This window comes from Bacillus rossius, chromosome 12, assembly GCF_032445375.1.
Source record: "Bacillus rossius redtenbacheri isolate Brsri chromosome 12, Brsri_v3, whole genome shotgun sequence".
Classification (NCBI taxonomy): domain Eukaryota; kingdom Metazoa; phylum Arthropoda; class Insecta; order Phasmatodea; family Bacillidae; genus Bacillus; species Bacillus rossius.
This window is the reverse complement of record NC_086339.1, coordinates 17,664,597-17,736,685: the sequence shown is the minus strand read 5'-3', so window position 1 is coordinate 17,736,685 and position 72,089 is coordinate 17,664,597. Positions and strand designations below refer to the sequence as shown.

The following is a 72,089-nucleotide window of genomic DNA, read 5'->3' as shown; positions in this document are numbered from 1 at the left end:
TTCTAAACAGTCAGAAATCATATACAGCGAAACCCCTTATTTACGTTACCGTTATTTACGTCTTCCCGTTATTTGCACTATATTCTTCAGGTCCCGTTTAGTTCCCTGACCGTGCCCGACCCCTCTGCTCCGTCTGGGTGGCTCCCCCCCCCCCCCCCCCCCCCCCCGTCGTGGCGCTACGACACAGTTCTCACTCCTGCGGCGGCTATCGCTTTCGGTGCCACCCTCCAGCTTGCCTTCTTCTGTGAACGTTTGCGTCAAGAATAATTCAGAATGTCAGACTTATGTCTCCCCTGGATTCTTTATTTAAAAAAAACTTGCATTAACCTAATTAAAAAAATCATATATCTCAAATAAAGGTGGAAAAAAAGTACTATATTTCATACAGGCAACTAAAACTGAATTAATAAAACTCTGTACAAAATTTTTTGATATCTGCCAAAAATATTTTTAACTAGTGTACAATCTGAAATAAAAAATTGGGAAAATAAAATTCCGAAAGAATTTTTGTTTTTAAATAAACATGGTTGTTCAGTACTAGCAAACTATGCAGTGGTATAGTGTGCAATGCTAATAAAAGTTTTCACAATTTCAAAAAAAAAAATTAAGTTATTTTGTTAAATTTTTAAGATAATTTATTTTTACTCTTACATATTATAGTTTGATACAAGGTTATGATGCTTGAAATTTGTTCTTTCAGTCATATAGTATTACAGAGTACATTTCTGAACAGTCAGAAATCATATACATTGCAAGCAAATGTATTTAAAATAAAGGAAAGTTGCTGCCTGTATAGCGTACGAATGTCGACACTGACAGTCTAAATCACGGTTCACGAAAATCTTCCTGAAAGTGTTAAATAGTTAAAAGTGTGTGCATTATTAGTAGTGTGTGAAATGTCTATTTTAAAAATTCATTTGCAAGTGTCCTCAAATTCACTGGATTCTGAATGACGTGAATGTTTGATCCTTGTGAAAGAAGGCCTCGACCGTCTGTCCCGACTTGCAGTGCCGGAAGAGTCGAGCTACAGCGTGCGCCCGGGCACAGCGTTCAGGACGAAGGGGGCGGTGGCCATCGCGTTCATGCTGTTCGGGACATCGTTCCTGTTCATCACCGCCCACCTCACCGCCCACGTCGACAAGGTGAAGGAGCGAATCCACGACATCCGGCGGATAGTCAAGTCCCTGGACCTGCCCAAACTGCTGCCAGTGAGACACAAGAACAAAGGTGCGTGCTTCGCATGGACTACCTTACCTGTGGCGAGAGTCTGGGATTTGCGGCAAGGCCTCCGTAGCAAGCTTTCAGTTCGCATTTCTTTGATTTATAAAGTTATATCTAGACTTGCATAGTAACTCATTACAACGTTCCTAAAAACAGTTCTCGTTTTTTGGTATTTAAAATGAATTATAGTATAGTCTTGCTTGACCGACATAAACAATCTGGCAGAACATCTGATGAGGGAAAGTGTCGGATAGTAGGGAGGTGTTAATCAAAAGCCTTTTAAACGTCAAGCAATGTTACAATTTAACCATTACAAACCTAATAATCATGTTTTACAACAAAACAGAAAAAAAGGTTAACGGAAAAAAATACAAAATTGTATGTACATAATAGAGTACCTACTTAAAAACTTCAGTCCTTTAACGATTTAAAGAAATTTTTGAATGTAGTCTGCTTTCCTGTCAAGTGTTGTTTCTTTCTTTTTTTTTTTTTTTTACCAAGTCTCACCATCTTTGCAGGATCATTATGTTGATTCCTGTAGCTTCTTTTTATTTTTAAATGTATTCAATTGCAGTTTCTAGAGGCTTAGCTCTGTGGTGATACGTCGGATAATATGGAATGTTGGATAAGCGAAGATAGGATGGATAAGACACTACTGTATGTAGTCTATGTTATATAATGTCGCTTAAGAAGCAACACTGCTATACCACCTATATGACATAAAGCAAATTTTTCAGGTGAGCTTAATAACTTTATGCGCCATGCTGGAACTGAATGATAGCCGGTGTTGGAAAAAAGACCATAGCAGCACATACTGTTAGATTTTCAGGGAATTCACTTCGTGAGAAGACGGTAAATGGAGAAACAAAAAACAAATTTTAAAAAATCGCTTAGGCGGTGTTGTTTTTCAAGCGATGATAATAAGTACTTATGTATTACTTCTTCAAAGGCCAAAAAATTGTTTTAAGGAACAATTTATTAATGTTGTTGAGCTCACATGCTCTCATTCTCACATGATTTTATGCTTGGTTTGTGCTGTGTTCTTGAGCTCACATGCTCTCATGCTCAGTTCGTGCGGTGTTGTTGAGCTCACATGCTCTCATGCTCGGTTTGTGCGGTGTTGTTGAGCTCACATGCTCTCATGCTCGGTTTGTGCGGTGTTGTTGAGCTTACATGCTCTCATGCTCGGTTTGCGCGGTGGTGTTGAGCTCACATGCTCTCATGCTTGGTTTGTGCAGTGTTGTTGAGCTTACATGCTCTCATGCTAGGTTTGTGCAGTGTTGTTGAGCTTACATGCTCTCATGCTTGGTTTGTGCAGTGTTGTTGAGCTCACATGCTCTCATGCTTGGTTTGTGCGGTGTTGTTGAGCTAACATGCTCTCATGCTTGGTTTGTGTGGTGTTGTTGAGCTCACATGCTCTCATGCTCGGTTTGTGCGGTGTTGTTGAGCTCGCATGTTCTTATGTGTCCCAGACGTGACGCAGAACTTTGACTACGTGTTCTGGTGCGGCGACCTGAACTTCCGCCTGACGCAGCCCCGCGAGGAGGTCATGCAGTGGGTGTCGAAGCAGCAGTTCCCAATGGTGCGGCCCCACCTGCTGTGCTCCGACCAGCTGCGTGCCAGCCGCGCCCAGGGTGGGTCCCCGAGAGTCGCACCCACTGAGAGTCTCTTCCATGCGTATTCCCGCTCAGACAAGTTTTAAGGTTTATATTTTTAGGCAGATTTATAGGCCTGTGCGAATGTTAGTTCTTTAGTTCGAATTAAATATCAATATACTGTACTTAACCGGAAATATTGCGACTCTGAATACAGTGTGACCACAAAGATTTTGATTATGAGTTGGTGAAAAATACTTTGAGGTAAAAATCACAATTTAAACACACTTAAATTAAAAATTATTTTAATTAGTAAATTTATACCATATTTACTAACAACAGTTTAGGTAGGGGTGGCCGAAACCAAAATTTAGACAATGAGGCTAACTCAGAAACTACATTCTGAAGGTGTAGCCACTTCACAACCTCAGAGTACCTAATATTACGAATTAATAGTTGGTCATGCTACACCTTAAAGGCGCTTGCTGCGACATCGCAGGTTATTAAGGCTTGCAAGTGAATCACCAGATGTCAGGCAGACAATAACGTGACAGCAATTTACATAGTAAAAATTAAGTACACGCGTGCATGTGCCATACTAAAGTAGGTGAAGGAAGAAGATAGGAAACAAGGTAAGGGAGAGAGAGAGAGAGATAGTGTGTGTACGCTTGTGCGTGTGTGTGCGAAAGGAGGGAAGAAGGAGAGATGCTTGTTGATAGGGGCACCATTGCACCATGAGCCATGACATATTCTCTGATGTTGCCTAGTTCATTCTTTATTCTGTCTATTTCTGCTATAGTCATACTTATGAATATCGTTAGTCAAAATATCCATCAGATAACGGTAAAAAGGTACTACTTTGGTAAAATTAGTATTAAGAAATATCTGAGCATAATATTTGTTGAAAAATACACTATCCTTTGAATAAAATAGATTCATAAAAATAAAAAATAAAAACAGAATCTCCTGTTTTAAAAACAAAATTGACTTTAAAAAAAAAACATAAAATATTGTCCCTAGCTAAAAATGTGACACTAAAGCAGTCATTCTCAAATTTTTTGAAATCAATGCACATTTATTATTCTTCAAATAATTGTAGGTGCACAATATACAAATTTATGCGTAATATTTTTCAATAATTAAGTCAAATATTACATAAGAAAAATGAAACATACCTTAAATTTATTCATTCTTGTGTTTATGAGAAACATGAGCCTGTAGAGTTGTTATAATAGGTAACACATAACAATTAGTATATGTAATAAAAAGACTAGTTTATTTGTAACATAATAGTATAATAGAGTAACTACATTATATTTATTTCATATCTCCACAGTTGGACACTATGCCTGTGCGAATACTAGTTTTTTGATGCGAAGCCAATATCGAATTGGAATTGAATGTTAAAAATATTTGCGAAGTCTATTTGCGAATATTATTCTCAGTGAAGTATTACACTTGTTATATATAACTCATTATTGAAGTAAAAAAAATTTATGTTCATAATATTTGAACTGATTAAGTGATTAACCATTAGAGCCTTATGTAAAACATCATTCAATAAAACATGTAAAATAACCATGCATAATATTAATATTGAGTATTTACAAAAGTAAACGGATTATCACATTTGGATTTTTGTAAGTAACCAACCTTATTCAAGCAAAACATACACAACAAAAAAACTAAATGGTTTCAAGAGTGAATCTTAGACTTCTGATATTTTAAAGCGAATCATCACATCGAATCTAAAGCTTCAAATAAAATGAATAGCAAATTTCCTGGCGAAGTCAAATTGAATATTAAAAAGAGCTTTGATTGATTCACTTAGTCGAAGCTGCGCACAGGCCTATCGGACAAACGTTTTTTCTGGAATACCAGAGGGTGCACCCGGATACTTGTAGGGTGCACGCTTTGATAACCACTGCACTGAAGAAAGCGAGGTGCAGTGTTTTGTACGACAGTGCTCGATCCCTCTTTCCGCAGGATCGGTGTTCAGGGACTTCGAGGAGGGGCCCATCACGTTCCCGCCCACGTACAAGTACGACCCAGGCACCCAGGACTACGACACGTCGCACAAGCAGCGGACGCCGTCGTACACGGACCGCATCCTGTTCAAGAGTGGGCGCGGGCGCCGGGAGAGCCACGCCCCGGGGGCCAGCCCCGCGCTGGAGTGCCTCGTCTACACGTCCGTGCCATCCATCTGCACGTCGGACCACAAGCCCGTGTGGGGACTGTACCGCTGCGCGGTGCGCCCCGGCATCGACACGTAGGTCTCCGTGCACCGGATCCTTGAAAGATGCAATTCCCCCACCCCCCCAGTTGCCCTAAACTATTGACTAGTTAGTCATGGTTCTCAGCAGTTCCACTGTTTCTCAGAAAATTAACTGGCTCCAAGAATCATAAAAATGATCCCGGTAACACCATAGTATCTTGTACCTTAACAGCTAAACCTTTCCTGTTGAAGATATAATAGATTCTTTGTGAAACGCCGTTGTGTTTTGCTGGTGAACAAGCAGATGTCTTTCAAACTTCACTTCAAGCCAATGAATAGATGCTTATCAGCACCCTATGTGACAAGAAAAATGTAAAGGTTCTTAAATCTTTGAAAAATTGCTGCTAGAGGTGACAGTCTCCCCTTCTCTTCCTCCAACCTCTTGCCCTAGTCCGCCCAGATGGCAAGATAGCATCGGCAAGAAGTGTCTGAACTAAAAAAAAAAATAGAGTTCCTTTTTTTGTTCTTTTTTTCACTACCAATAGCAATAGATACAGCAAGTAGGATTCATCTACAAAATACTTAAATGAAAAAGATTTTCACACGTATGAAGTCCAGAAGATTTATTGAGAAATTTGGATTGGTTTAATGCAACATATTACATGCATGTACATTGATATACGTGTACATATGAGATTTTAATTATATAATCTGTGATTATGATTTAAAATTATAAAAAAAAAAATACTCTAGTTAATGTACTGTGTTTTCTCGCATAATCGTCGCACATTTTATTCTAAAATCAAGTTTGAAAAGTAGGGGTGCGACGATTATGCGGAAAAAAAAATTTGTTAGGTAAAGTTATTCATAAAAAAAACCGTCCATGGAAAATACGTTTATTTAAACAAAAAAAAATATGGAGTTTACAAGAGCACACCAAACAATTTATATTAATAATTCATTAAACAAAAACCTTTCTTCAAATTTAAATAGAAAACCCAAACTGTAATGCGAATGCAGGCCACTTGAATCTGCGACGTGAACTAACGCGTAACTATTTCCGTAGTACACATTTACCACGAAAGAGTGCGGACAGTCAAATGTAGTTAACTTGGCACTCGACAGAGAGCGCGCGCTACATGCAATCGACGAGATATCGATATTCTACTACGTGCGCGCGCTCTATACAGGAAGCAACATAACCAAACATGAATGATGCCAACTAGCGCTGGCTACATGTTCATAAGCGGTACACTGTGACGACACAGATGATCAGATAAAGATAATAACGTTTGAAAACGTCTTTAAAGGAAAATTTACACATCAGATAACTGTATTTCTGTTAATTAAATAAGTAAGTGGTAATTTCCGAATAAATATTAGATTTCTACTTTAAAATACATCATTTTATACGGAAAATATATCTACACCGGTACACCGCGGCGATGCAGACAATCAGATAAAGATAATAACGTTTAAAAACGTCTTTAAAAGAAAATTTACTGGTCAGACAACTTTGTATTTCCGTTAATTAAATAAGTAAGTGGTAATTTTCGAATAAATATTATATTTCTACTTTAAAATACATCGTTTTATACGGAAAAGATACCTACACAAACCGCTTTGCATCTAATAGCGGGACCAAAAGCATCATTCAATGTTTAAGCGATAACTTTTTTATCCCAATTTTGACGGCCAAAAATATAGGTGCGACGATTACCCGCATGCAACGATTATGCGATAAAAGAGGGTACCTATGATAGTGAGTTTGTTGTAAAAAAAATATTTTCAAACTTAAAAATTTTTTACGGTTTAAAAAAATACAGTGCCAGGTTTTTTTTATTTTCATGCAATTTTCATCACTCTGTTATTGTTCTGTAAATATTTCTCTCGTATTCATTTTACTATATTTTACCTGAATTTTTTGTGAACACCTGTACGTATGAGAAAAAAAAGAAATTTCAACTGTATGTTTGAAAGTTTTTCAATATTTGCTAATGTAGCTTGATATTCAATTTAAATAAGAAATACAGGATTTGCAGAAACCTATGTAAGGGCTCTGTGTGAAGCTGAGCAACATGCCTTCACCTGATGATCGGTTCGTCTCCAGGATCCCGCTGGCGGCCGGCTTGTTCAACCGCGAGGTCTACTTGGAAGGCATCAGGCGCAGGGCTGCGGCACTGGACAAGAGGCACTCTACTTCAGGGGCGTGCTCTCTGCAGTGAGCTTAGGTCCCTTCGACACCGGTCTGTATTCGCTCCCGGAGCTTGTGATGTTACCACTTAAGGGGGATGGGATAAAGGGAAACCTGAAGACACAGTCTTGGCTTCAAAAGTTTTTTTTATATCCTAATTGGACTTAGCTATGCAAAAAGGAACCAACCCACATCAAACCTATTCTGAATATTTTGAAGTTAAAGTTAATTATAAATTGTAATTCTCGTATTGATAACATAATGTGGGTGTAATTTTAATGGTCTAGTATAAATACTGATATAATAATAGCAACAACGGTACGATCAACCTTGTACTATTTTAATTTATTTTCAAAAAAAAATATAACAAAATTGTGGGTTAGTTCCTTTTTGCATAACTACGTCTAATTATCGTAGAGACTCGATTGACCAAGCATCCTCGGATTAGCAAAATCTCAGATGACACGAATATAATAAGTGAATGATCTTGGTTTTCAGTTGGCCCGGTGGTATCTTTTTTTTTTTTGGGTGATGTTTCCCCTGATTTTCTTCAGTCACTCTTGTGATTCGTCCAACCAGTAAACGGCATCTTAAAGGTTAATTTTCTTTAGGCTTTCAACAACAGTTAGATCATTATCTAGGTTGTTCTCAAGCAAATCATTCAATAGTCTTTATGAGGCCTGCACAAATACTAGTTTTTTGAAGGGAAGCTCATATCAAATCAAATGTTTAAAATATTTGCGAAGTCAAATCAGATTACGAATATGCGAACGTGACTTAAACTTATTTTTTTAAACGCAAACAGAGCGTCTTCTTTTGATTTTTTAAGTAACCAACTTTATTCAAAGAATATATACAACACAAAAAAAAAAACTAAATATTTTCATGAGCAAATCTCAAGCTTCCAATGTTTTAAAGCTTTGCAACAAATGTAAAGCTTCACATCAGACGCGAAGCTTTGCATCACAACGGAAGTTTCAAATAAGACGAATAGCAAATTTCCTGGTGAAGTCAAATTGAATATCAAAAAAGAGCTTCGATTGATTCAATTAGTCGAAGCTTTGCGCAAGCCTAGTCTTTACTGGTAAGGGTGCATTTTGTCTGCTTGGTTAATAGAAGCTCGCTGAATTGAGACTACTGTATTTGCAAATTACACTCTTTTTGAGGTGAGGTACCTTAATTTAATGGAATGCCTAAAGTTGATAATGATTGGCAACAAAAATTTTTTTTTTTCCTTGTTAAAACGTTAGGTTTCAATTAGGGATGGGTTGAGTACACATTTTTATCGATTCCGATACCGGTACCGATTCCTAAATTTCGATTCTCGATTCCGAGTCATTCCAGTTTTCGATTCCTGGTAATTCTGGTCACATAATTAAAACTACTTAAGAATTGAATGCATTACATAATGATAATAACATGTATAAAGGATAATTATAAACTTAGGATTAAATGTTGAGGGTTTTTTTTTCAATTTCCAGTGAAGAAGCATCTTCACATAAAGTTTGTTTGCTAGTAAGTACTAGGCTGTGCACAAAGAAGTTCAACATTTAGACAGGGTTCTTTAACAGACGATAACGCCGATAACATAACATCTTTGTTCAAAATGGGTTCAAGGTAGCACTACTTTTTTCTGTGGTACCTTTTGACTTAGTTGGTGACAGTGCTGTAAACAAAAGTTTGTTTTTCTTCAAAGACTATTTTTTCTGGTAGTAATGTGTGCCGGGATTTCAAATGCTTCATTAAATTGGTTGTAGATTTGTAAGTACCGCTCCGTGAAATTTGCGCACTACCATGATTACAAATTGCATATTTGTCATTTTCACTATTGATGCGAAAATGTTCCCAAACTTTAGACATGTTGATACAATATCAGACCATTCGCATCGTAATTTGAAACGACAGTCGGCGAACATTTTTTTTACTAACAAACTAGCAAAACACTTGAAAATAGTTTTAGCAAAACAATATTTGTGCCATATATATAATATATAGCATAAATGCGAAACAATTCACAGTAACCTCAATAGCACGACGGTGAATTACGCCGTAATTCACCGTCGTGCTATTGAGGTTACTGTGAATTGTTTTGCATTTATGCTATATATTTGGCACAAATATTGTTTTGCTAAAATTATTTTCCGTAATTCACCGTCGTGCTATTGAGGTTACTGTGAATTGTTGCGCATTTATGCTATTTATTTGGCACAAATATTGTTTTGCTAAAACTATTTTCAAGTGTTTTTCTAGTAATTATTACGGTTTTCCTTTGCAAGAAATAAACACGAGCCTCTGTTGGCGGTATGGCCAGAGAATTCTTTAAAATCGATTGTTGCTTTCATTATACAATTTGTCCCGTACGCAACGAATCGATACGTTTCGACTTGACTTTATATTTTATGGCCACCAGAGATTTTGTGGAGGCCATCATCCTTGAATGGCTCACAACCAGAGACAATCTATACGGGGAGACCGGTAAGTCATAGATAATACACGGTTCCGACTTTAAAGGCGACACGTGCTGCCATCTGTGATTGTACCACAAACTATTTAGACAAAAGGCAAACATCAGCGCTCCCAGTGGCGACTACCGGAACTACGTGAACCACGCTCGGTCGTGGCGGGTTTTTCGAATATACTGTTCTTATATGTAAATATTAACTGATGTTTTTATTTTTAAAATAGGCTATCTAGAGAGGGCAATAAACAAAATAAACGTATATTTAATAGGTTTGACATACAATACCAGCACTACAGCAACATTGAAACAAATAAAACTTGGAATTACTGGTTTGTATAATTTTTCTTTGAGTTTAAATTTTTCTCCTTCTTTATAACCTATTTGTATTTATTGTGTACAAAAGCAGAGAAACAACCAGTCTGTTTTCAAAGCAGGTAACATATTATCATGCAAAAAAATTTTTTAAATGTTTTACCTAAGTACTTGTTTTAATTATACAGCCACCTTAAAATATACATCTTCATTGTATAGTGCAGGGTATTGCTATTATTTTCTTATTATAAGAAAATAATTAATTACAAGTATTACTCATAAATAAAAAGCCATTATAAAATATCAGGAGATAATAATATATGTGAGACTATCAATTTGTAAACTGTTTGATATAATGCAATGATCTGCAAGTAATTAAGTTTTTAATTTAGATTACGTCCCCAATTTCGTGTCCTCTACATATTATGTTACCTTGATGAACATACACTTACCTCATTTTTACTTCATTAAGTAGCCAGGTTGAAAAATAGTGAAACATGTGAAATACTCATTGTAATTAATATTATATAGTGATCCCCAAAAAATTACACAATTTCACCTATTACAGATACCTTAACTTTTATTTTGGTCATACATATGCTCAGAAAAACTACAAGTTCCTACAATTTTCACCCCTCTCCATTTTTTGCGCAACAGAAATGGCTGTTTGAAAATTTACAACAGATTACATAAATATGGCAGAATCTATTAACAAAATAAAACCAAAGTGTGAAAGTTAAAATATTTAAAATTAACCAACTTACATTTAGTAATTAAAATATTTCTTGCCAAATTACTATAATCTGATTAAGTTTGGTCTGTAATATTTTCTAAAACTAATATTTGTCTGTGTTACAACTTAAAAAATTTATTTATGTTTATTTGTCATTGGCTATATATTTAAGAAGGTTTCATTGTATTAGCATATAAATTAATTTACTGTAACCAATCAAAATCTTTTCACTCCTTTACAGTAGAATTTCAGCGAGTAGTTAGCTTGATTACTTTAACAGATTAAATTTTTATAATAAAACCCAACTAACAGCTTATTAACTCAGGAGTCTAATTCCGAGAAATGCATATAATATGATTATGAGCTACGATTAATAAAATTATAACCATAAACCACTTTTTCTACCCTTAAGAGGTGGAATTCTTTAAGTGTGTGTGTATATATATACACACACACACACACACATCCTAGTGTTTAAGTTAATCAAAACACCTAATAAAAATTGTTAAGGTTTGATTGATGCCGGAACAAACAGACGAAAACTCTAAAAAGTATGAACATATTTTTGACTTTAAATTAAATAATTTTACTAGTCATTTCTAACAGTTTATCATCATTTCATCCAATGTATAGACTTTTTACATCAAACAATTCTATTATTTGCTTAGATAGAGATTTAAACAATTTGCTTGTAAGGGGTAAAACAAAAACCAAGTCATTTACTTCCACTAAAATGGTTGATTTTATTTCCATATTATACATAATGCTCTTCCAAAACAAATGCTAGGTATTTAATTATATTTAATTATTTTATTCAAAACTTCAGGTCCTTGCACATTAATAACTTTTAAGTAATTAAGGCATTGAGCATTTTACATGGATCATGAACAGCATTCAAATACATTAGATTTATCATATATACAATACAGAGTTGGTGAGGTTTTGTCTATCAGTTGGTTAAAACTATTCCAGTACTAATGATACTGGTTTCAATGATCATTTAATAGTACAAACAAAAATAATTTTTAATTAGTAAAAAACAGTAACATTTTGTGATTTTCTCTATTAACATTAAAGACCATACACTCGAGTAGTTGTAGGAATTTTCCAGGCTTTGACATGACAGGCAAAATTCAAGGAATTTCAACGAGGTTGAGAAACCTGTAAAACTTTTTTTTTATTAAACATGTATCCCAATTTTATTTAAAAGCATGATATACTGATAAAAACAAACACTTCAGTTAAAGCATGTAACATTTTAGCCATAGCCCCAAAAAAATACAACACACCTGATTACTAAACAAGAAATGGAAATATTTAAACATTAAGTGGGAACAAAAAATGCAGCCACTAAAAAAAAAAAAAAAACCAAAATGTAAATTAAAAAATAAAGGGGGGTTTGTAAAATATCCCTCAAAAATATACATACAAAAACTGACAATTGTAACAATATTGTATGTATATATGTATATGTCTCAGTGACCTCTGACATGTTCTGTATCCCTGGAATACCTCCATATGGGATCGACTGAACGAAATGAAATAAATAAATAAAATAAACGGTTGTAATACATTATGAGTATGCTAAAGTATTGACATTTTGTAACACCATATATTGAGTTATAAAAGTTTTAAGGTTAGAATTCACTAAGAAATTGAGTAGATTAAAAAAAACATTTGACCACAGCCTACAGGCACCTATTTATTCTGGAATAGTTATGAAAACTTCTATAAACCTCTTGAAAATGTAATAGACATATCATATTGTCTAATATTCCATAATGATTGCTAAAACATTTTCTCATATTCCATGTAGAGGAAATGTTTTGAATATTTAAAATTTTATGCATCCAGCTTTTATGAGCTTTGAATAATTTTCCTATTATGCGTAATAAGGTAGTTATGAATTTTTATTGTTGACCTTCAAACACTATTTTTCATCCCTTGCAATAATAAGTAGTAGTAAAAAATTTATCTTTGGAAACAAAATAAAGATGGTTTAAAATGTATTTAATCAATTAATTCCATGGGAACAAAGTAGCTCGCAGTTAATTAATGAACATTATTGCAAAATGCTATTTATGACAAATTATATACAACACACTGTATTACTGGCCATGCATCACCATACCCTGTAGTCCTAATGTGTCTATATCAATGTGGCATGCTCGATGCCTAGAGATGGCCAGGTCTCTGAAAATGAGCATAATTAAGGGGGTCAATATCTCACCTCACACATACCACATAACACACTGACCAGGAGTCTCAGACGGGTTCACGTGCCCATTCATGTGGTGGCACCCACCATAAATAACCTCAATATCAAACCACATTAGGTGTAAGGCCCTCACCCTTGCAGTTTTGGTTATGTCATTTAAAAAAAATGTTATTAGACAAGTTTTCTTATAACTCCTATGAATTATACTACATGCAAACTGAAGTGATAATTGTCATACGGGAGTTATAAACTTTTTTTTTTCAATAAATCTTCCTAATTTATATACCTACATCGGATTTTGCCCATTATCGAACTCTGCCAATATTTTCTAATCCTAAATTTTATGCATCAGCTTGAAAGTGATTGGTGAAAATTTGCAGAAGTTAACATTTCAATAAAAATGTGATAGATACATACATACACACACATTTACATATATATATAAACTTCTGAGATGATTTAGGGTTTGGTGTCAATGAACCATGCAACCAAAAATTTACAAAAATTTACTGGAAGTCACACCATGTTAAGGGCCACTATAGGTAGTCTTTCTTCTAAATCTACCTAATACAATATTTACTTCCTTAATTTGCACAAAAATATCATCACACAATGTATTCGTACACTTTTAAATGGGCTGTCTACACGATAAGAAATAATTAAAAGCCATTATGTTACATCCAACCAATCAATGCTCAAGTGACAATTTTACTACAGAACAATATGATTTAATACAGTATACATTAACTATTATCACTGTATATCAATTTTGCAACAAGTCTCTATCATTACCATAATACTAATGAATAAAAGAATATGTGAAATAATAAGAGAAATCACAGGGGGCAAATACCCATCATAATTTTAGACTTAGGCTGCATATACACATATTTGTGTGAACTGTTTTGTACATTTCTACCTGTGTGACAGAACTGACATTTTCCTACAGTGCTTTTTCATTTTCTTGGATGAAATTAAGTTTCTGTTTACCCTCTTACACCACCACCTCACTAAAATCTCACAGATTCCCTTCATAAGGAAATTTTTGATGATGTCCAAATGTTCCTGACATTTACCTTCCTTCAACCACATAAAGTCACATTTATTTTCAAATTCAATGGATACTGTTTTTAGCAGATCATTGGAGTGCGAAATACTAGCCATAATTCCTTCAAACAGTAATGCACATTGCCTGACTAATTTAACTGTACACTGTGATGGATAAGTTAATCTGCTGGTGGTATCTGAAAACTCTTTGAAACATATTGCTGTGTTACAAAAGTCTTCTTCACTACCCACTAACAGCCTACTGCACTCTTCACACACAACCTTCTTCAACACTTTACGGACTATATAACCAGCCACATATGCATCAGGCAGTACAGATATGTCTCCACACTGAACTGCATTTTCAATATCTGCCACTGCATTAACATAACTGTCATAACAAGGCTTCACAACTACATCACCAGAACTAGCATTTTTATCAGAGGGTTCAAGTCCAAAAAGAAAAGTATGTAAATCACTCAAAACTGTTGCGTGATCTGCCTGACAATTACCAGAGTAACCTTTAAATGCCAAACTGTTGATAACAGCTGTCTTCAATGCTGCTGAGAACTGATATATTGTTGGGTTATAATTAGACCCACAGTAAGATCGAATTGCTCCAAACAAGTTTTCCAAAGCATCCTGGTTAAGGTTCCTAAGCTGCAGGAACCGAAACCCAGCTTCCGACAAAACACGCCACACATGAACTGCAGCATTCATAGATGTAATCCAGCCCCACTGTGAAGGAGGACGAGATACCAAACTACGATGCTTACCAGGCGTTAGTGGTGGAGGCTTTTGTTTCCTTTCTCTGTTTAGTCTTCGATCAGCAGTTGGATCAAAGCAAAACTCCCATTTCTGAACTTTGCTTTTAGCTTCATCTTGCCAGAATTCAATATGTGGGCTGTTGGCAGACAGTGCACACCTCAATGGCTTGCCAGACTGTGGATACTGTTCAGTTCCATTAAAGCTATCAAAGATAGCATCCACATCTGCCACAAATGAAGCTGTAATAGTAGCTTCGATTGGCAAAATATCTGGAAAAAAATATTGGAAAACTTTAAGAACTGACAAGCGAGTCTAAAAAACTTAATATATTACAAAATAAATAAAAGTAATTTAGCTCTGGCATTAATGACAAACTGACAATAAAACATCTACATAATTTAAAGTATAGGTTTATATATATATATATATATATATATATATATATATATATATATATATATATATATATATATATATATATATATATATATTGAGAGAGAGAGAGACAGACACACGCACACATGTACGCACGCACACACACACACACACCATTTATTATATACATAAATGTATAAAAATATCCTAATTAACTTCCGATATGAACAGAAAAATATTTGATGTATAAACAAATAAATTATTATATACATTAATGTTTTGATAGTCATAGGTCTCCCGTGCATTAAATGTAGTGAAGGATGCACTGCAATTATGTATCTACATAATAAAATCAAACTGCATGTACGGAAACCTGAAAACTGTTAAGAAATTATTTGTTGTGTGAAATTATTGTTCATTACTAGGAAGCAACAGGGGGTAAGAGTTCCGTAGGCTATTGTGTATCCAAATAAACCTTGTGATCCTGATGGTATGATCCTCATGGCATGATCCTGTACACCTGATCCTGTGGTACATGATGCCTATTTTTAGCAGTGGGGAGGCACGTAACGCCGATGTGGTTCGCGCTTAGCGCAAATCCTGATGTAATTTATCTTATACATAATTTATTTTTTACAACATGTTTCGCGCTGTCGTGCTTATTGCGTCGACGCTACGCGCCTCCCCACTGCTAAAAAAATAAGCTTTTTGTACCAAAGGATCAGGTGAAAATGATCATGCCATCATGATCAAAGGTATATCTGGATACACCCGGATATGCAAAACAGAACTTTTACCCAACACTGTTCATTTTATTGTCATTTGCCAACTAAAAGAAAAATGTTTTTATTATAAACATAACAAGAAAAAATAGGCAAAAATATAGTACCTCTACTGACAAAGCTGTGCAAAGTTGCTGCCACAGTATGGCTCATTACTTGTGCAGCAGTTGCAACTTTCATCCGGTCACTGGAGGTAGGTGTGCGGTGGGCATCTGTAAGTTTTGGGGCAAGTCTGAAAATGGAGTTGTTCTTATCCTCTTCATACATCCTTTGCAAATGTTCCCAACGGGCCGCTCCACTAACAGTGACATTTCCTCTCACTTTCACACCTCTCACAACATGACTTTCGAACATGTTTCTTGTGCACTTTAAGAGATGTGGTGGATCAAAAAATACTACCATTTTGTGCCCTTCATAATCAAAAACAGGGTCCGGAAACTTTGCTCCGAGTCCTCTAAGAGCAGAAACATTGTTTGTCCCCATGTCGCATACAGTGGCCACTACTTTTAACCCAACAGCTAAACACGCACCCAGCACCTGTTGAATGGCTTGTTTCAGGGCTGGCCCCTTCATTCCACTCCGGGTAAAAAAACATGCAATGGGTTGCTTCCAACGTTTACGTAGACCACGCACCATGAAAACCATTGCCTGGTTTGCCAGCTCTCCTGTTCTACATGCACCGTCATCAACATAACCAAGAATTCTGTCTTCACTAGAGCTATACTGAATATTCTCCTTTAATGACATTTCATCAAACAGTAAACAACAGTATTTGTCATTTTCATTCATTGAGGCTACAATTTCCTGCACCACGTTCAACACTTTCGTATCCACACCACACTTGAAAGGCACAGCATTCAGCATAGATGTCAGCGTTCGTTTGCATGGAAGAACAATCATTTGCTTCAGAAGACGATAAGCTGCAGGACTACGTTTCAAGATTGTGAGGTACATTATTTTTTCTCTTACTGTCCATCGTCTACCTCTAGGGTTTTTCTTTGCACATCGTAACTGGGAAACAAGTAGTTGATATGCAGCTGGAGAAATTCCTTCCCTAAGCTTCAGAAATTGTAAATCGCTCTCTAAACTAACACTCTTGTCAAAGTGACTTAACTGGGTTTTTGCAACGTATTTTTTGCGTAACCTCTTAAGAGCCTTTGTTTTGCTCTGAACTTCTCTGAATAATTTTATTTTCTTAGGTGTCAAATCACTAACTCGAGACACACCAAAATTTCTCAGAAGGGTTGGTCTCAGTTTCTTTTTTTTCTTCTCCACTCCCGGTAGAACTGAAGTAGTCTTAGTTTCAAAATATTCTTTTGACACTGTATCCAAAGGAAGTGCCAGTATTTCAGACAATTCTTCATTCATAGAACTTTCATTGTTATAACCAACATTCAGCTTACATCTGACTTTGGAAGGACATTTTATCAATGTGGATGATGTCTCCTGTACTAGAAAAGTATCTGCAGGTCTTCCAGAAATACCAGGAATTGGCACACCTGTTGAAGAACTGGCATACACACGCTGTACACTGCCTGGGAGTACATGTGGTGATGATGGCGACAACGATGACACACAGTGTTGACTAGGAAAAACCTGCGGTTCTGTAACTTTTGGTTGAACTTTAGCTATGGGGTGAATTACATGCCCAAAAACTGAAGGTACAGCATTTCGGTTCAATTTCTTTCTTTCCGCAGAAACATAATCTGAATAAAGAAAATGTTCAGCACACAAATATTTAGCATGGTAAACACCCAAATCATGAATTTGAGTGATTTCTTGCCCACCCAATTCAATGACTGCATTGAGCCAATTCTTGATTCTGAAAAGAACAAATTAATAATTAATACAATTTTCACTCGATATACTGCAAAGAAAAACCATTAAAATTTTTGATTTATACGTACTAACAAAAATATAGCCTTATCTATTAAACAACATAAGTGTTACATGTAAGCCTATACTTGCTCTATTACTCTGAAAATTTACTGTAATGCAGGAAGTGAAACTAAAAACAGAAAACTGTGTTACATTTTAAAAAAAGGAGGAGAAATGAATGATGTTATAGGAGTAAGCAAAAAAGGTTGGGATTCAGTAGGATTTCATTATTTAGTAACAATGTAGTTGACATGTTGTTGTGTGGTTTTTTTGATGGGAAGTATATAACTTAGTGTAAGACTTCTTGAGATGATTTTATCTCTGTATCCTAAAGTAGATTACACTCCCACCCAGTCTAATATATTCCGCAATAACAGCATTTAACTTTTTGAATTTGAGACTTAAAGATATTTTATTGGAATTGTGACGAATAATACAGTCCCATCCAGCATTGGCAGTGTTGATGTATCACATATTTGCTCTTAAGGTGGACTCTTACAAAAATGTGGTACGAGCTCACCCAGCTGTGACAGGTGCGACATAAAGGATGGTATGCTTAAACTGTTGTACTAAGCACAATATTGCTACATGGCTTTGATTATTATACACTTAATTAAATAGTGGCAGTGTTAATGAAATATACATTGGCTAAGATGAGCTCTTACAAAAATTTGGTACAAGATCACCGGTGGTGACATAGCTGCGACACAAGGATGGTCTGCTTACACTTTATTAAGCACTATATTGCTACATGGCTTTATAATTTTATAAACTAAAAAAAAATAGTGGCAGTGTTAAGGAAATATATGTTGGCTAAGATAGGCTCTTACAAAAATGTGGTATGAGCTCACCCAGTTGTGACATGTGTGATATAAAGGATGGTCTGCTTAAACTTTATTGCTATGTGGATTGTTTAATATTTAATTTAATTTAATTTTTCAACATATAAGCAACAGACTTTCCTAGTAGACTGCCAAACGAACGAAAGCCTATATAACAATTAATCTGATAGTCTCGGTTGCCCTCAAATCGGCATTCTGTACAATTCTGTACTTCGCTATAACCTTCCCCATATAGTACCACTGTCAATGGTAGGAATTTATCTCCGCCGTTTGCAATACATTCAGGAAGGTTTATATTAATAATTTGAAATGTTTCCGAATTTTTAATATATTTTTTTAATGAATAGGGGCTAAACTAGATAATTATCGCTTAGGTAAACAGAGCGAACGGAAAACGCGATAGGTATGGATTTTAAGGTTATTATAGTAACAAGTTATTTGCAAGCACACCAGGGCCACATAACAAAGGGCGTGCCGAATGCGTCTAAGATGTTTCCCATGAATGTACTATACATATTATTATAGTTTTTACTTATTTCACTTGTAAAACTTTTCATAAAACTAGGAATACTCACTGATCAGAAGATCTTGGAAAACGGTGCACAACCACATCTGGATTTACGAATGTGCTATTTCCACACGATTCTACAAAGCATCGGTGAGCGTTTCTAGCCATCTCCAAAATAGTTACATTATTCAGCTCCCGCAATTAAAAAACGACCAAAATCAAAATTGTTATCAAAAAAGTAAGAAATCGGTTAAAGATTCACTCTCCTCACAATATAAACATTTGTCGAACGCACACGAGACACGCCATTACCAACAATAAATTCATTTTCATTTAATTTTTTAAAATGTTCTATAATGTTCGTTTTTATATAACGAAATTAAAAATATATTTTTTAAAATACGAAACATGAATTAACATAATTTAATAATTGTTAAATAAATTATAAACAACTTGTTTACTAAAAATTAAGTTTCTTTAGCGCTATCTATTTTTGTACCAAAAATTAACTCCGGATCACTAGCTCCATCTGTGAATGCCAAGCGTAGTTACATCAAGGAACCTTGTCGGACATTTGAGTTGCTACCCCCTGCTCAGTGCTCACAACTAAAATGGTGACGACACGTGATGTGGTCTCGTTTCATAACCGTCACTTTCTTCACAAAAAACAATGGACTTTTCTTAACTGCAAATAAAATTAATAAGTCTTTTTACAATTTATTTACGTCTAATACATGAGTGAGGAATAATGTTCTTCGATCGTGGAGTTTTAATTAGAGGTTAAACATGCCCGGTAACATTGTTTTTATTTATTTTTATTCGTATAAAATTAATATTTAATAATAATGAGCATTATTAGGAATTTTATGCGCATACGGCAGGTAAGATATATTAAAATAAGTAAGTAAAGTTCAGACAAAAATATATTACTACTGTATTTTCTTAACTTAACCGATTCCTAACCTACCTTGCCCTTTTTTAGTACCCGATACTGAGTACCCAAATTTTTTAATGATCGGTGGTATCGAGGAATCGGAGAATCGAATCGACCCATCCCTAGTTTCAATATTGAACTCATTTTTAAGGATGACTGTAACTGTAGTAGTTTTATTACTAGCCACTCTTTTACGGTCTCTTGAAATCCATTAATGTGTGCTCTTTGCCTCAGTGAAGGCAAATCTTCAGTAATCAACTTCAGAAAATTGTCATGACTCGAAAAACTTGTTGAATCCAAATGACTTTTTCTGGTTTCTGTCTCTCCCCCTTAATGTGTATGATTAATGTGTTGCTAGCATGTAGTGTGTTTCAAAATGACATTATTTTTATGCAATATGGATGGATATTTTTGAAAAAAAAAAGAATATACTATTGCTTTGGAAGAGTATATTAGAATAATGATTGCAATGGTTCACAATTGGGATCCTTTAAATGTGATAGATTACCAATGATTAGCAGAGTAGGACTTATGGTTCGGGTGTATCTGAGATAGGTATTTGATTTAGTTGGAGCGATTTTACATATTTTGTTTTTGAGATAATTAGTGTGCAGTATGTCCTTTTTATTGTTTCTCTACGTCTCCATCGTGATATAATTGTATACTTTGTATTTTAAAGTGAATCATGACTACTCAATGCTGGCAATATAAAAAATGTAGGGTATGAAAGAATAATCAGTATTTATAAATCAAATTTAACTTCAGTGGTAAATTGATTACTGCTTTATTTAATAATGATTAAAATAATGAGATGAGTAGTTAGTTATTTTATTCGTTTTATTTCGTCAATGAAGTCTCCTAGGTTATCAATGAGACATCAAAAGGTGATTTCAATACTTGTGTTTATTGAACTGTTTCTAGAAAATGATCCCTACACACTATTGTGCAGTGGTTTGGGTAATGGTTTATGGGGAAAAAATTGTTTTTATATAAAAATGACAGGTATTTAAATATAGGGTGTACTTTTTTTTATTGATTGATTTAGTTGACTTAAAATAAATCGAGTTATTGACGTCTTTCACTTTCTTAGCCGAATGGCTTATGTGTGAAATGGCACAGTTTTATATAGTTGTTGTTATAATGTTGTTGTCATTCATTGTTTTCCTACTGTTGTTTCTTCAAGTTAATTGTACGCTTATGAATAGTTTCTTAAGTGTTTTGTTGTAGAACTTTACAGAATCACCTTAAAATTATGTCCATTGCTGCTTGATTCCGTGTGAAGTGTAAGGTTTTTGCAGACAAGATTTACCATTTTAAATTAACTTCTAGTCAGTATGTAGTATTTTTTTTAAATGGTTAAGTTTTGATATATTTGTATGTTGCAAACTATACAGTTATTTAAAAATGTTAATTTGTATCAAATAATTTTTTTTTTGACTCAACACTTCAAATTGAATGATTTTTTTGAATTATTCTTTTCCAATGGCTGTATCTGCCAATATTTTCAAAATAATTTATTTCTAAGTTTAACATTGTGATACGTAATACTTAACTTTTTAATCACTAATGTGATAGTCATCTTCCATAAGAAGAAAAGCACAAAAAAAAATTCTAAGTTTCAAGCAAAAGTAAAAAAATCTTTACTGTATTGTGCATAAATTTTTCATGGACTCCTGTGGAGTATAAAAAATAGTAGTTTCACTGTATGATTAAATTTGAATTAAAAAATATGGGATTGATACTTAATTTGAAAATTGATTCAAATAGAAAACAACAGGTGTAGTAGATATCTAAATATTAGTATTCATGTTACGATTTTTGTAGCTGATATTCGTTGTGCTAGAGTTAGGAAATTCTAATGTCCAAGTTCAGATTTTCTTTTTTGTGTTTGGGTATCTATATGTCAAGGAATAAGTTCAACAAAACACTGCAGATAAAACATGTTGAAGTTAGGTGGAGGGGCCTCGACCTAACTCCACCAAGCACGTATAAAAAAACACAAAGAAAATGATCGGGTTCCTAAAATTAGGAATGAAGGCAAGTTCTAAGTAGTGTTGAACAGATGAGTACCAAAAATATAAGCTTCTTTATTACGTGAGTATAAATGCAAATATAATATTTAGTATCAAACACAATAAATACAAGTATGCATATGAAAGCACGCAGGTACATTGAATGGCAAACACAGGTAAATAAGAGTCCTTGATTCGCATACAAGCACTGCGGACCAGTGACGTTAAAGCCGAGAAAGGTACAGTTTTCTTAAATGCCAAATTAATACAAGCCAAAAGAGTACAACACAATAATAATATAAATGATTTGGGTAAGTACAGCCCGCGGCAATAAAGGGGCAGTAAATACATTTAAAACAGAAAGCCGTACAAGGCAAACAACAGCGACGCGTCGCTATAACAAGAAAGATAAAACAATGGTAGCAGAGTGGACGGCATAGTGGCTAGGCTCTTAGTGAACGGCGTAAATCGGGTCGCAGAAGAGAGAACAACAAAACAGGCGAAGTTAAACCAGCTAAAAGCAAAATGCTGACCCGTAACTAATGGCTACGCAGGAGCCAAGAAATACAAAGTTAGTTAACATGCTAAAGGTACTGAGCGCACTCGGCGTGAAAAGCAAAGAAGTAAATAATGACACATCACTGAGCTGAAGGCTCCAAGCAAACGGTACAAATTACGTTAAGGGTCAAACAGGATTACGGTGCGCCCACCACGCGCAAGCAAGAATCTGGAAAATTAATGATCATCGCCCAGTATGTACCACCTGGAGAGCCCAGCCAGCCGAATGACTGTCACGAGGTCGAAAGACTCCACAACAGTGAGCACACAGCCCAAGTGGGCCGGTACTTATACCAAGGCCGCACTACCCGCTAGGGAGCGCTGGTGAAGCGGCGGAGAGGGTAACTAAGGGGAAGGAAGGGGAAGTTGGAGGGGGAAGACCTACTTGGAGAAAGGGGAAGAGGGGAAAGAGGGGAAGGAGCGCTAGGCCGTGCAAGGAAAAGGTGCCGACTGCTTCAATGTAATAATAAAAGAATCAGTATGCATTGTTAAAAGCCCAAAATAATAATACTTATACATTTCCTTGTGACGTTTCTCTGTAGGTTTTACCCATGTCTGTATGGTTTCAGCTAATTACTGGTTTTGTTTACTTGGAAAAAACCATAGGTAGAAACCAAATATTTTATTTAGTACACAACATTTTATGTTTTTAAATAAAAACGAAACTAAAGCTTTATGAAATGTACTCTATCTTTTAATAGCTTAAATGGGGTAACTGAGGTCAATTTTGCTACATTTCAGTGTTATGAGGTGTTATTTACTTCCATTTTGGTGTGTGGCAATGTATTAACTTTCATTTCTGTGTTTGGCGGTGTATTGAGTTAATTTTGCTGTTATTTCGGTTTTATAGATATTCGTCATGTAATATTGCCTCTAACTATAAGTTAACTTATACAGAGAAAAAAAAAGACATTGGCACAATTACGTAAAGGCTTGTATAATGTAAGGTCTTTAATCCAGCAATCTATTGTCGGGCACATTCTGTTATCTGGTACCGATAGAATCGCTCGCGTTCAGATTTTTTGAGTGGATTCCCGCAGTTAATATTGGCTTGCAGGTCGCATTCCTGTGCTGCCGTGTTCTAAATTCACTCAAGAGTTTACTGTTACTGTCAGCTTTCATTCCAGGAGCGTGTGTCCTGTTTTCTAGCGGGTTACATGTCACATTTTCACACTTTTTACTCTTAAAACCACGTTGACATTCGATAATTCATCTTAATCGCTAATTCAGCAAGGCTTTCTTGTAGGAACTCACACACAGAAAGAAATCTGAACTTGCTTTCTTGGGGTGAAAATGTATGGGGTGAAAATTTTACTAAATGATAATGTTCAGGTTATCCAGGAGATATCAAGAATTTTACATTAAACTTAATGTTTTATTAAAGAAATCTAGACTTAAATTATATTTATTTTGTTTTAAATATAAAAGCACTTTTTTTATATATCCTGTTTTCTTTATTCGAACCAGCTAGCTTAGGTTCGTACAAAAGGTTGTGCATATTGTTAGGTTAGGCTTAACTTCACATCATTTACACAGAATTTCTCAAGTATGCTTACAGATTGTTTGTGTTATTATTTTAGAAGCGTAATTTTAGTCCTTTGGTGTCATAAAAACTTTGTATGCTGGTTTTTTTAAATTTAGATACCAATTTCTGACATTTTTTGTTCAAAACTATTTTCTAGTGAGTGTTCTAGAATGAGATTTTTGTATGTAGGTATGCATAACTTTACTGTTTTTCCTTTTTTTTTTTTATCAAATTAATTAATTTTTGTGTTACGTTTGTAACTAAAGAAAAATAATTTTTCCATTCGATTACACCCTTAACAACCCATAAAATGTCTTTCATGAATTCATTGATCTCATCTCAACTAAGTATGGAAAATTTTTATGGTTTTTTTTTCCTTATTCTTATTTAGAAAAAAAATAATTCTTGCAAGTATTAGATTCATTTTTAACAATACGTAATTAAGGTTTGTTGTGCTGGTGGGGATGGGGGAAAGAAACTTTAATACATGGCATAGACAGGTTTGAATTGTATGTCTTCAAAAAATTAAGAATTTTTAATATTTTTCTTCTGTTTACAAATTTTAATTTAAAAAAGAGTGTTTAAAAAATTTATCTTCTTAAGATGAGTTTTTTTTTCTCTCTAATATTTGTCACACAATGTTCTAAAATTTGTTAAGAATGTTCCATTGTGGAATTTGTAGAGGCCATAATACAAGCAGATATAAATTACACTATTAATTATGCTTAGGGTAGTATTTTATACATTTAAAAAATTCACTACTAGTAGAGAAATCTCAAAAATTAATAATTTCTTCCATTTTGTACATTTTCTACTTATAGAAATATGTCTTCTTTTAGAAAAAAAAAAGTCAGGTTCAATAGCACTGACTTGTGTAAATAGTGTAATTGAATTCTTAGACATAATTTGCATATTTCCAAAAAACATCTGCTTTAATTATAGCAATAAAATCGTCATGTTTACAGATGTTGTATGAGCTCTTAGTGAGATTGGTAGTTTGTAGCATTGAATTAATATTTCCTTTGAAATAAAAATTATTTATTACATCATAAATGTAAGCACTTGCTGCACAAACAAAATGTATTGTAACTCACAAGTAGTGCAAGTGTGTAGGCTGGGACTTTGTGAAATATTTTGCTAAAAATGAATGTACTTACTGTAAGGGTTTCTGAGTAGTGTTTTATTATGGTGTTGATGATACTTATATGTGAGTGAATGTTTATAATTATGGGAAAAATTCATATTATTATCATTTTGCTTCATCATGCATGCAAATTATTATCATCATTATTATTTAATAATAATAACAACACATGAGCTACATGTAAGAGATAATACATGGTTTGGGAAAATAATATTTAATTTTTAGAGAGAAAGTCTGCAAATTTTTGGGTTGCAGAAATAATACCTTTGAACTGAATTTCTATGGTTTTCGAGTCTCAGTGCTTCTCAAAAATTTTTTGAACATGTGTATTTGTATAACTAATTTATGTTGCAAGAGACAGTTTTTTTTGGACTATGTGATTATAATGGTAATAATGGTCACTCTACAAGTGCTAGCTGATTTTTTTTTTGGCTATTTATAGTTTGTATACTCCATTTCATGCAAGTATGTACAGTCAATTTTGACAGATTTATTGACTCTCCATCTGCAGGTACGTGTATCAATTTTAATTTTTAAACAAATATATAACTTGACATAACCTTGATTCAGAATGTTCAAATAGAGATTACATATACTCATATTGTTTAGGACTTTTGAATATGTACTTAATAATCTAATCTGTACTGCAATGGAAAACTACTATGGATTAGTAAAATTATTTTTTTTTAAATTGTTGTTAGCTTTGGATTAGGTCTGTGCGAATATCAGTTTTTTAGTTCAAATCAAACGCAAATACCTAATTCTAGAATATGAATAACAAATTCAAATACAGTAGAACTCCAATTATCCGAACTCCGACTATCCGAATCGCCGATTATCCGAATCACAAACAAGTCTTGACTTGACTTGTCTTAACTTGCCGTTGTGCCTACACTGACTTCCCCCCGCGTGTGTAGGCACAACGGCAAGTGAAGACAAGTTCCGGCGCATTGCAGTCACGGCGCACCTGTCATTGTTTGTTTTGATTAGCCAGTGTGCTATTGACCTTGCTCGAGGACGCTACTCTTTCGCTACGGCTTACTTTTGTTTGTGCGTGTACAATACGTATGTACTGTATTGTTTTTATACCATGGCTTCGAAAAGAAAACGTGTTGTGCTATCGTTAGCGGACAAACTGAAAATTATAGAGCAACTCGATAAAGGTGTAACGGGTAAGAAGTTGTCTGAGATTTATGGTGTTGGACAAGCAACAATTTCTGACATTAAAAACAGTAAGTCAACACTTTTAAACTTTGTTTCGGTGCTTGAAAATGAAGATGGAAGTTCCTCCAGGAAAACAATGAAGACAGCAACCAACAAAAATTTGGAAGATGCCGTGTTTAAATGGTTTTTGCAGCAACGTTCTATGGGAAATCCGATTTCAGGTCCAATCCTTTGTGAAAAAGCCAAAATCTTAGCAGAAAAGCTTGGTTATTCATATTTTAAGGCTAGTAACGGCTGGCTAAGGAATTTTAAATTCAGGCATGGTGTACGCGAGTTAGATTTGGCTGGTGAGAAGCTTTCAGCAGACTCTGCAGCTGCTGAAAATTTTATTGAAAAATTTAAAACTGCATCAGAATCCTATGATCCGGAGTTTGTTTATAATGCCGATGAAACTGGCCTTGTTTGGAAAGCATTACCAAAAACCACTTTGGCTTCTAAAAGGGAATCTAGTGCCCCTGGACATAAGGTCAGTAAAGAACGTGTTACAGTGCTTAACTGTGCCAACTCCACTGGAAATCATAAACTGCCACTTCTTTTGATAGGAAAATCAAGAAATCCAAGAGCATTTAAAAACGTAAAAAAACTTCCACTCTTCTACAAAAGTCAACCCAAGGCCTGGATGACTGCAGCTTTGTTTACCGAATGGTATGATGAAGTGTTTATTCCTGAAGTGAAAAAGCACCAAAAATCGGTGGGAAAAGAAGGCAGTAAGGTGCTTTTAATTGTTGATAACGCACCCACTCATCCTACAGCAGAACTGTTGGAAAGAGAGAATGGGCAGTTTAAAACGACGTTTTTGCCTCCCAATGTTACAAGTTTGCTGCAACCCATGGACCAGTCTGTTATTGAAACAATGAAGCGCCATTACAGAAGGCAACTGCTGAGAAAACTGCTGATCGAAGGTGCTGAAGATGAAGAATTGGTTTTGGCAAATCATAGCAAAATAAATTTAAAGGACTGCTGTTACATGGTAGCGGAAGCTTGGAGTTTGGTTACGGCACTGACGCTAAGACGTGCGTGGAATAAACTGAAAGGCCTACCGTCTGAGAAGAACAAAAAAAAAGAATCTGAAGAAAATGAGAAACAAGAATATGGAGAGGATGATGATGATAAAGATGCGTTGTCACTAGAGGAAATAAGAAAAATGATTGTAAAAATTCCTGGTTGTACAGAAGTAAGTGCTGAAGATGTAGGAGAGTGGATGGCTTGTGACACGTCTGACCCTGGTTTTCAAATTCTCAATGACGATGAAATTGTTGTAAGTGTGAGAGAAGATGTTGAAGTGGAAGTGGAAGAAGAACTTTCTGCTGATGTTGAAGTAGACGCTGGACCATCAGCTAGTGAAGCATTTGCCGGCCTCGAGACTGCTTTGAAGTGGATGGAGCGTCAGCCCGAGTGTGACCACTTGCAACTGCTCACCGTCAAGCGAATGCGTGACCTGGCTGCCCGAAAACGGTTGAAGACCGCAAAACAGCTTACATTGACGGAGATGTTTAAAAAACAATGATTTTTATTTCTAAACTTGTACATAAGTACATTTTATTTATATTTAAAACATGTGAAAATTTCATGTTTCTTTCATTTAATTCAATAAAAAAATAGTGCAATATCAAAACGTAGCTTTTATTCTCTCCAATGGCAATTTTTTTTAAAAAAATCCGATTATCCGAATATTTGATTATCCGAATGGGTCCCGGTCCCCATTAATTCGGATAATTGGAGTTCTACTGTAGTAAGAATTAGAATTCCATTAAAAAAGTTTTACACTGTTAGGTTAGGTCCGCTACAATTACTGTAGGTAAAATTTTGTTGAAATATTCAAATTTTGAAAGGAAAATATAAATAATTATTTTACATGGTAATCAAAGTAGGATCTGCAAAAAAAAAGTATTTAAGACTGGTCGATATCACTTGTTCGTCAATAACCTTATACCATTAAGTCTCACTGTATATATTGATAACGTTAAAATTTTTGAATGGCTTCTAAAATCGAGATTTGACTATCAATACAGCTGTACACATTAAGAATTTGGAAAATAATTACAGTTACTTATAGTTATCACGGAATTAATAGTAGATTAGAACAAATAACAGTTTAAAAAAATTAAAAAAACACGCTTTTATAAATAAACAAAACTAAAAAGTAAAAAATAAATAAGAGTTTAAAAAAACTAAAAAACACGCTTTTATAGAATATCCAACTTAAATATAGAAAATAAATTTTAGTAAATTTAATTTAAAAATAGGGTAAAATAAAAAAAAAGTATTTTATTTTTAAAAAAAAAGCGTGGGGTGCTTTCTAATATATTATCAAAATCATAATCCTTACTGTCAGTAAAATAATTATAACTATTGACACCATGCACCCCACTTTTTTTTTTTTTTAAAAATAAAATACATTTTTTTTTATTTTACACTATTTTTAAATTAAATTTATTAAAATTTATTTTTTATATTTTAGTTGGATTTTCTATAAAAACGTGTTTTTTAGTTTTTTTAAACTCTTATTTATTCTGCTCAGTTTAAGTATGCTTGGGTAGAAGAGGCAAAGTTTTTTTCCCCCTTGTGACCTCTTTTTTTTTTTTTTGTGTGTGCTGTGTGTGACAAGATAATTTCCTGAGCTGTCACTGCGCTAGGAGTGTGTGTGTGTGTGGGCCCGTATCCGGTTGTTCACTGCGTATCATACGCACAGAAAAATGTTGTAGGATGTTAGGCTTTAGAAGTCTTTGCTGTGAGTATGCGACCAGATGTTTTCCACGTGATCTGTACAAGTTTTATCTCTTTTCCGCCTCGTTTGGAACGAAACTATTCACAGATCTGGCATGCCGTGTTTCTACCCTCTGACCTGAAAACTGTCAACTTATATCACCCGGCTCAGTGTTTTGATTTTTACTGACACGTATTTATTCTTGTCAGTATGCTGTCAGTTCTAATCTTTTTTTTAATGACCTGTCGGACTCTTGTCTCCATAGAAAAACTTAAGCTGACAACGTGTGTGTTAGTAATGGGTCTGAATCACTGTGTTAAATCTGGCTTTACTATACATATTAGTCTTCTTAAAATTTACTTGTCCAGATGTAGAAAAAGAATTCCACCAAAATTTCCACAGGATTATGTCCCTGTCTGACGATAAAATCATTTGTGATCCCAAAATTTTTCCAGACTTTAGAGATCACGCCCAGTCGTATTCGTAAATGACTGAATATTCGTTTTTTTTCTTTCGAAGTGTTAGTATATTCGAAATTGAATCAAATATTAATAATAAACTATTCATTTTGATATTTGAATATTCACACATACTACTTTGGATTCAAGTGTCAAGTCATTTGTTACAATTTTATATACTTTACAGCAGTTTCCTGGGTTAAGAAATGTGATTTTATTTCATTTTTGTCAATTATGTCTTCCAATCATGCAATTTTGTGTGTCATAATATCAAAAGTGCTGGGTTTGATAACAAAAAAATTTTCAACTCAGCAGTGAAAATAAGGAGTATGTAATCACAAAACTTGTTTTAGTTGACCACATTGTAATGAAATAGGTTCATAGTTAGTAACGGTATATACTAAATGCGCCAAACATAAAACTTTGTAAAAAAAAAAATTCTGTCTCTTACTTGCACAAATATTGCGAGGTTAGAAATTTAATTACATTTGCATCTATGTTTTTCACGTTTCAAGGGACCAGGGGGGGAAAAAATATTTGAATGCATAGAAGTGTAAATGAAGCAAAATAAATTAATGGTTCTTGACACTGAAGGCACATTCATTGTACACAGTCTTGGAAGGGAAGTGAAGAGTAGGACTTGATTCCACTTTGATGAATTGAATTCATAAATGTATAATTTATAAAAGCTTTGTGTACTGAAATACATATAAGTATTTGTTGTAAACTGTTAGAGATAATGTACAGGTGTTTAAACTAATTGAGGCACTGACATTGTGAAGGAGGTAAGTGCCATATTTCACCACATTGCCATTTCCCCTATGAAAAGAAGAAGACATGACTGCTGAAGACGTGAAAGTGGACATGAACCAATTTTATCATAATAGAAAACAAAATAAGTCAGTGGTAGTGTTAATATTCATATAGTTTTTAAATACTGATAATATAATAAATGTTTACCACCATTCTACCTGTGTGTCCGGAATGGCTGGTCTATCCATCTGGCACGGCAGCCAGATCCTACAAATGTCAGTCCCATTCCATACTGTCCATCCATGCAGACCCTGCCTTCAGGGGGAACCTACACATCAATATTCATTTATTCTCCATGTGTGTATTTATACTCCTCAATTGGTTTTTCATTTCCTGAGAAAAAAAAGAAGCATTAATGGCTCTTACCTCCTTTTCATTGTCAACACCTCAATTGTGATTAATTATTAAGCAGTGGCGTATCGTTATAAGAATCAGTAATGCCAAGTTTTTTTTTTCTGCTAAAAATATTTCAAAACTCGTATTTTCAAATTGCAAGTGATGCAAGCTTTGTAAAAAAAAGTGTCCCCCCTACTTGCACAAATATTGCGGGGTTAAAAATTGAAACACATACTGCTCTACACAAATTCCAACTGCAATCACAGATTATCAGATTTTTTGTTGAATTTAGGAAAAAAAAATGTACAAACAAAAATATTTCTGCTCTAACGAGTAATAATAAATCCATATCATTTCAAAAAACTTCAATTACACTACTTGTATGAAGGGTTTATTTTTCTATTTAAATATAAACATTGCTGATATTTATCTATAAAATGATCTCTATGCAAGTCGTACTTTGTGTCTTAAAAATAATAGTTGTTGGAATAAGTTTATCTGTATTAAAATACAATAATTTCAATGAATTTAACTGGATGGTTTCGTAGCAGCAAGTAACAACATAATATTGAAAACTCATGGCATTCTATTTTGGTGAATAATTTATAGCTGAACTCTCGTAGTAAACATTATTGCATGTAATTTTTCCCAATTTTTTTTCTGGCAGTGGTGCAGAAAAAGTTTTAAAGGGTGGGGGTGGACATAAAAGGGTATCGCTGAACTTGCTTTGCTGATACTGGAGTGGGGCTTAATTGTATTACATGAACTTACGACTGGCTGGTACTAGCGGCAGTCCAAGGATGACCAAACAACCGTTCTAGCCGTAAGCTCGTTTATAACATGCATAATCTGCTTGACCATCAAGACTCTTATTCTTAAATTTTTCCTAGAGCAAGAAGAATCCATAGATATTTATTTTATTAAATAATTCATTTAAGGGCATCACTATTTCAAGTAATGCTACACCACTGGAAATGAGGATTTGTCATTGTTAGTTCTGAAAATTTTAATGGATCTTTGATTTGTTGCAATTCTGCTGTTTGACTATGTAAATTGTAATGCAGGGAAATTAAACTATACATACTATAAGAGATTAGCTGTGGGATGGTGGGATGGTAATTGTTCCAGTTTAATATTACAGCAACGGTCGTGATTAAGTGCCGTAATACCTACTTGAGATATTCCTGTGGTATGTTGCGCTGTTAAGATGAAGTTTAACACCAAAGTTGAAACCAAATTATTTTCAAAACTTTTAAATAATGTTAGATTTAAGAGTCAGAGTTATTCCATTATTTGTAGTGAAAGTTACGAATAACTTCTTTGCTATTCTGTTAGAATAAAACACTAGATAGGTAAAGATTTATTGGAATTTTAAGGGGGATTAGGCCCCGCCATCTTGGATTTTTTTTTTCATCTTTTCACTATATAGTTCTAATTTTGTAACTTTTATCCCAATTTTTGGCATGTCAAGGCATAAATAATATCTCCCAGACCTTCTATATCTTCTTGCAACCACATATTTACTAACAGGCTCTAGTCTGTAAAAGTCTGAGGAAATAACGTATTATTTCACGCGGGCGACCACAACTATCACGATGGTCACACCAGTTCAAAAGTGTTGTCTTCAACAAGTAACCAAAGCTAACTCCTATGCCATGTCAAAACCAAAAAAAATTAGTACATAAGCTTTATTTCAAGCGGTATCAAAATATTTGAAATTGCAAGATGGAGAGGCCTAATTCCCATTAAGCATGTGATATTATGCAAGCAACATGTGAATTACTCTCATCTACTATTGAGTGAACAGTAATTCAGTGAAATCGGGACAGGTTGTCATATTGTCGGCTGAAAAATTGTGTAATATCATGAGTTTTTTCATGTAGCCTACAAAAAAGCAATGTTCTAAGTTTTACAATGTAATTTTAAATAAGTTTTGCATTGCATTTGCATGTATTAAAATTTAAAAAAAATATGAATACAGCATTCCTACAATATGTGTGTATATAAATGGTGCTAGAGTATATTATTATTGTTTTGTTATTTTGTATTTGAGTTATGATATATATAAATATTTTTAATAAGTATTTATTTGCAAACAATTTGTTGGGCTATAAATCATCATAATACTTGAAAAATAAAACAGCAAAATATAATGCTCACGGTTTAGTTTTTGTTGATAACATCTTATTGACGCCGTCCCCGCTACCTCCGATTATATAGACGGGATTTTGTTAGGTTCGTGTTCTCAGGGAAGGTTCGGCCTTGTGGCTAGAGGTAGGGGTCAACGCAGTAGGGCCCCCCGAGCTGTTGAGGCCACTCGGGACGCCTGAATAATAACACAAAACCTCTTCAGATAGTTGGTGAATTTAATACAGCACAGCCCAATACATGGTGCTGCCCGTTCTGGCCGTAACGGTTTGCCCGACGCGACTAGTCACACGCGCAGCTCACTTCCTCAGTGGCGGCTCACGATTCTTATGCGCGTGAGGGGCAGACTCGTATACGTGACGCGAAAGTTACAAAAGACACTGACATGGCACACGATATTTTGAAGCACAATACACTACACTAATACCTAGCTCTGGATAAACTGGGCTAGCAACACGTAGGCCCGTGTCTCCGGCGACTCTACGTGGTGACTAGGTGTGTCCCAGGGACTGAATCGTTATTAAGTTGGATGGCACGTGTTGCCTGCTGGCTGCCCCGTGCGGGCCAAAACTAAGTAGCCTGTAGGCTAGGTTGGGCGTGAAGCGCCGACGTAAAAACACATACTCTCCCCACAGTACTTACGTATGACGTAAAACACTCATCTCGGAGCACTGATTGAATTAAGTTAAGTACCTCATGGTAAATTTAGGCCGACCGCGGAACTGTACAAAAGGTTGAAAAGAAATTACACTATGGAAAACTACATGTCGGTGAATGCAAAGGTTGAAGGTTCCGCGTTGCGCGCAGGCTGCCGGCCTGGTTGAGCTCTCGAAGGACACTGCAGGTGTCGCCGCGCACGACCCCCCTCCCCCGCCAGCCCTCCCGCGGAAACGTGTGAATTTCGCGGGAAACTGAACCGGCCAGGTTCGGGACAAATCGCACATTGAAACATGATTTTGCAAAGACTTAATTATTAATTAATAAAAAATAATGTTTAATAAAATCCTGTGGAAAAACATAATTATAACAATTTGTTGTAGTGCGGCGGAAGGATATGCCACACCCGGCCGGATCCTTGCGCCGGGGTAGCACTCGTTGTATGGCGTTCGCCTCGTCGCACGAACTGCACTTAGCTGCGCGCACGGGCGCGTTCGGTGCACACGCTTTTGCGAGACGTTGATGAGGCATAGCGGTCTATGCGACAGAGGAGCATTGGCGGTCGGCGTCAAATGCCCCCCCTTCTCTGAGACCGCTATGTGCATCAACGCCTCGCTTCACACGCTGAGCACTTCACTGACGTTCGCCGCACTGCGAGCCCTACACTACGCGGCGGAGTGGTGGTGTGTTGTGATGTAAACATTCTGCCCTGAATACCTCTCCCACTCAATGAATGATAAGGGGTTACGCCCTGACCCGTGTCCTTTCCCCCCCTGGGACTGGGCAGCGACGTGCGCCTCTTCTAGCTCAATATGGTGACAAGTGGGTGGGGGGGTCAGTGTGGTCGGGGTGTGGCAGGGTGGTGGAATGGATGACGTGGGCGGGGGGAATGATAGGGGTCCGGCCACGAGTGTTGGCACACCTGGATCGCCCCTTACGGGCCGCGCCCGGGTGGAGTAGCTCGACGGGGACCTGGACCACTCGTAATCCACCAGGTAGGCCGGGGGTCGGCGGGCCCTCTGTGGTCGTGTGGTGGGGACTGTGCTGGTAGGGGTCTCCACTGTGCAGAGTGTGGTAGGTTCCCTCGTGTCCGGTTGGGTGGTCGGGCAGCTCGCCTCCACGGCGGGGACAGGAGCGAACTCTACCGGCTCGCTGTCGTCCGCGCAGCACGTCCTGACCGGAGCCCGACGTCTGCGGGTGGGGCGCCTATCCCTACTGTCCGGCTCCTCCTCCCCCTCCTCGGGCTCGTCCACGGATACCCGGAACGTGGCGTCCGCCAGGCTGAGGTCCAGCGGCCACAGTGGCTCGTCGTCCTCCTCCTCACAGACCTCCTCCCCCTCCTCGTCAGGAAACCAGACCAACGGATTCCCCACCTCCTCGGGGACGTGCGGAACTGTGGCCAGCGGCACCGGGGACCTGCTCGGGGTGTCCCGGAGGTCGGGTTGGTTGCACTCATGTGCCTGATCGGGGCTACCCACGTCTGTGTCTCCCGTGTGCATGTCCCCCCGGGTGGTGGGTTCAGGTGCTGCTCCTTCCCGCGGCGTATCTGTAGCTTCCTGGAGTGTGGGGGATGGTGAAGAGGGGGTCGTTGGGCCAACTCTGACCCCGTGCGCGACTACGCGCAGGTCGTCCCGGTGCACTTTAGCGGGCCGCCCCCTTGGCGTCCGGACCGCATAGGATGAGGGGCCCGTCCTCCACAGGACCTCCCGCGGCTCCGACCATCGGGGCGCCAACCCCGCACAAAAGTTACGCGCCCCGGACGACAAGTGGTGCTGCCTGACATATACCAGCTGACCTGGCTGGATGGGGGGTGGGGGGTGACTAGTCATGGGCGTGTGGGCCGCCAGGAATTGGGCCTGCCGTTGTCTGGCGTGCTCCCTCCCCTCCTCATGATTGGGGCACGCCACCGTGCCCATGGCAACATCGGCCACCCTGCTTTCCCCGGGCAAAGCCAAGTTCTTCCCGTACAGAAGCTCGGCAGGGGAATGACCGGTGACAGCGTTGGTGCGGCGCCGGAGGCAATACAACAGCTTCGGCAGGTGGACGTCCCATTTGGAGTGGTCGTCCCCCAACCTCAGCCGCAGCTGCGCCTTGACCTCCTGGTTCCGCCTCTCAGTGGGGTTGGCCTGGGGATGGTAAATGGGGGTGGTGTGGTGGTCGAGACCCCAACGGCGACAGTCAGCTCTCCAGCGCCTCCCGCTGAACTGACAGCCGTTGTCCGTCAACAGCACGCGCGCGAAACCATACCGCGGGAATATCTCGTGGTCCAGCAGGGCGGCTATGGTTCCGGCGCGCACGCTGGACACCGGGAAGGTCTCGACCCACCGGGTGAAAATGTCTGTGATGACGACCAAGAACCTCCTTCCCCGGGTGGTCCGCGGGTAGGGCCCCATTATGTCCAGGGCCAGGGTGTGAAACGGGTCGCGGGGCCGTCGGGGGCGCTGCTGCTCCACCCCATCAGACAGCCTCGTCTTCCTCTGCTGGCACTGCTGGCAGCGCCGCACCAGGTCCCGTACGTCCCGCGTCACCCCCGGCCAATGGAAGGTCTTACGGATGTCTAACTGGGTTTGGTGCGCACCTGGGTGTCCCGCCAGCTCGTGCGTGTGGTGGAAGCCCATGACCTGCTCGCGGGCACCGAGCGGCACATGAAGGCGCCAGGCGTCCATGTCCCCTGGTACCCGGGTCTCCAACACCCCGTCCACGCACCTGTGGTAGGGGTGAACCTGCTCCCCACATGACCGCACCTCGGCCTGTGTGGGGTCGTCTGTCCGCTGGGCCTGTTTCACGAATTCCACTAATCCGCTCAGGGTCTCCACAGGCAAGACGGCGGGATGATCGGGGGCCCTTGGGATGTGGAATAAAGTTGCGGGCGCCTCCCCTGGAGTGACCGGCGGCGCGACTCCCCCTGGCGGCAACAGCCCCTCCCAGTCCTGGTCATCCTGAAACGTGTTGTGTGGGTCGGGATGGCGCGACAACTCGTCGGCGAACTGGTTGTCCCGTCCAGGGACGTGCTCGACCGCGAAGTCGAAGTTCTGGAGCATCAACGCCCACCTCGTGAACTTCGACTTGCGGCCCTGGGCGGAGTCCAGCCAGCGGAGACACTGGCTGTCCGTCCGCAGCGTGAACCGGCGGCCCTCCAGGTGGTGGCGGTAGCGGCGCATAGCCCAAACGACGGCCATGCACTCCTGCTCGTTCACATGGTACCGCCGTTCGGGCTGGCCGAACTTGGCGCTGGCGTACTCCACCACCCGGCGCACGCCTTTGTCCCCCACCTGGTATAGGACGGCCCCCATCCCCTCCTGACTGGCGTCTGTCTGAAGGAACAGGGGAAGGTCAGGCTGCAGACGGGCGAGCTGGTGGCACTCGCGGAACTGCCGTTTCACCGCATCCAGGGCGGCGTCCGCTTCGCTGGTCCACTGAAACCGGAGCTTGGGTGACAGCAAGTCCGTCATCGGGGCGGTGACGCTGGCAAAATGCGGAATGAACGAGCGCAGCCAGTTGAGAAGGCCCATCAACTTCTGCAGCTGCTTGCGGGTTCGAGGGGCGGGTTTGGACTCAATAAGGTTCAGGTGCTTTGGCAGAGGGCGGCAACCCTCCGCGTCCACCATGTGCCCTAGGTACTCCAGTTCAGCCGCGCCCACATGGCATTTCTGGGGGGCACACGTGAGGCCGTGTCTGGCCAGCCGCTCAAGGACCAGGCCGAGGTGCCGGGCGTGGTCCTCCCACGACCGTGACCAGATGATGACGTCATCCAGGTACGCGGCGGCGAACTCGCCCGCGTACCCGTCTAACACACGCACCATCATGGCCTGGAAGGTCGCGGGGGCGTCCATCAGCCCGAACGGCATGGCACAGAACTGGAAACGCCGGCCGTCAGGGGCAGTGAACGCGGTCTTCGGGCGGTGTTCTGGACGTACCGGCACCTGCCAGTACCCGGACTTGAGGTCCAGGGACGTGAAGATGCGGGCGTCGCCCAGCCCTGCCAAAGCGTCTGTTATGTTGATGAGCGGTGGTGGGGCGGGTATGGTTACTGAATTGACTGGTTTGAAATTCACACAAAAACGCATGGAGCCATCTTTCTTGTTCGCCATGACAATCTGGCAGTTGTATGGCGACTTACTGGGTTCGATGACTCCATCGCGTAACATTTCCGTGATCTGGGTCTGGATGACGTGCCTTTCAGTGGGTCCGAACCCGTATGGTTTTACGAACTGGGGTTGGTGAGGTCGGGTGGGGATGGTGTGTTCCGTGGTTGTGGTACGGCGGAGCATATCTGTGGCCGCAAACACCTGTGGCTGTTGAGACAAGACATTGTTTATGAGCTCTACATGGGCAGCGGGCACACCGTTTCTCAAGTCCGCGAGCGTGATGGGTGTCCCCTGCTCGGCGGGTGGCCGATAGCCCAGGCTGTAAACTGTGCGCCGCTCGTGGTGGCCAACGTGCAACCTCCCCTCCCTGACTTCCACAGTGGCGTCCTCCTGCGCCAGCCAAGGCAGACCTAGGATCAGCGTCTCCCGTAGTCCCTCTACTACTAGTGCTGTTGTGTGACTAACATGGTCCCTGATGGAGAGGGTGATGTTCGAGCGGCCGACAATACGCGCTGTCGCCCCCTGCGTCGCTAACTGTACCTCCTCCGCCCCTGAGTCCATGTCCCGTACGCTCGAGCATTGAGCCGACACATACGTGTGGCTGGCGGCCGTGTCGACAAGAGCATGCACCGGCTGTCCATCCATCCTGACGGGAATCCGGAGTAAATGCCCCGCCCCAGGTCCCAACTGCCCTAATTGGAACGACTCACCACACTGCTCCCGGGGCGCTGCCGCTGCCGTCAGGCGGTCCGCAGGTGCTGCCGGTGTCGCCGGGGTCACCTGGTGTCCGGTGCGGCTCGCCGACGACCCGGTGCAGGCCGCTGACGAGTCGGGTGCGCCGCGCCCGTCCGTCCTGACGGGGCGTGCCGGTGTGTCAGCGGACACCGCAGGTGCTGCCGGTGTCGCCGGGGCCACCTGGTGTCCGGTGCGGCTCGCCGACGACCCGGTGCAGGCCGCTGACGAGTCGGGTGCGCCGCGCCCGTCCGTCCTGACGGGGCGTGCCGGTGTGTCAGCGGACACCGCAGGTGCTGCCGGTGTCGCCGGGGCCACCTGGTGTCCGGTGCGGCTCGCCGACGACCCGGTGCAGGCCGCTGACGAGTCGGGTGCACCGCGCCCGTCCGTCCTGACGGGGCGTGCTGGTGCGTACGTGGGTACCGCAGGTGCTGCCGGTGTCGCCGGGGCCACCTGGTGTACGGTACGGCTCGCCGACGACCCGGTGCAGGCCGCTGACGAGTCGGGTGAGCCGCGCCCGTCCGTCCTGACGGGGCGTGCTGGTGCGTACGTGGGTACCACAGGTGCTGCCGGTGTCGCCGGGGCCACCTGGTGTCCGGTGCGGCTCGCCGACGACCCGGTGCAGGCCGCTGACGAGTCGGGTGCGCCGCCCCCGTCCGTCCTGACGGGGCGTGCCGGTGTGTCAGCGGACACCGCAGGTGCTGCCGGTGTCGCCGGGGCCACCTGGTGTCCGGTGCGGCTCGCCGACGACCCGGTGCAGGCCGCTGACGAGTCGGGTGCACCGCGCCCGTCCGTCCTGACGGGGCGTGCCGGTGTGTCAGCGGACACCGCAGGTGCTGCCGGTGTCGCCGGGGCCACCTGGTGTCCGGTGCGGCTCGCCGACGACCCGGTGCAGGCCGCTGACGAGTCGGGTGCGCCGCGCCCGTCCGTCCTGACGGGGCGTGCCGGTGTGTCAGCGGACACCGCAGGTGCTGCCGGTGTCGCCGGGGCCACCTGGTGTCCGGTGCGGCTCGCCGACGACCCGGTGCAGGCCGCTGACGAGTCGGGTGCGCCGCGCCCGTCCGTCCTGACGGGGCGTGCCGGTGTGTCAGCGGACACCGCAGGTGCTGCCGGTGTCGCCGGGGCCACCTGGTGTCCGGTGCGGCTCGCCGACGACCCGGTGCAGGCCGCTGACGAGTCGGGTGCGCCGCGCCCGTCCGTCCTGACGGGGCGTGCCGGTGTGTCAGCGGACACCGCAGGTGCTGCCGGTGTCGCCGGGGCCACCTGGTGTCCGGTGCGGCTCGCCGACGACCCGGTGCAGGCCGCTGACGAGTCGGGTGAGCCGCGCCCGTCCGTCCTGACGGGGCGTGCTGGTGCGTACGTGGGTACCACAGGTGCTGCCGGTGTCGCCGGGGCCACCTGGTGTACGGTGCGGCTCGCCGACGACCCGGGGCGGGCCGCTGACGAGACGGGTGAGCGGCGCCCGTCCGTCCTGACGGGGCGTGCTGGTGCGTACGTGGGTACCGCAGGTGCTGCCGGTGTCGCCGGGGCCACCTGGTGTACGATGCGGCTCGCCGACGACCCGGTGCGGGCCGCTGACGGGCTGTGTGTGCCGCGCCCGTCCGTCCAGACGGGGCGCGCTGGTGCGTACGTGGGGACCGCATATCGAGCCAGCCTGTCCCGGTATCGCTGTAGGAATTTTACGGGGTCTTCGTGCTCCTGCCCTCCGAACTCCGTGTCGCAGGTACAGGTGGCGAAAATCCCTGCCGCGGCATGAGATGTTGGCAACCCTGGCAGAAGGCATGCGTGGCATACCCCTTCCATGTCTATGCTTACCGTTCTGTCACGGCTCATGTTCATGCTCATGTTCGGCGCGTAGCAGCTGCGCCACCTGATCCGTGTGCGAGGCGCGCGGACTTCCGCTCCCACAGCCGTTATCTCGCCTGGCGCGTAACTTGATGCGCGTCTGGCGTGTAACTTGACGCGCGCCTATCGCCAGGTGCCCGCTCCTTTGGCTGTCTGCGCGTCGCGTCGGTTTCCGCGCGATTCCCGACTTCCTACGCGAGCCCTTACTGGTACACTAATTTGAAGTATAAAATTTGAAAAATTTGAGAAAAAAATTTGAAAAATTTGAAACAAAATTTGGAAATTAATTTTTAGAAAATGAAAGCCCCACGTTGGGCGCCAATTTGACGCCGTCCCCGCTACCTCCGATTATATAGACGGGATTTTGTTAGGTTCGTGTTCTCAGGGAAGGTTCGGCCTTGTGGCTAGAGGTAGGGGTCAACGCAGTAGGGCCCCCCGAGCTGTTGAGGCCACTCGGGACGCCTGAATAATAACACAAAACCTCTTCAGATAGTTGGTGAATTTAATACAGCACAGCCCAATACATGGTGCTGCCCGTTCTGGCCGTAACGGTTTGCCCGACGCAACTAGTCACACGCGCAGCTCACTTCCTCAGTGGCGGCTCACGATTCTTATGCGCGTGAGGGGCAGACTCGTATACGTGACGCGAAAGTTACAAAAGACACTGACATGGCACACGATATTTTGAAGCACAATACACTACACTAATACCTAGCTCTGGATAAACTGGGCTAGCAACACGTAGGCCCGTGTCTCCGGCGACTCTACGTGGTGACTAGGTGTGTCCCAGGGACTGAATCGTTATTAAGTTGGATGGCACGTGTTGCCTGCTGGCTGCCCCGTGCGGGCCAAAACTAAGTAGCCTGTAGGCTAGGTTGGGCGTGAAGCGCCGACGTAAAAACACATACTCTCCCCACAGTACTTACGTATGACGTAAAACACTCATCTCGGAGCACTGATTGAATTAAGTTAAGTACCTCATGGTAAATTTAGGCCGACCGCGGAACTGTACAAAAGGTTGAAAAGAAATTACACTATGGAAAACTACATGTCGGTGAATGTAAAGGTTGAAGGTTCCGCGTTGCGCGCAGGCTGCCGGCCTGGTTGAGCTCTCGAAGGACACTGCAGGTGTCGCCGCGCACGACCCCCCTCCCCCGCCAGCCCTCCCGCGGAAACGTGTGAATTTCGCGGGAAACTGAACCGGCCAGGTTCGGGACAAATCGCACATTGAAACATGATTTTGCAAAGACTTAATTATTAATTAATAAAAAATAATGTTTAATAAAATCCTGTGGAAAAACATAATTATAACAATTTGTTGTAGTGCGGCGGAAGGATATGCCACACCCGGCCGGATCCTTGCGCCGGGGTAGCACTCGTTGTATGGCGTTCGCCTCGTCGCACGAACTGCACTTAGCTGCGCGCACGGGCGCGTTCGGTGCACACGCTTTTGCGAGACGTTGATGAGGCATAGCGGTCTATGCGACAGAGGAGCATTGGCGGTCGGCGTCATTATGATAAGCTAAAATAAATGTAAACTTAAAAAAATATATATATTTTCAACTGAAATATTTTCAAGACAGCCATGTTCTGTAAAAATGAAGCAAGTCATTTTTTGCTTGCATACCATCACGAATGTAGCATGGGCTTTTCATAGCCCACCTTTTTGCACAAAGCAATTTTGGTCTGGGTGTACAGTACTTCAAATAGTCATTTCAACAGCTACAGCTGCAAGTAAATTTTTGTGTTCTAGTTCATAAGTTGAGTCAGTTCAATTGTAAATTGAATCCAAGGCACAAAATTAAATGCTTGATTTTGGGCAGCAAAAACACTGGAATATTTGGAACATTTAAGCATTTTGTGGGTATGCAAATGTCAGTTTATAATGTATAATTTTTGAGCTATTGTCTTTACGTAGGCATGTCATTTGAATCTGAATTTTTTTGTCCCGTGTAACAGTATTTGTGAGCTATAACTAAGGCCATGTATTTTTCGCAAAAAAGATTTCCAGACCAGCCGTATGTTAAAATTTTGTAGCTTTGTCCATGTTTCGTGGTTGGCTGGGGTTATTTCTGGTACATGTCCACTGGCAACATAAAAAAAAATCATAGCCATCCATTGCGTAAGCAAACGTGTCCTGAATGGCCCGCCCAAATAGGGCAAGGCGACCGCCAATCACGAGGACGCAATCGCCAACGCTGGCATACCTTATTGCAGTCTAATGGGTGGTCAGATTTTTGGGCGAAAAAGACACACCCACTAGCTATAACGTTCAAGAATGTAGCTACGCAGAGCTAGTTGAGATCTTACGTTGTGTAGTTTAAGGAAATGTTAACTGTTTATAACAAAGCCAAAGATACTTGTAGTTGGAGCGTAATTCATTTTACATGAACATTGACATATCATGCGAAAGTGTTGTGTATTGTGCAAAAGTTGTTTGCACAGGTGGATGCGAGGGTTTCGCACTGACCGAAGTGTCTCGTGCAGTGCACGGAACCCGATAGTTAGTGCCTTGTTGAGCTTTGCCTTGTGTCGAGCAGGAGTCGGTGAGGACGTGGGTTATGCTTGTTGCTGTTTGTTGTGTTCACATTTGCCGGTTGCTTCAAACCACAGAAACTTATGTTACCGCCGGTCGCCGTTTCTAAATGTTCAAACTTGTTGGCTGATTGTCTTGACTTGTGTACGAGATCTCTGAAAATAAATGACATTTTATGTTGTGTGTTCGTGTTATCCCATAAAATGAAATTTTTTTTTTGTTGTGCTATATTTGTATCTATGAATTGATGGTGTGTATCATGCCAAAATTATTTACAGTTGAAATAAAGTATTGCATGATCTCATTTTATACAATAGTTTTTTTTTCTACTTCCGCACCTATGTTTTACCAAATATTGTTGTGGCTTAATATAGGAAAGTCTCTCTCCTAGAGAGAAGTGATGCTCAACGATCCTAGCGGCATGAGCTGTACCTAGCGTTGTAAACAATGTTAATATGAGAATTTTGAATTTTTATTTCACTTTAATTGCTATTTAATTTGTAAATGGGTTATAAACATATGCTTTAGAAGTGTGTGGAATTTTGTCTACAATAATTTGCATTCTTTAAGGCTTCTACTACAATATTTGGTGAAGTGTAAACTTTGCATATTCCAACTGACAGTCCATAGAGGTGGCAATGGGTAGAAGCATGTTATGAAGTGGAAGTGCTCAACAGTACTATTTATGTTTTTACAAAAGAACCCTTGCTCTAGGAAATTACTTGCATATTTATTCTTAATAATGTATTCCATTGTCAAAAGCTGGGGTGCCCTTATCCATCAGTTACATAGGTAGATATAAAATAATTAAAATCAAGTCAATTTTTTTTATCAAGAATATTACTGAAAATTTTGTAGTGAGAATACATTTTTTCAGTACTTTCAAGTACGTAATATTAAAGATACATAATAGCATTATTTTCAGAATTTAAAGAAAGAAAAACTGTCCCTAAGTCACCTATTAAAACATACACAAATTTGAATTTTAGGCGTATGCTTACAGCTCACACTGCTAGATCACTGTAGTTATCTCTCTTGTGTCTCACCCATGTTAATGGACTTGAGTTTCCTATTTGTCTTCTACAGTATTTGTTTTTACCTTGATAATTATTGCGATTATTAAGGCACAGAAGCATGGGACTGCTAAGAGAGTGCAGGCATTTTAATTTGTTTGACGTGATAACGTCTTATAAATCGATGAATGCCGGCTGCATGCACGGAAAAGCATGACTCATTGTCACGTTCCGCCTGAGCCGAGCGTGCAAGAACCGGCCAACCACCGTACAAGAAAATCATCTATAATATCAAACAGGTTAAGACGGGCATTTTAAAAGCAGCAATTTTAAAAATTTGATTTATTTGTCCAATTTCGTCATTTCAAATTAACAATTTATTGACATTGATTTGATTTCAGTTTATTTCTATAACTAATTGTTCGTTATTATATTTAAACAAATTATTTAAATTAAATTTGCAAAAATTATAAATAATATTTGAAAATTAAAAAGTATGCAATTTTTCATCAATGTTTTCTTATGTACATCACGTAAAATTATCGTCCGTAAACCGACTTTATAGACAACCCCCCCTTTTTTACCTCAATTTTTGTGTTACAATTGAAATTCAGTGTTACTGGTTTTATGTTTGAAAATTCTGTTTATTTCTGAAATTTTTTCTACCATTTCAGTATATTATACAATAAAAATTTGTCTTACTACTATTTTCAATGCGATAGGGTCATTTTAATCGTTGTACAAGCTTATTTGTTAAATTAAACCATGTGTAACGTAAATGCCTACAGCATGTTTACTAGCAACCAAAATTATAATATATCTTTTTAAGTATGAGCTTGAATCTGTCAATCATAAAGGATATAATAAAATACAATTAAATTCTACAATTCAGTTAGCCCATACATTTTGTTATAAACTACACAATAAAATGACATTTCTTGAATTTTGGATGATGAAGAGCAGAAAATCATTGGACTGAGTAAAGTTTTAGTTGAAATATATTTTGTTTCATAATTAAACTTGCACTTTGGGAAAACTCTGTGTATAAGGCATGTTTTTTTAAGTAAGTACCATTTTGAATAAAAAAAAGAGTAGACTTATCTTAATTTATTTTTACATGAAAGCCTGTACTTCAATCTACTTTTATATATAATTTTCACCAATATTAAGGCACTTATCATTTATACAACCTGCTTTAAATCCAAACCTTGGAAGTCTGCCGCCTTATTTAACAACCACTACAGCATGGCCGTTTTAACCTGACTCATTATTAGACTGTTGAACATGTCTTTTCTCCTTCACTTTAGATTCAACTTTCAGTAATGACAGAAGGTCGCCCACTTCGTTCATAATGAACATTTGTGCGGCAGTCTTTAAAAGAACTCTGACCCATTTGGTCATAAATGATTTCTCCATACACTTCACTGATATGACGACGAGTTTCCCAAAGCATAAGAAGTATTGATGTGAGCTTGCAGAAAAAGTCCTTGGGAGTGTAAGCGTCTGGTGGACCAGTTAGTGCCAAGTAGTCGCAGTAGCAGCTCGAACCCATCGCAAGAGGCTGCTTGCAGCTCCATTGCCAGCAAGGAAATGAAAGACGCGGAGCAATGCATGCGGAAAGTAGTTCCCGGTGAGAGCCATTCTGGAGGGGGGGTAGAAATGGAAAAGGAGGCGCTGCAACTTGAGATGGAAAACCAAGAGACGAAGTTGAATTTTGAGGACGGGAGCTGCATGCTGTGCTCCCTGGAGGTGTTCAGGCTCGCCAACCTCAGCCTGCCGAGCAGGTTCCTCAACACGGAGGCCGCCGTGCTGAAAGCGAGGCTCACCAACTGCCCTCGCAAGCGACGAGGAGGACGTGGCGACTTGTTTTTCTCGCAGTGTTTGCAAAACATAGGCGGCGAGTTAGAAGAGTTTGTAAACCCCAAAGTCCCTCTATAATTGCACTCTATGAAAATTATTGTAATAATATCCAGAGAAAATTTATTTACCTGTTCCAGAAAAAAAAAATAGCCTTTTTTTATGTTTGTATTCTGCCAGGTATTTATATTTACTAAAAAAAATTTATAACAATGTATACTTTTTATTAATCTGAGTAAAATATTGTGATCTTATTTGAATAAATAAAATTTTTGTTATTTTTTTAGTTATATTAAATATGATTATTAAGTGCCTCGCCCGAAGTAAAAATTGTTGAATAGGTACCATTAAGTTTGTACTTCTTTTAAAATTAAAATTAACCATGCTTTTCTAATTTTTTATTTGAATGGAGTGTTGAGTCTTTTGGAATACAAAATTTTATTGACCTTTTACCACATGAGATTTATGTTGTTATAATTGGTATTTCGAACCCTGATGTATAAAAAAATGGCCATATGGCCATCCTTAAAAAAATTCCTTGCAGGCAGAAGACAGGGTCTGTTGACAATGGATGATTACAATTCAGTCCAAAGGAAAAAGAAGATGCCGGTTGTTTTAATGGTAATTATTTTAATACATATCTCATTACATAAATTAATGCTAGTTAGGATATGATGTTATGTTCTAAAAAACCATTGATTAAAAATTGTTCAGAGGAATTTGTCCCTTTATTGACATTCCTCACATTTACTTGCTCACTTTTTAGTTCATAATGTGTACCACCATTATAAATTGTATTACATAATAAAAATACATTTTTATTTGTATTTTATATTAACGGATAGCTTCCAAATATAGATAATATCTTACGGCGTGAATATGTGACATTTTATGCTCAAATACACTTTGTTTATGTCTGAAAAATTTGCATTACCTTACTGGCTACATCTGATCCTGATGAAAGGAGCTTGTGTATTGCTTAAACGGACCAACTAGATCACAGCTGTTGGATTTCAGAAAATTCTTGATTTGTATGAATATATTTCTTCCAAACAAAATATTACCAAGGAGATGGAGTTTTTCATAAACTACCTTAACACAAAACAATATTTGTTTGCAATAAAAACATTGTCTCTGCTTATACTAAAGAACTGAAAAATTCTCCTTATACTCTAGTATACAAATAAGACAGTGTCTGTTGGCCATTGGCTGCTAACACACTTCACCTTCCGGCCGGATTGCATGTGATTGGGTCTATTTTTTTTTTTAATGTTTTTTTTTGTAGTGATGGGCCAATCAAATCCTTAAATACCAACAAATCCTTTTTTATTTGATAGATAGAATATTTGAGGAAAAAGTTTCAAAGGAAAATTTTAAAGGAAATGAAGTAAATTAAAAATATTCAACGCTGATAGCCTCTGAAGTTTACTAGACCAATTTTTTCCTTGGTACCTGTCCAATTACCATTCCCCATTGTACTTTTAACAAGTAAATTAAGTGAATAAAATTACTCTATGTATTAACACCTATATTTGGATTCTAGGAGTGTATTTGAGATTCGAATTCGGATTCTGATTTGAGATGATCGGGAAACTGACCCGTCAGTATCCTTTTTTTTTTTTCCTTCCTGGGCGTTGTTAAAATTGTACATTCCAACTTTTTCTCAAATGAAAACACAAATTTAGCTGGCCTCCACATACAACCAGGTGTAGATTATCGACAAAATAAAAGAGGAGTTAAATTTGGAAGAGATGATGATGATGTATGGTTTGTTTTGTAGCAGGGGGTGACAATCGGTAGTGTTGCAGCGAGCAGCGCCGTAGCAAGCAGGTGGCAGGGATGGCCCCCGCCAGGGGCGCCGGAGCAGTGGAGTGGGGGGGAGGGGGGGGGGGGCGCCGCGACGGTTTCGCGTTACTGAACCCTCCCCCCACACTCTTTTAATCCAAGAGGGGCGCCAGTCACCTTAGCCACGCCACTGCAGCGACTGGTGGGAGGTGTCATCAGTACCTGATGAGCCTGTACCGGCCGGAGGCGAGCGGGCTGCAGGACAGCAGGGGGTTGCCCGTGTGACCGGGGGGGCAGGCGCACACGGCCTGGTGGCGGCGCGCCTCGCACGTGGCCCCCGCCCCGCACGCACCCCTGCACGGGTCCTCGCAGCGCGAGTCGTAGCACGCGCGCCCGTCGCCGCAGTCCAGGTCGGAGCTGCACTCGCCGCGCACGCAGCCCACCACGCCGTTGCCCACGTAGCCGGCCAGGCAGGTGCACACGGGCCGGTCGCGCCCCGTCTTGTCGTAGCCGGGCTGGCACTGCGCGTTGCGGCCGCACGGGTTCGGCTCGCACAGGTCCCCTGCCGCCGACCAAGGCCCGTGTCTCACTCACCTCTCAACCTCGATACCTCCCTTGCATTTCTTGTTCCCCCACAGACAAGACACCGCCCTCCACCCCAACCCACCACCAGGGACGTCGGAACGTTTTCATTGTGTTGGGGGGGGGGGGGGGGGAGGGCGAAAACATGTATCACACTTACGACAGTCCTAGAGCGGGGGGTCCGGCCCTGCCCCGGAAAAAATTTGGAATTTCATATGGAAAATTGTGCTATTTAATGAGTTTCCGAACCAAAAAATTGAATATACCATTCCAAGAATTTGATGACGTGGTATGTATTACATATGGATTAAAAAATATCTGGTCGAGAAAAATACTACGAGGACCAAATATTTATTCTGGGAAAAGGAGGGGGGCGAATTGCTACTTTCGCCCCCCCCCCCCCCCCATGCATTACAGTACAAGGGCGACGTCCCTGCCCACCACCTAACTCATATCCTCTCGATATTAAATACTACGCACGCTCCTGTACATCATGGTGTAAAAAAAAATATCGCGTGAGTCTTCGTAATTATCATCACTCGCGTGACCTTATCACCCGTGTTCAAAAATATTTGTGGCAGATCAAAAAAAAAAAATGCAAAGGAAGTATCTAGTTAAAATTTCAGAAATGGAAGTTAAACAGAAGTAAAGAAAAAAAAATTCAACATTGGAGTGTGAGACCAAGCATCAAAGAACACTTGTCGTGAAACGCATTCCTGCGATGTTTACACGTGCCTACGACAGCGTGAATTTTGCACGCATTCAGGCATCACTCCAGAGATTTTTTTCCCCCCCTCCAGATAGTTGGTTTCATATTTGAACGTCTTATAGACTCAAATATGTTAATGCGTGCTTGAGTTTGAATTTTAAAAAAAAATCATAATCAGATGACATCAACCCAACCTTTGAAATATCCAGAAATAGAAAGGCATCAGCTCATTAAAATAAGTTTAAAAATGAGGATGTGCATGCTACGCGTGTTATAAGATAAGTGAAACACCACAGACAGAAGGATAGAATATTTGTAAGGTGTACACAAATATCTGGAACACATTCGTCGTTCCCAGCGTAAGGGGGGGGGGGGGGGGAATGCAGCACTGTATTGTCGCTTCGCTGAAATCTTGTCCGAGAGTGGGGCTCTCAATAATACTCCTTCCCCTCTCCATCGTGCTCCCCACTCCTGAGCGCTGCTCCTTTTGTCACGCTCTGAGTCCTTGTCTCGACTTACCCAGGAACGGATCTAGGTTTTCTCAGGGCGACAGACAAGAAGGGCGCACGTAGCTTTGACCGGCGAATTGTTTATAGGCTACGAAAAGTGTGAAATAAAAGGCGAATAGAAATAAATCCTATATCTAGTTCGCTCATCACGTAACGCTGTGAGATAGCGCGTACCTACTCCAAGCTAGTATCTAAATCTTTTCGCGAAAAATACACGCCCGTATTAGGCACTAGTTCACTGGCTGCTGTGCGTGAGAGGATACAGTCTTGAATGTGATCCAACCACCACTTGCTGTTGGTTTTGTTATTGGTTCAGATTAAATTGGGGGGCGTGTCAGAGCAGGTGTGGACCAATTAAAGACTTCACAAAACAATACAAGTGTTCATTGAAAACTTTAGTTTCGTACTTTTGTAAGAAGTCAGTTGCCAATGATAACCCATGCAAAATTGATAGGCAGAGCTTTGTACCAAAACGCTTTTTTTTAATATGTAACATTTTTGGGAGTAATTTCGCGAATGCGGAAATGTGTAACTACGGTGCTGCCATCTGTGACGGATGGTGCGAACCAAAGTTCACAAATACAAAAGGGAAACTTTATAGTAATTTGTAGTTATATGATTTTTTAACAAAATGGCTATTATTTTGATAAAATTTACTGTAGAAAATCAGGTTCAAAGCCGGGGTTAAGTGTGTGTTGTTTATATATATATATATATATATATATATATATATATATATATATATATATATATATATATATATATAAATTTTTCACAGTCTTTTTCGCGTTTATCGGAGCCGTTTTATTATATAGTTTAAAATTTCGTCCAGAAAATTACTTGAAAACACAATTTGCGTATGTTTATCACTGTCAGCATTATTTAAAGGATTGTACGGTAATTGTCGTAACACGTGAATCTGCTCGTCACCGAGGTCACACGCGACGCGTCTCTGAGGGGGGTGTCGAGGGAAGGTAAGTGTGAGGGGGTACTCACGGGTGTCGAACGGCCTGCAGTACTCGAAGGGGTGGCCCGTCATGTTCCTGGGGCAGCTGCAGACGGCCTTGCTGCCCTGCAGCTCGCACTGGGCGTTCAGCCCGCACGCGCCCTCGCAGGGGTCGGCGCAGCGGCTGTACAGGCAGGCGGGGCGGTGCGCGGGGCAGTCGCGGCTCGTCTCGCACTCGGGCCGGCACGACAGCAGCGCGTTGCCCACGTGACCCTGCGCCCATACACATTCTTCACTCGCTTGTTCATGTTGTTACACAAACTCGTTTTCAAGTTAACGAAAGGAAAACAATATCTGAGCACGAAGTGGCTTTGCTTCTGGATTGAAGCTGTCGTCCAAGGCGAATATGTCACCGACGTTTCGGTCGACATTGCAGTCGTCATCAGTAGTAGCATGGGCGTCGCAACCGGGGGGGACCGGGGGGACACGTCCTCCCCAATAATAAAAGTCTTCAATTTCGTCCCCTGCAATAATATATTGAGTTTCGTAGTTATATTAAAAATATGATTTCTGTGATATAACCCACATGTTGCGCATGGTGCATTTAGTCCAATCGTGGTAATGTGAGCACTGTGTTTTTACAAATTTGTTCTCTGAAAATATTTTTTATAAAAAATAAATTATATATTGCAACCAACTATAATTAGAATATTTAGGAAAGAAAAATTCCTAAAAACCCATTTTTGCACCTTCAAACCCCAATTTTCCCGGGGGAGGACTCCCGGACCGCCCGCTTTTTTTTTTTCCAGGGGATGGATATTCCTCAACAACTAAATAAATAAATTGCAGTCCCCCAAAAAAATATATCCTTGCGACGCCCATGGTAGTAGTTATCTACATACAGTAGGTATACTACCCTGATGATGGCGACTGCAACGTCGACCGATACGCCGGTGATAATATTCGCCTTGGACGCCGCCGGCTACAACCCAGAGGCCAAGCTACCTACTTTAGACAATGGCCGCGAAAGCAGGCGATCTTTATCAACATCTGAGCACTTAGGCCCGTCTACAACAGTCCGACCCTGTGGGCGGTCCGTGTCCTTATCATAAATCGTAATGTGAATGCTTCACATCGTCACATGTCTACAACTGCGATCTCCGATGACCGGATCTATTGATTTCCAATGTAGTCACCAGGGCCCCAAATGATTTATTTTCGATTGTTTTTTGTTTGCTATATTCGTTCTTTGTAAATTTGTACGCAGCCAAGGTTTGAATATTTAGTCAACTCGTGAATTTCTTGGGAGGTCAATAATACTACTTTTATTTTTTAATTCTAAAAGACAAAAGTAAACTATGATGAAAGTTCTTTTATTTTCTGTTTACATTTCAAAAACGGGAACCGGAGACGGCAAACATCGCGAATGATCATTCTTCTATGCTTCCAAAGGACACTTTTTTAAGTTCGTGCTGATCGGGGGCCTACACACGCAACTTTTCTAGCATTAACACTACAAGCCAGCGCACACACAGACCCCACGAGACACGCACCCCGCCCGTTGATCCAAGTGATTCTAACAAAAGTGTGGGGCAAGGGCGTCGCCAGCCGATGGCCTGGGGAAGAGGGGGGGGGGGGAAGTTGTGGGAAAAGTATGTATTTTTTTTTTTTTGCATTTGGCTACATTATTGGCTCTAGGGGGAGGGGGCAACTGCCCCCCCCCCCTTTCCCCTCCCCCCCTGGCGCGCCCTTGGTGTGGGGTGCACCTGCTTTACAACGCACCAAGCGAGTTTCTGGTTTCGTACACACAGTAAGGGCCGCTTCTTGCAGAGGCAGGCGAGTGAAGTCAGAGAAAAAACTTGGCAGGTTAATCAAATGGAAGAATACCTACTCCACTTCGCCTCAAGTCACGACTGTGCAAAGCCGGCCCATGTGCCCCGGATGGCAGTATGATGGTGTTATGTTGATGACACGCAGTGGGACATGTTGAAAAAAAAAGTGATTATGGCGGGACGCGGCTACGACGGACGCGCAGGTCGTGTGTTGTGTGTGAACAACGAGGTGCAACACGAGTACTATGAATGCTGCGATGTGCGGCGTTAAGGTGGGTTTACGATTGAAAATTAAGAATTAAGAATTAAGACTTAGTCGTGTACTTACCATATGACTCTATGTAAACTAGTGGAATGGTTTATGATTGTCGTGTGTGAATTTTGACGGGTCGTGTGCGAACCATATGATGACTTAAGACTTAACAGAAATGGTTATATTTTATATTTTTCGTTAAGACTCGAGGGAAGCGACCAATCACAACAAACCGGAACCTTTCAACCGGAAGTTTGTGTCTTATTATTGGACCGAGCGAGGCAGTATTTTGGGTTAGAATTCGTATATTTGTCATTCGTAATCATCATCCATTTCGAAAAAAAAAAAATATATCCCATTTGTCAATAACCAATTTCAAACCTGCTTCTCCGTTTCGGAGAATGACCGACCATGTGTTTTGTGCTGTGATCGGTTAGAATTAACGACTTCCATGTCAATCATAAACTGGAAAATGTAGTTTCGACTTAATCGTGCGCTCGATGTTGAGTTGTAATTCTTAAGGAAATCAATCGTAAACCCAGCTTTAGTGTCATCAACATAACAGATGGATCTGGGGCGGCGGGCGGCGGGCGGCGGGCGGAGACCACCGCCCGCACCGCGCGTGACGTCAGGAGAGGGTCGCAGCGGACTCACCTCGGGGCACTTGCAGACGGCCTTGTGGTCGCGCGCCTCGCAGTAGGCGCCGGCGCCACACGTGCCCTCGGAGCAGGCGGGCGAGCAGCGCACCCCGGAGCAGTACTGGTGGTCCGAGCACTCGCGGTCGCTCTGGCACTCGGGGTAGCACCTCGTCAGCGGGTCCCCCAGGTAGCCTGGCGCCATGCGTCACACACGCGACACGCGCGCTCGCGGTGTTTCCACCTCGCATTCCACGTCACCAGACTTGGAATACATATATACTGTATAGAAGTCGCCAGCCCAGGTTAAAATTTCTAATACGGGTTTGAGGTAGTTGGTTAATTCACCGCCTCAATCGCCACCATCTGTAGGGCATCGACTTGTGGTGGTCCCTAGCGGACAAGTGTCGAACTCTTCAAACACCCCTTCCCCACCCTCCCTCAAACATGCGTTGCCCTCCACCCACCCTCTACCCCCACCTCTCATCCCTACAGTTTTGTGACGCACAAACTCCCGTTGAACGACATTGAGCTGCAGTGAATGTTGGGTTGGGGGGGGGGGGGTGCGGGGAATGACAGCTGGCAACAGTGCTGCGCTCTAACGTGTAAATAACAACCTAAGACGATACAGGGCGTTACGGCAGCGCCCTGCAGCGGTGAAGTTCCCAAGCTGCTCATAATGCGCTCCTGAAAAACGTAGAGTAAATCCTATCCACTCGCGACTTCTATACAGTATATATATTCAAAGCCAGAGACCAGGACAGGGAACAAAACTACAGATGGAGCATTAGCCGTCAGACGTGAAGGCCTTTTCTTATTTATTTTTTTCTCATTTTCACATACCAATATGGTGGAATTTGTTTATATTTGTGTCAGATGTACTAGCTTGCTTTTATAAACGACTGTAGTTAAGAATTTCGGAAGAACATTAGAATAAAATATTATTATTAATATACTATAAGTCCAAAACAAATTTTCATGATACAAATGTAATGCTATGAAAGGACTTTTTTTCCCCCTCAAATTTAAGAAGACTTGTTTATTACCAGGATGCTGGATACAATTTCAAAACGCTGAAAGGGTTCTTCAGTTATTGTAAAAGCGATCAAGTGCTAACACATTACCGTAAAAAAAAAAAAAAAAAAAAAAAAAAAAAAAAAAAAAAAAAAAAAAAAAAAAAACATATTTTACAAAAATATTAAATAATATTCTATGTTTTTTTATTATTTATTTAATTCATTTAATTACGTAATGAACGCATCAATTATCATTTAATTATAAGTATTAACGCTTTCTATGAGTTGATGAAGTAACTGACTGGCTACACTAGCGCTACCTAGCGTCGCCGGGTCACGGCAACATCCGCCACGCTTCGCACGCGCGGACCAATCGCGGCGTGACCCTCGCCGGGTGTCGAACCCGGAACACCACCCCTCGGCGGGAGACAGGTGAGCTGGCTGTCGTAAACTACCGTGATCCCGACAGTCAGAATTCTCATTTCTAAAAAAATTACAATTTTTTTTTCTCTATCTCTCCCATAATCACGTCTGTACGGTTTGTAATTTTAGGAACACAAATTGGCTTCAACAGTCGACGGCTGTGACGCGTTACCTTCCGGGCAGGAACAAGTGGGCGTGTCTCTGATGACGTCACACTTCGCGTTCTGGCCGCACGGACTGGGAGAACAGTACGTCCCTGCGAACGAGACGAAATATTCTTAGCAAAATCATAACCTAAAAAAAATTTATTGCATGTTGCAGTTTATAACACTATATATACATTGTTTAGTTCATGCCCATAGGCTGGGTTGCAGTGGCGGATCTAGGATTTTGGTTTGGGAGGGGCTTGACCCAGCTGAGGCTATGCTTTATCAAGGCAAACACTAAAACAATAGTGGACCCAGATGCTTTTGGAGGGGGCTTGAGCCCCTTAGCCCTCCTCTGGATCCGCTACTGCTGGGTTGTAAACTAACGATTTTGTTTATACAAATAACAAAGTGTCATTTCACATTCAATTATTACTGTAACCAGGCAAACTGTAATATTACTTTCTAAATCTGATTAATCGTTTCTTGTACAACAATTCACTTTCAAAAACCAATTTTGCAAACGTTCTTTTTAACAAAGGTGCAAAATAGCAAGATCGCTGAGTTTGCATGTGTCTTTAACAGATGTATTTAAAATGATAAATAGGATACATTACATAACTAATGTTTAGCGCCTCAAATTTGATGGCATCGGGTAGAACTCATTATGCGTTTATGTACAAATACAAACAAATATTTATGTTGATTTTTGTGTACTCATTCAAGAATATATTATTATAATGAACAAGCTATATAATCCTGCTCGAAACTTTCCATTCTACCGCACGGGCCTAAAGCTCTCTCAGCTCATCATTAAAATCTTCTTGTGATCAGTTGAAATTTAAGTGATGAAATTCTCATTAAGTTAAAAATCATCTGTTTATTTTTGTATACGGTTATTTGATTATTAACATTTTGAGAACCTGTATGAAGAATGACCAAATGAATTAAAGGATAGCTATGTTAAGTGTGTGGAAAGGAAAAAAAATGGGGGGGGGGGAGGGTCTGAATCAAGGGTAGATCCTTCTTGCTTCTTGAACTGCCTCTTTAATGCTTGTAATATTTAATTTGACCAAGGGTTTTTCCTGTGTCTATGCAGGTTTTTTTACCTGGGCCTAACTTAACAAGTTACAGTCTAGATATAAGTTAGGGGAGTTAGTCATGGCATCAATTGTTGCCTTGATTGAAACCCAGTAGGTACCCCTCCTGCATGTTTGAGAGCCCGCCGAACCAGGGCGCGCAGTCTACGGCGAGCGCGGCTCCAGAAGGGGCGTGGTGGGGGCGATAGCCCCTCCCGAGACCAATTTTACTGATTAGTGTATATGTTTACTTCAATATTCAATTTCATAATGTTAAACTTTTATCTCATCAAAAGTTGCGTGGAGCTACTAAGGATCTGCATTTGAAACCTGTAATTTGTAAATAATATTCCAAGGTTAATATCTGATCACTTTCATTTTTTTTGCAACTGCGACAATTTTCTTTGTGCGATGGCCCCTCCCGAAAAGTCACCCTGAAGCCGCCATCGGTCTGCGGCGAGCGAGGTTATGGGACCACTCCAGGGGCGTAGCCAGGGGAGGTTTTAGGGGTTCAAACAACCCTCCCCCCTTAGCTCCAAATCTTTAATTAATTTCTTATTCATCACTCAAACAAATTTCATATTAAAAATAATAAAATTTTTAACATTACAATATTTAAATGTAAGTACCGAAAACTGCTAAAATAGCACTATTTTACACCTTAAAATCCAAAATTTTCCCGGGGGAGGACCCCGGACCCCCCCCCCCCCCGGCCCGCTTTGATACGGGGGGGGGGAGGGGCATGCTTCTTAACACCCCCCCCCCCCATACACAAATCCTGGCTGCGCCACTGACGCCACTCACTGGGGTCGACGGGCGAGCACTGCGTGAAGGGGTCTCCGGTGGTCCTGGCGGGGCAGGAGCACACTGGCACGTGGTTGGCGGAGTCGCACTGCGCGTTACGCCCGCACGGCCCTCTGGAGCACGGGTTCACGCAGTAGTTGTCCTCGCAGCTCTTCCTGGAGGGGCAGTCCCGGCTCGCTGCAACCAGTCGCGCTCACCTTCACCGTCATGCTCGGCTTCGGCCTGGAACCTTTACAAGTGTCCATTCTTTTATTTATTTTTTGACGTGATTAATGACTCATAAATCGATGAACGCCGGCTGCACGCACGAAAAAGTGTCCCGTTACGCACATTGTCCCGTTACTCTGTGTCCCGTTACGCCCATTGTACGCTTGCGCCGCATCTATCTCTCTTCCACTCGATTGGAACAACCATCTATTTGACTTTTTCGAGGCGCATTAAACTTGAAACACTCCCATTCGTTTCCTACTTTTCCTATCATCGTCCTATCCTTAACCGAATAACACAGATTGGAACAAGTTAAATAGCAAACATGTATAAAAGTTATAGTTAAAATAATCTCTTCGTTAAAGTAATAAACATATTTGAATTAATGAGTGCAAATAAAAGTAAATTTATCAATTAAATTGTATATTTAATTTCACTCCTTCTTTGTATCCATACAAAATAGTGATAATTCAATAAAAATGATTCAATATTTTTCATAAAAGTATGCAATCATTTCATCAATGTTTTGTTATGACGTTGCCACGTTAAACTATCGTCCGTAAACCAACTTTGCAGGCAACCAATTTTTTTTTTTTTTGTAATTTTGTTACATTTACATGAAAACAACCGCATCACTACAAAATTCATGGTTTTCGCAGTAATACTGGGTTCGGATTCTTACCCGGGCATGTATGCTAATATGTTGTCCCAGTTCCTCCATCAGTAGTTAAAAGTTATTTATAAACCGTTCCCAGTATTAACTGCGCACGTTAATAACCATAATAAAACAAAATTGAACATTAAAATTATCTTTTCCACGGTTTAAAAATTATGCACCAATTTTCGTAAGTAGGCTACTAATACTCAGTATTATCTCGAGAAAAAAAACGTATTTCATATATGCAAAAAAAATAACCATAGCCATGTGTTGAACATGTCGCATTGCGAACTATTTCTCGGCAACTGGTGCCGCACAGGATTAATTAATTTTTTTCTGTGGGTGAAAAAAAATATATACCAATGACCACGCTGCCGCTTGGTTAGGTTCGCCGTAGGGAGCGCGCCGGGTGACTGGCGACTTAGGGGACGCACCACAACGCCGAAATACCACAACGCCGAAATGCCAAATTGACCACAACGCCGACAGCTAGAAAACTGCTGTGTACCACAACGCCGAAATACACTAACGCCGAAAAATGTCATTGCAGGACTGCCACAAAGGTTAGGTTAGGTTAGACTAGGTTAGGTTAGACAAGGTTAGGTTAGGCTAGGTTAGGTTAGGCTAGGATAGGCTAGGTTATGCTAGGATAGGCTAGGTTAAGTTAGGTTAGGTTATATTACGCTAGGTTAGGTTAGGTTAGGTAAGGTTAGGTTTGATTGTGGTATTTCGGCGTTAAGGTACATTTAAGAAACACACACAAATTCATTCAGTTGTTATTTCGGCGTTGTGGTACACAGCAGTTTTCTAGCTGTCGGCGCTGTGGTCAATTTTGACATTCGGCGTTATGGTATGTATTTCAGCGTTGGTGGTAACGACCCGGCGACTTACTCTCGCACTCCCCCTTCTGGCAGCCGCTGATTGGGTTGCCGTAGTGGCCCGGCAGACAGGAGCACACGGGCCGACCCTGCACCACGTCGCACTGGGTGTTGCGCCCGCAGACTCGGCTCGCCTGGTCGCAGGCGTACGGCATGCCTGGAACCAGCCCGCGCTCGCCGAGTGTCCCGTTTATGCTGGGTTCACAATTGAAAAAATAACAGTAACAGTAACAGTAGGTCGTGTGCATAGGATATGAACGCCATGTTTCCTAACCTAACGATTCACAATAGCAGAAAGTTGGTCGTGTGCATGGGAGCGAGGTCGTGCGCATAGTAGTGAAATTAATATATTTTATTTCGGTCGCGTACGCATGGCACAACAGCCAATGAGAGAAGAGCAGGGTGCAATTTTGGCGGGACTAGAAATATGTTTATATTTATTAACCATATTGTGGTAAGAAAATGTCGAGATAATAATAGTATTATCGTTATTTTGAAAGTTAATATGTTTATTTACTAACACTGCTTAACAGATGTCGCATTGTTCGCGAAATTTCATTGGCTGAAATTAACAGTAAGAATTCAATTGTGAACAGATTTCGCAGTTCGCACAGGTCGTGTGCACAGGTCGTGTGCATGGCTTGCTATGCACTCGCTTAATTTTTTTAATTGTGAACCCAGCCTTACACAATCCCTGGTTTCGGGGGAATCCTTCTTTTCACAGACGAGAGAGCCAAACTCCCGCTCGTGCATCTTCGGTTTTTTTTATATTTTTTATTTTGGACAACTCATGATAACTTATGGTCAATTAGGTTAGGTTAGCTACATTATAAATATATTGTGGACTGTTGATTTGGTTAGGATAACTACATTAAAGATACGGAAAAAAAATGAACTTACGGTTTTGGCTCTCTCGTCTGTGAAAAGAAGGCTTCCCTGGTTCCGGTGGCCGACTGTTGGCGACACTGACCAGCTATCCTATTCCTTGGCCAACTGTTGGCGACAGTGACGTTTGGCAATCACAACCTGATTATTGCTCTACAACTTTATTACCTATCAAATAATTATTTATTCTTATTATTTGAGTGCCTACCAACAGTCACGACCTTTAATAGTCAGGCACTTAACAAATATACAATTAAAAAATACACGCACAGGAACATTAAAAAAAAGACAACACAAACATATAACATGATACAACAAACACATGACAAGTAAAAAAAAGAGTCCTTAACAATGGAAACAAAAAGATTTAGATTATCCTTTTTAATTATAAAAAAAATGTAATCACAAGGTTACCTTAGTTAAAAAGTTAAGTTATTAAAAAAATAAGTGAAAAACATGTTTCTTGTAAAAATTATAAAAAATTCATGTATTTTGTCTTTTTTAATATTTTTTAAATTTAAAAATATATATATTTTTGTAATATTTTAATGTGTATCAATATTTTCCAGAAAAAAATGTGTCTCTTCCTGCAATCACGGAGGACTGGAGTTGTCATTTTTTTTTGTCCGTTAATGATGTTTATCTATGGCATACAGTATAACCAACAATTGCGTTTGCCCAAAAAAAAAAATTTAATAAAAGTTATACAGTCACTCATCCAAAATACAGTCCTTAAAACTGTCCTCGTAATGTAAACAAGCACATTGTTTTCGCAGTCAGTAAGTATGTTCCGCAAGTATAGGTATGTCGTGGACCATCGTCTATTCAATAAGTTGCTTCACACATTATTCATGTACACTGCTAAAAATTTCCACCTTAAATTTAAGAAGAATGCTGGTTATTAGTTAACCAGGGATCTTCTTAAATTTTCTTTATATCTTCAAAAAAATTACGGTACTGAGTTAACTTATTTTTAAAAATAAATCAACAATAATAATAGTATTATATCAACAAAACGCTTCTTTACAACGACTCACTAACTTCGTAAGTCGAAAATAGGTGAAGTTTATTCGAACATCCGGTTATCTGAGATTAAGAACTTTACGTTTATTTCAGGTTAGTTCTAAGTTGAAAAGTTCGTAACTTTACTGTGATTCTAAACAGTTAAGTAATTGGGTGCAGGGCTATACTCTGTCTGGAACAGTTATATTCTCGCCATTATATACTCAATATTTGTATGTAACTATAGCATATGCACAGGCAAGTTTTCGAAATAAATGGCACGACTTCGTTTGATTACGTGTTTTCATTAACTGATTTTCCGTGACCAATAAATACAACTGTAAAATGCTACCTGCAAAATTAACTTAATACTAGCCCCATATAATATTTCAAATACAAATTTCATTGCTGCACGAAAAAGAATTAACAGCAAATAAATGCCATAAAAACAATGCAATGAAAATTGGAAGTTTTTATTCATTCAAAATTTAGGAAATTTTGTAAGGTAGGAATTAACGTACTGCATGTTGTCGCTTCTAAAATATTGTATATACAAAAAAGTAAATAGTATTTTTTAAAAACGCAATCATTAGCTGAAAGTTTAAAAATTTTAACATCCTTTATCTAAAATAAAACAGTTTATGAGAACATTTTTACTCTATTGTTGTCATAAAATGTAATTTACCTAAATTCTTTAGACCTAATATAATTGTCAACACACAGACTTATATAGAATTGAGCTACAAATACAAATAGTTTTTTTTATTAAAATTATAGTGGATGAAACTAATCCTTGACAGCTTGAAATCTACAAACTTAATCTGTTTGCTATAAAATTGTCGCACAACCATCATCATGGGGTAAATCAAAAATATGCCGTGAGAAACAAAAAGCATGAATGGTTGAATGTTTTATGATTCAGAATGAAATAGAAGGTCAATTGTCAAAAGTTTATATTTTAGTAGGTACATGCCTGATTCTTGCAGCGATAGTAAAATAACACAAATAAAAGGAGAAATTTACTGAACTTACCTTGCGAGAACATGAAAGAAGAGAATGTGATGGCCAAACACCAGAGCAGACGATGGTTCTAGAAACAAATGAAACTTGCAAATAAATTGCTGTACATGGCTTAAGGTGGGAGCAAATTCAATTCACCTGTAACCTTTTTCTGAAACAAGTAGTAAAAAATTGATTATCTTATAAAAAAGTATTAATACAACAATTGAATAAATCGTATCAAAATACAATTTAAGTTGTATTAGATGTATATGTTTGAAAACAAAAAAATGTTATAAAAATATTTAGTTTATAATTGCAGTGCTTCAAAATAAAACAAAATATATTTTCGGTCGTGATAGATATTGAACAGACAAGCATTTCCATTATCAGGCTGAAACGCCCTTAATACTACGTATGAGAAAAACTGTAGTATTTTAAATAATATTTTCTTTCATAATGTTATGCAATATGTTCAACAATATCATGCGACGAATTTAGATGAAAATACCTCGAATAAATAGCAAAGGTGTGCAGGACTTAAGGCCCCTGCATACCCGGGCACACACACGGTGTGCAGAGTGCAGAGTTTCAGAAGAAACCACGTGATTAGAAAACTGCTAAAAATATCCGAATGGGGTCTGTTTACGAAATAAATAAATAAATAAATAAGAACACGCTGATGGCGAAGGGTTAGTTCTGTTCCCGTAGTTAGTTTTTAAAATGTATTTTCAGAAGAGTGAAAAAAGCCGAGACGCGTGTTTTCAGAATAATTTTTAGACATGAAGCTCCCGGTAGAGATTCTTGAAAGCACCCAAGGGCCTTGAATCACATCTTTATCTTCACATTTCTCCGCCTTATAATTAATGTTATGGTCACCGCTCGAACTTCATAGCTGCCCTACGCACGACGAGAAGGCTGCGCGCCAGTTCGGTGCCCGGCTCGTAGATCGTAGAGGCGAAGAATCGTGTTCTGCGCGAGGCAGTGTCGCCCTTAGGCGACACATTTTTATTTATTTATTTATTTATTTTATTTTATACACGAACAAAATTCAGCACTAGGCCGGTTTGCAATTTTTACTCGTGTTATTACACTACATTATGAAAATAAAAACACTTTTACACTGAACATTGGGACCACACTATTGAATACAATCAATTAAGGAAGCTTAATGAATAATATAAATTAAGAAAAAAAAAACACTGAAAACTATTCCAAAAAATCACTTGGAAAAATAAAACATGAATGTAAGGATTCGAAGCTATATAATACATTATGCCACATCTGTAAAAATAGTCTGTTGTAATATTACTGGGTAGGTCACATTTCCAGTGTGCAGTCACCATTATTGTGCCACACACCTGCGAGACAGTCGGGTAGACGATGCCGCACACGCAAATGTGGGGCGGAGAAGTATGTGAGGCATTTCCTGCTTGCCCGATGAATGTCGTGGTCGTGCAGGCGACACCCGACTGTCGTGCTGTTGTCGCGGGCAGCCGGCAGCCCCCACTGCGAGGGTCAGCTGTCGATGTCGACGGAACAAGCCGGCGAAGGTAACGAGGCACCGGGGGAGAACACGTCTAACCGTCTCGTGTCTTCCGCAGTCTGTTGTTCCCCCCATTGCATTCTCTCACTGATGTGTAACATCTCAGCTTATCGGTGTACGGTATTTTGTAGAAGTGATTTCGCGAAACGGAACGGAAATGTGTAGCCACGGTGCTGCCACCAATGTTCACAAAGCCAAAGGGAAACTTTTAAGTATTAACTTTCTAGTGAATTTTAACAAGTATTTTAATTTGAAAAATTCCTTGTCAAAAATCAGGTCCAAAGGCGGGGTTTAGTATTTTTTTTCCAATTTATTTTACAAATAAAATGAACAATTTTTTTCAGTCGAGTTTTCCAATAAATAATTTATTGTGAAATCAAGTAGACTCTCTTAGTATTTTTTTAAAAAAAAAAACATACATAAATATAATCGGAGACAAGAATTATATGAAATTAAATTTTAGTGGTAATGAATATTTCTGTTAATATTTAACAATAATATTATCAAGTATGCACACAGTACTGTAGGTAAAGGTAAAACAGCGAAAAAAAGAATATCAAAGGAAAAGATGTTTACTAGTAGTGTTTACTTGTCGGAATTTGAAAGATTTTTTTTCTTCCGAAGTCTCTATTGTGGGGGCCCCTCCGTTTGTGGAGGCCCCGGGGCTTTCGGCCCGGTTGCCCTCCCCTGAATCCGGCCCTGCGTGTTACACATCTCTGGTCGGTTGGGTGTCGGCGACTCTACAGCCGGGGAGGTAGCCTAGGGGCTTTGAATATATATACTGTATAGAAGTCGCCAGCCCAGGTTAAAATTTCTAATACGGTTTTGAGGTAGTTGGTTAATTCACCGCCGCAATCGCCACCATCTCTAGGGCATCGACTTGTGGTGGTCCCTAGCAGACAAGTGTCGAACTCTTCAAACACCCCTTCCCCCTCCCGTTAAACGATCTTGAGCTGCAGTGAATGATAGGTGGGGGGTGCGGGGAATGACAGCGGGCGACACTGCTGCGCTCTAACGTGTAAATAAAAACTAAGACGATACAGGGCGTTACGGCAGCGCACTGCAGCGGTGAAGTTCCCAAGCTGCTCATCATGCGCTCCTGAAAAACGTAGAGTAAATCCTATCCATTCGCGACTTCTATACAGTATATATATTCAAAGCTAAGGGCTGCGGCCCCGCGCTGGCCAGCATGATGACGAAGCGTGTTCGAATCTGGCGTCGGCTTCGGCGCGTATGCACCAGGAAGTGTGGATGACCGTCCACGCGTTGTTTTCACCGATCGCCGCAGGTTTGCGTGGGAAGTCGGGTCCGCGGCGGCCGGTTCAAGCTCTAACGGTTCGTCCATCTCGCAACAGGGGCTCGCTCTAACGGTCGACCGCTAACAGATTACGTTGTCGGCGACCTGAGGACATTTCCTGAAGAGCTATTCACTGTTGCTTTATACATAGGGGCATGCATTTTTTTAATTTTTCTCTTGTGGGCGGTAAAAATTGAAGATATAATGCCTACAATAAATTGAAACATCTGTTTACACTGTATTTTTTTTTGGTGAATGTAACTGAAATTTTCACGCAAAATTACAGATATTTGTAAATTTGTACGTTTACATGAAAGAAACTATAGCGCTACAAAAAATTTTTCGCTTTATTTATGGTTTCAAATTTGCACAGGCATGTATGGTTTATGTTGTCTTAGTTCCTTCATTAATTAAAATTATTTGTAAATGGTTTCCTGACTAGCTTTCCAGTATTGACTGCGCACATTATTAAGCATGATAAAAAATAAAGGATAACAGTGGTTTAAAAAAATATATATATAATTGTATTAAAAATCAATCAATAGTAGCAATTTTCGTAAGCGCGACTATGTATAGTCAGTATTGTTTCCAAAAACAGTAAATCTATGCAAAAAAAAAAAGTCATAGCAATTTGTTGCAAAAATGTACAATAGTTTTCTTGTACTTAGTGTTCGAAATTATTTCTTGGCAACTGGTTTCCAAAGGAATATTTTGTTAAAGTAATAAAGTAATAGTGTTTTCTGTGTACAAACACTGACAACAACATGAAGTCGCTCATAAACACTGTCGACAAGAACAACAGCGGCGGAAGGACACGTAAACCAGCGCCACTGCTTCTGGCGACCGTCCAACTCGAGATGAGTCACGCGGCGCGGACTGTAGCTTCCACGGGGAACCACACATAACTTAGAAACACACAACTTAGAACAGTCATAACTTAGAAACCTCGGGAAAAAAAATCCACGAAACTTAGAACTGTCACAAGTTAGAACGATCATAACTTAGAAACACATAACTTAGAAACACATAACTTAGAAACACACAACGTAGAAACACACAACTTAGAAACGCCATAACTTAGAACTATCACAACTTAGAACTGTCATAACTTAGAATCACGTAACTTATAAACACGCAACGCAGAACCACACAACTTATAAACGTCATAACTTAGAAACACCCAACTTAGAACAGGCATAACTTAGAAGATTCTATCTTGTGTGTTTCTAAGTTGTGACAGCACCCCGCTTCCACGCACTCGCGGACGACGAGGCGGCGACGCGCTCTTCCCACGCGGAGCTTCTGTCGCCGACGTCCTTGGACCGACCGCCCGCGGCGCCTCGTCGCGGCGAGGACGAGGAACTAAAGACAGGGCCTCGCGGGCGACCTTTTGCGTCGCGGGATTCATGTCTCGTGCGGGGGTTGTTGGTCGTGTGTGACGTCACCGCTCGCGCGGTCACAGGCGCGGACCGCAAGGTCTCTTCTCCCGACCCCAGCATGGTTGGAGCCAGCGAGTGTAGAAGCTTTGAATATATATACTGTATAGACGTCGCCAGCCCAGGTTGAAATTTCTAATACGGTTTTGAGGAAGTTGGTTAATTCACCGCCACAATCGCCACCATCTCTAGGGCATCGACTTGTGGTGGTCCCTAGCGGACAAGTGTCGAACTCTTCAAACACCCCTTCCCCCTCCTGTTGAACGAACTAGAGCTGCAGTGAATGATGGGTGGGGGGTGCGGGGAATGACAGCGGGCGACACTGCTGCGCTCTAACGTGTAAATAACAACCTAAGACTATACAGGGCGTTACGGCAGCGCCCTGCAGTTGTGAAGTTCCTAAGCTGCTCATCATACGCTCCTGAAAAACGTAGAGTAAATCCTATCCACTCGCGACTTCTATACAGTGTATATATTCAAAGGTAGAAGTAAACAGAGATCTCACTACCAGGTTAAACGTAATTCCTTTTTTTTTTTTTGTTACTTCCCCCTTCTTAAAACGACACCTTATGATTCTCACACTACCAACCACATAGCATAAAACCAAAGAAATTTAGTTTTTTTCCCCCCGAATTATATCTATCAGGATCTAGGTTAATCTGTGGAATTCTTTGGTTTCGGGATCTAAGGCTATTTAATACATTTATACTTTTAATAAAATTGTGTCTAATTTTTTTTATTTTGTTGTCTTGATATTCAATGACATTAAAATTAAGTATTTTTAATGAGATTTTATTAGAGATGGAAGGTGGTGTTCATTGTTGGTCTGAAACAATGCCAGGTTAACCTAGTTGTTTCACAATACATAACCATCTTTGGCTCGTAAAATTGTGATTTTATACTAAGAAAGAAAAATCACAGATCGTTCACAAGTCACATCATTAAAAATTATTTATAATTCAGCTCTGAATGTGAACGACATTCTGATGTATGTATAGACGGAATCCTCAGTGTACAATAAGCGCATCGTAGCCCTGCCTGCTTAATGCTTGCAATAATTTAACCCCGCATGAATGAGCCCTGGGGTTTTCCACGTATCGATGCAGGTTTTACCTGGGTCCACATTAACTAGTTAAAGTCTAGTTTTAAGATCTAGGAGCTAGTCATGAAATCAATCACTATCATGGCTGGCCAGCATGGGCGCCCATATTATGGTTTATATAAAAAAGGGGGGGGGGGTTTATGGTGTGTTTTTAAATATTTTGGAAGAAGAATGGCGACTTGTAAGTATGTAGTCATAAAAAACAGCTATATAAAATATTTTACTGTGGAAGACGTCTACGTAATAACGAATTTTAAATCATTTTCTTGAAATAAAATCACCAGAATACACTGCATTTTTTCCCCTTTCTCTGAGAGCTAAGGGAAAAGGGGGGGGGGGCTGTCCTGGAGCAAGGGCATCCATGCTTGGCCAGTTCCAAAACAAAGCACATGATGCGTGAGACCCTTTCTGCATGGCTGAAACCCAGCATGGTTAGGCGTTTAGGCTTCGGCCTGAGACGCACTTAGAGTATTCCCTAACCTAAACTTCTATGAAACAAATATATATAGTTTTAGTTAGGTTAGGAAAATATAAAAAATTGCACGCGAGGCCTTTTAAGGCTGGGCTACAATCGCAACTGCACTAGCACAGCACAGACGCACTGAAGTTGAATGTACCAAACCATATAAGAGCTGCAACATTGGAAAATAACATACTGTTACGATCGCGCTTGGCTGCAGTGCATGGCATCGCCGCACTCGTTCGGCCTGTCTGCGCCCCCTTCCACCCGCATCCTCTCCCTGGTATCTCGTGTCATACTATCTCGCTACATTCTGACCGTCGCAGCGCGCACCTGCCTCAGATCGGGTTACTTAAAAGAGGCCGCACTGCGGAATAAAATGACTCAGACGCCTTTATCGGCGTTCTTAGAGCAGCCACCGCATCCTTCGAGGACTCACGATGCGTTTCTGGGCATTTCGACGGCGAAGGTCGCGCGATATCTCGGAGACATGCCCGATTGTTCTGGATGGGAACCCAAGGGCTATTTAAGGAGGTTGGGCCGACCTTCGAGTCAGTCAGAGAGAGAGTCTGAGTGGGGAGTTCTCCCGCGGCGGAGTTTCCGGGCGATAGTGCCGCAGGTGCGGCAGAGTGGCGAAGTCCTTGGACGAAGGTTCCAGGGCAGGGAGTGAGTGAGTTCAGTGGAGTCGGGAGTTTCCGGGCGATAGAGTCGCGGGCGCGGCGGAGTCCCGAGTGAAGTTGCGAGCGAGTCGTCGTGTGGGATCTCGGCGAAGGGTGTGACGGCGGCGGCGGAGTGCGGCGACGGAGTCCCGCGGCGGAGACCCACGAGGGGTGCTGCGGTCAGAGTTGCGCCGGAAGTGCGGCCCAGCGAGGTGTGTGAAACGAGTGACTGGGGAATTGACATTTCTTTACATGTAATTAATTATCTGCCATCTTAGAAGATTAATTGTAAGTGACAAGTAGTGGTAATAAATAAAACTGTGTGTAGTGTGCAATAAAATCTATTAATTGGGCTATCCTTACGAACCCGCAGGGAAATCGTAACAATACGCACAGCAAAACAGCACGCGCACGGAGCACAGCAAGCTGTCGATGTTCTAACTCGTCTCTGTGCTGTGCACCGATTTCTGTTCGCGGCCAATCACGTACACTACGTCAGCGGCATAGAATAACTGACGATTGTTTTGATGCGTGATTCCAAAGATAAGGAGTGAAACTAATTTTAATACGTATTTATTTTCATGGAAATCCTTTGTAGTTTATTGTTCATAAACGTTAAAAACAAAACGATGAAATTGAATGCTTGAATTTAGGTAAGCAACTACTTCTGGCCAAATTCAAACATTGGAAACTAAAAATTTTGTCAGAAGAAAACGAGGGAAAAATCCGTTGCTATGATTCAAATAGATGTGTTGTTTGCGAATGTAGCTTCGAATTTTGTGTTGTGGTTGAACAACTGTACTATTCATATTCATAAACGTTAAAAACAAAACGATGAAATTGAATGCTTGAATTTAGGTAAGCAACTACTTCTGGCCAAATTCAAACATTGGAAACTGAAAATTTTGTCAGAAGAAAACGAGGGAAAAATCCGTTGCTATGATTCAAATAAATGTGTTGTTTGCGAATGTAGCTTCGACTTTTGTGTTGTGGTTGAACAACTGTACTATTCATATGCTGTTTGCGTGCTATCGCAAATATAGCCTAGGCTTTCCGTTAGACTATCCAGTAAAATACGTTTTGTTTTATTTGAGTCAATCCCAGTCATATGTTCGTTGGTCGAGCTTTAGCTATGGGAAGAAAGTGACGTTGTGAGTCACTAGGTACATACCCACGTGTTTATGTAACTGATAATCGCCTACATTACTGAACCTACAAATCTTTTGGTCGTCCATCTTAGACGTTCCTTAGCCTTTGTTTTCAATGACTTTGTATAACGCAGCCCATTTTATAATGAAAAGGAAGGTGTATCAGTACGGAAAGTCCGATCCCAAGGAAGATATGTATCAAAACATTGCACAAAAGTGTCCCCAATGATTGTGGAAGTTGCAAAATAGTTTCATTTTCAGTAAATAGAATATATTGTTCCAGTAATACAGTTACAACCGAAATTGGGCCGAATAATGTCTTTATTTGGGAAATGGGGAAATGGATTTAATACAATTCTTGTAGTAAAATACTAGATGAATAACCAGATTATATTTTAACCGATCATCGGAGTGAAAAAAAAAATTTTAAGATTTCTCTGAACAATATTAAATTTAAAAAAAAATAATTTATTATTTGAGGTCGTTATCACAAGTGACGACTAATTTGTAGTTAAATATTTACCTAATAAAGTGAACATCAGACAGGAATGATTTTTATTATTAGCATTTACATGAAATTCTAAAGAAAATCATCTCTGAGATGATTTCACACCATGAATAAAATATTCTATGGCATATTTATGTTAATAGTATACGCCCTATGGATTGGTAGGTAATAATCTAGAATTTATGTTTTTTAAAATAAATATTTCCTATGTCATTACATTATGCGTCACGAAGTTAAGAACATCAATCATCTCTTGCAACATTGTCATTAAAGGTTAATTACTTTAATTTAAACCCACCACGTCCTATGTTTTCCCTCATCTAAACTACACGAATTAATGACGAAAGTCACGATGCTTTACTGTGTTATAAAATACATAGCGTCCATGATATTTACTGCTTTGTTGGTGCTCTTTAATATTACCTTTGAATATATATACTGTATAGAAGTCGCCAGCCCAGGTTAAAATTTCTAATACGGTTTTGAGGTAGTTGGTTAATTCACCGCCGCAATCGCCACCATCTCTAGGGCATCGACTTGTGGTGGTCCCTAGCGGACAAGTGCCGAACTCTTCAAACACCCCTTCCCCCTCCTGTAGAACGACCTCGAGCTGCAGTGAATGATGGATGAGGGGTGCGGGGAATGACAGCGGGCGACAGTGCTGCATTCTAACGTGTACACAACAACTAAGACGATACAGGGCGTTACGGCAGCGCACTGCAGCGGTGAAGTTCCCAAGCTGCTCATTTTACGCTCTTGAAAAACGTAGAGTGAATCCTATCCACTCGCGACTTCTATACAGTATATATATTCAAAGATATTACGAACGCTGTGCTCGGTATACGGCATTTGGTAGGAGTAATGTCGTGAATGGAACAGAAGTCGCATGGAACGGAAATGTGTAACTACGGTGCTGCCATCTGTGGCGGATGACGCGAACCCAAGTTCACAAAGTCAGAGGGAAACTTAATAGTATTAACTGTGTAATGAATTTTAACAAAACGGGAAATAATTTAATAAAATTTTTTGTCGATAATAAGGCCCAAAGACAGTGTTTATTTTGTTTCTTGAAGTATTTTTTCGCTTTTATCGGAGCCGTTTCTTTGTTTAGCTCTGCAAATCGGATGATTCTATAGTCAACCTAGCTGCTCCGGCAGCGAATTCTACCGGCGGGTGCGGAAACTACGTGTGATTCGCGTCGAGTGATGTAGTTGAAAACACACTTTCCGTAAATATTTATCACGCTCGGCATTATTTTTAAAGAACTCTAAGTTAAATTTTGTTTCGTAAGCCCGGGGTTCATATTATAAGTGTTCTTGCGACACGAGAACACATTAATTTTGATCTTAAGCGATGTTATATGTTATTGGCGACTTCTGAAAGACTCGCTCAAATTTTTTTTTGATGTGACAACGTCTAATAAATCGATGAACGCCGGCTTCACGCACGAAAAAGGATGACTCATTGTCCCGTTACGCTCATTGTACGCTTGCGCCGCATCTATCTCTCTTCCACTCGATTGGAACAACCATCGATTTGACTTTTTTCGAGGCACATTAAACTTGAAACACTCCCATTAGTTTCCTACTTTTCGTATCATCGTCCTGTCCTTAACAGAAATAACACAGATTAGAAGAAGTTAAATAGCAAACGTGTATAAAAGTTATAGTTAAAATAATCTCTTCGTTAAAGTAATAAACAACATATTTGAATTAATGAGTGCAAATAAAAGTAAATTTATCAATTAAATTGTATATTTCATTTCACTCCTTCTTTGTATCCATACGAAATAGTGATAATTCAATAAAAAATGATTCAATTTTATTCATAAAAGTATGCAATCATTTCATAAATGTTTTGTTGTGACGTTGTCACGTTGAACTATCGTCCGTAAACCGACTTTACAGACAACCAATTTTTTTTTTTTTAATATTATCAACTGAAATAAATAGTTGGGCCCATCGACCCAGGACTCGACAAAAACCTGCGGGCGGGCGTGTACTCCGGCGGAGTGGGTAAAAGAAAGATTCCCCCAACTGCGACCAGATCGACGATGTCGTCGCGCACTCACCGACATGCTGGCGGGACTCGACGGAGCAGCGACCAGGAGCGACTGAGGAGACGTCGACGAACGAGTAGGAAGCTAGCCTCTCCCGGCTGAGGTCGGCCTCTCCTCCCACTCGTGGGCCCGGGGAGAGGGGCTCTGCCCATATACGACGTCTTCTGCGGCGGCGCGGTGACGCACAACTAGCAGGCTAGTGAGGCCGCGACAGCCGCGCGGAAACAGAAACTAAACTAATTATCATAATTTTATGATAATTTCCAGCGGCCGCCAAGTTCCAAGAAAGAAACAGCTGACGTCCCTCGTGTGACAAAATTACTAAACATGGTTGCTCGAAAACCTGAACCACGAAAAACACACAGGTGCGTGAGAGGAAAAAAAAGGGGGGGGGGGAGGCATAATAATTATTGCGCCATATTGGTAGCAGAAGTCTAGTGTTTTAAGTAGTAAAAATAGTGGTAAATGCTCTCTTTTAAAAAATGAAAATTACTGTTTTTAATGACAAAGATTCTAATTCCCACTTACTAACCATCATCAGACGTTATAAAGCGCCATTTCCGCAATGTTTTTTTTTTTGGCGGGACAATGCGTTGATGGCGAGGTTAAAAACTGACTTCAAATACGTCACAGCACGCCGTCTCCTGACGATTCCTAACTCTGCAGGTGCGTTTGAAAAGCGAAACTTCACAGACAAGAGGGATAGGATATTTTTAAGGCACTATAACATTTGAAACACGTGTGGTCATGCGTTGAAAATATGCCTTTATTTGCTAGTGTCAGTCCATGT

At 40.4% G+C, this 72,089-nt stretch overlaps 3 protein-coding genes across 4 annotated transcripts in view; 2 read left to right on the top strand and 1 right to left on the bottom strand.

The window, feature by feature from the left end:
* Window positions 1-9,232, top strand: part of LOC134537634 (inositol polyphosphate 5-phosphatase E) — a 15,492-nt gene extending 6,260 nt beyond the window's left edge. Inside the window, exons 4-7 of one of the 2 annotated variants that reach the window (XM_063378298.1) lie at window positions 1,009-1,227; window positions 2,694-2,855; window positions 4,803-5,085; window positions 7,142-9,232. In XM_063378298.1, coding sequence (XP_063234368.1) covers window positions 1,009-1,227; window positions 2,694-2,855; window positions 4,803-5,085; window positions 7,142-7,256 — 779 coding nt within the window. In that variant the 3' untranslated portion in view covers window positions 7,257-9,232. Of the gene's footprint in view, window positions 1-1,008; window positions 1,228-2,693; window positions 2,925-4,802; window positions 5,086-7,141 lie in introns of those variants that run through there. The other variant, XM_063378297.1, reaches the window with a different exon arrangement.
* An 18,143-nt stretch (window positions 9,233-27,375) lies between these two features.
* LOC134537260 (jerky protein homolog-like) lies at window positions 27,376-28,053 on the top strand. Its single transcript, XM_063377531.1, has one exon. The coding sequence runs from the start codon at window positions 27,376-27,378 to the stop codon at window positions 28,051-28,053; it is 678 nt and encodes a 225-aa protein (XP_063233601.1).
* An 18,293-nt stretch (window positions 28,054-46,346) lies between these two features.
* Window positions 46,347-71,357, bottom strand: LOC134537633 (neurogenic locus notch homolog protein 1). The gene is made up of 8 exons (XM_063378295.1): window positions 71,312-71,357; window positions 61,118-61,175; window positions 58,212-58,355; window positions 56,456-56,632; window positions 54,599-54,682; window positions 53,007-53,182; window positions 50,318-50,540; window positions 46,347-48,083 (listed from the first exon to the last, which is right to left on the bottom strand). The coding sequence occupies exons 1-8, from the start codon at window positions 71,315-71,317 to the stop codon at window positions 47,737-47,739; spliced, it is 1,215 nt and encodes a 404-aa protein (XP_063234365.1). The 5' UTR covers window positions 71,318-71,357; the 3' UTR covers window positions 46,347-47,736.
* Between the last annotated feature and the right edge of the window lie 732 nt (window positions 71,358-72,089).

What these genes read in the sequence shown, in the direction of transcription:
- LOC134537260 (XM_063377531.1), top strand. Translation starts at nt 27,376, where the DNA reads ATGGACCAGTCTGTTATTGAAACAATGAAGCGCCATTACAGAAGGCAA.
- LOC134537633 (XM_063378295.1), bottom strand. An exon ending in TTCTTTCATGTTCTCGCAAG is followed by an intron (nt 58,356 to 61,117) that starts GTAAGTTCAGTA and finishes GGCTGGTTCCAG; the next exon opens with GCATGCCGTACGCCTGCGAC. An exon ending in CTGCAGGCCGTTCGACACCC is followed by an intron (nt 48,084 to 50,317) that starts GTGAGTACCCCC and finishes GGTCGGCGGCAG; the next exon opens with GGGACCTGTGCGAGCCGAAC.